This window comes from Lichenostomus cassidix, chromosome 3, assembly GCF_008360975.1.
Source record: "Lichenostomus cassidix isolate B80296 chromosome 3, HeHo_3.0, whole genome shotgun sequence".
Lineage (NCBI taxonomy): Eukaryota > Metazoa > Chordata > Aves > Passeriformes > Meliphagidae > Lichenostomus > Lichenostomus cassidix.
Window position 1 is genome coordinate 100946076 of NC_139483.1, and position 72089 is coordinate 101018164.

Here is a 72089-nt window from a genome sequence, read left to right on the forward strand (position 1 = left end):
TGGTGTTATAAACTTCAAAATAATATAATTTATTGATAATAGGAAATATGCCAGTTCTGTATGGCAGACAGAGATTCAGATATAACTTGATGGCCACTAAATTTTGCGATTTGGGGTGGTTTAGGGTTTTTGTTTTGTTTTGATTTAGGGTTTTTTTGGTTTTGGGTTTTTTTTTTTTTGGTTAAGGGTTTTTTTTTTTGGTCAGTTGGGTTTTTTTTGTTTTTATTTTTTTTGGGTTTTTTGTTACAATTTGAGCTCATTTAATCAACTCAAAATACAAATCTGTTACAGAACATGGTTTCTAGCTGAAATAGTAGCAGCTGATTCATCCATCTCTCAGTGTCCCTTGGGCAAACCAAACTGGCATCAAACACATTTAAGAATGAAAAAAGAATTAAAACACAGACATAAATAATTAATACAGGCAGTGAGGGAAGATTAACAGTGGGAAAGGGAAAACCATTTCCTTTTAAATACAGATAAAAGATTATCACTGTGCTGCTAATGAATAGTCTTAGATACATGGAACAGAATCTACCAATTTGCTTAAGTACTCAAATTACCTTAAGATGTTTATGTTATTTTAGTAACAACTTCTAAATTCAGAGTAACACAAGACTGAAAAAGACCTCTTGGATCACAGAATTCCATGCACTATTACCCGAGTCAGCTATGGTGGGCAATTCTTTTATGGAGTGATCAAAGTCCTTTTAAAAACTAATTTTGTTGTTGTTGTTGTTTTGATGTGGGGGAGTTGTCTCTACAACTGCTACCGGATAGCTGTTCCAGAACCTCACTCCTTTGATGCGGTGCTGAAGTTTTTAGCATAATTTACTTCTAGCAAGTTTATGTCCATCTGTTCCTGTGCCAACACTGTTAGCTTAAAATCTCTTTTTTTTCTCCTCCTGGTACTAACTTTATTGACATGTTTATAGAAAAAACAATCTTACTCCTTTTTTTTCCCAAATAAGCCAGAGGGAGGTGTTCTAATTTTATGTCTTGATAGCTCTTCTTTCTATCCTTTTGCTTTTGAATTGATATGTTTTGCACCTGAGGAGCTAGAACTGCACCCCATGCTCCAGATATCGCTGCCTTTTGCTGCCTGGTACAATGGCATGTCATGAAATCCTCCTATAGGACTTCAAATTCCATTGGGATCTTTCTATTATGAAATGGCATTCGAGTTTCCTGGACTTCCCAGCTCACAACTTTGAATTTTGGTTTCCCTTTTACAGTGCCAGTTTTCATTCCTAGACATTTGCTCCTGCCAGTCCCCTTTCCTTAGATGCTGTAATGAGCGTTACAATCAGAGCTGAAGAAATTGCTCAATTTTGACACAGACGGACATCTTCTTTTTCTACTTCCTCCATTCTAGTAATCTTTCTATCTAGGGTATACAGAGTGGCCCAACTTCTACTGGAAGGTAAGGAGAACCCTGCTGTCCAGGGAACTGCATAGGCAGCTGGTGGCAGGACTGACCTGACACAAACTTCAAACCCTCATAAGCTGTAGAGGACATGGATGTCAACCATGCCACCTTTGTGGCAAAGATGTTGACCTTTAGACTGCTGAGCAAAAGGCCACATCCTGTTATTTCTCTAAATGAAGGCTTTTTTGGAGTGTTTTCAGGCTGGAAATACTGGATTCAGAGTCAACTCAGCAAAAAACTATGTGGAAATAGGAATGGTGCCAATTTTAATGTAATTGGTACATGAAATTTTGTCTCCATGCATAAAGACCCTAATTGCCACATTTCAATTAATGTGATCATGACTGCCATAAGAATCCCTGAATAAAGACCTTGTGCTGCATAGTCTGGGTCTGCAATAAATTACACTTGAGCCAGATCCTCAGCTGGGGTAAACTCCAGGACTCCACTGGCAGAGAGAGCTTGACTTACACCAGCTGAGGCTCTGGGGTTTGATTGCTATGTGGTAAGGGCAGTGCCCACTTCACATGCAAGACTGAGCTGTCAAATTTGTCCTAAGGAGGTTCATGTACTGCCTTTGTTTTCCACTGCCAAATTCCTTTGACATTCTAATTTGAGTCCCTGAGATAATTTATAACATAAATACTGCTGAAGATAAGGGGGCTCTGGTTCCATTTAAAATGTATAGCTCCTTCTTGAAGATAATTTAATTGCTATAGGAGTAATAATAACATCTCCAATAATGGTGCTTTCAGGGAATATAACCCATGATAAACTGTCACCAAATGAGGATGACATTAGAACATCCTTCCAGATTATGCAGTGTTCATTTAAGGCTGGAGAAAACTGAGATGTGTGCAAATGAAACCACATTCTGCAATATTTGATTTATATAACTAAAACAACATCTTCAAAATATATTCAGAGGAAAACTTGTTTTTCTGAAATCTAAAGTGTTGTCCTCAAAAATGATCATAAAAATCGCCAAGTTTACTTTATGTTTATATTCTGTATATCTACCTTTATAATGAAGTGGTGCTTAGAAGCTCTTGCAGAAAGAAGCTCTCTCATGTACTGTAGATGCAAATGCACAAAGTAAAACAAAGTCTCTCATGAAAAGCTTACTGCTTAAATTGCTGGGGAAGCAAAAGAGACCTTTGCTATGGAAACAGGGTAGAGACAGATTAAATTACTTGCTCCGGGTCATTCCTGAATAACTGTTCAATGCCTTAAGCATGAGGCCATTCTTTTGTTCCATTTTGGGTCAGGTATTTGTAAAATGAAGGTGTATATTTCTCCTACTTTTTCTATTTCTTTTTTCTTCTTTGAAGCAATCTTCACAAAACCAGAAAAGCAGAATATTTTCAGAAGCACCTGTGCTAGGTGCTCCAAAATGAGTCAGACTTGACAGTCTGACTGTCAATTTGTAAAAAAAAAAGTGTTAAAATGGCTTTCAAGGTATTTTCAACCAACATTTCCTCTTAGTAAATAGTAATGTCTTTGTCCAGTTGTTGCCCAAATTCAGAGGTTGATAAATGCTAATGGCTTTAGTTTGCAACAACAAAAAAATCTGACTTCCCTGGAACTGACTTAGAAATGTTCCAACACATCAGGTTTCAGTATCTGACAGAGGGCTAACATCTGTGTCTTTTCAGAGGCTAGAGGCAAAATATCCTTTAGTTTTAGTTCTCTGAAATGCTTAGTGTGGAGATATTCTCAGAGCATACTAAAATGCAGGCTCTGAAAAAGCAGTAGTGGCCAACCCTTTCATTTCCACTGGGAAAAGAAATACCAGCTTCTCACTGCAGGTTCAGTGTTCATCTCAGAATTTTGGAATCTGTGCATCTCACCCTTGACCACAGTGTTACAGGTAAATGACTGTTCTTTGTTTTAAGGAAGTAACCAAAGTTCCTCCTCTGAGAAACCTCTGTTTTGGTGGTTTTCTACTCTGGTAGAGGGAAAATACAGGTTTGAATTCTTCTGTCTAAAGAAGGGATAGAAACTGGGTTTCCTGGGTGGGTGGGAGTGGCCCAATCTCTAAAATACCATATCGTGCAGGGCTAGGGTACTGCACTTTGAAAGGAAAAGCACCAATCACCTACATGGAATAGAAATTCCTTCTATATATTTTGCAATAACTTTCTGGCTCTGAGTAGATGGACTCATCTAGCCTCAGTGCAAAGAGGAAGCCTGTATCCTCAGCTAGTGCTAAATGGCAGCTTGAAAACTTGGTATTCCCTCTTTTAAAAATCTGTATCTTTTTCAATTGCTTGCTTTTAAATGTTTCTTCCTCTACAGGGAGATTAATGGCATAAAATGAAGTGTCCCAAATTCCATTTTGGAAGATGGTATCTCCCAAAAAAAGAGCAGTGCAGTCTTTTACAGAATTGCATCCCAAGGGCTGTTCTGTACTTTTGAGTTAAGCATTGGTCAGATTTTGTGCAAGGGGATCTTTGGTGGCCAGCTGAGTCATTTTATGTTTAGCCTGAATGAACTAATATTTGCTCTTTTTGCAACAAGTATGAAGTCTATGAAGTGCTGAGGGAAGAGCTGGTAAAACACACGGGTCAAGTGCAGATATTGTGGTAGCTTTCCTGTAAGGAAAATGGCCAGTCAGCACCGCTTGTACTTGCTTGCTCTCTCCAGGAATGTGCCAGTAAGCTCCAGAGAGGTCTGCAGCGAGTAAGGGCACAGCTACACATCATCCCACACTAAAGGATCTCCTGCCAAATTGCAGAGGAGACAGGCAGCCTTTTGTGTTCCTACCCAAAGCCAAGCGAGGCACTCTCTCACTCACTATGGCAACTGTCACTGCGAGAGTGATGACAGTGGGAACTAAACTGCCACAAGTGAAACTGAATCAGCTCCTCTGGAAGGAGAACAGCATTCCTAGCATACTTCCAGGGCCTCAGGCCAGTGAGGAAAAAGATCATTTATCTCCTATTTAGATTTCTCCCCTTGGCTACAGAACTAGCTGCACTGGTAAGCTAAGTTGCCTCCTTGTCCACATATCATTTTGACAACCTGATGCTCTCTATTCCCTCTTCTTCCTCCCACCAACAGTTTTAGGAAAGCTTAATCTAGTTTGAAAAAATTCTGGGGACAAAAAAACAAACCAAACCAAACAATCAAACTCACAAAATAAAATAAAATAAAATAAAATAAAATAAAATAAAATAAAGTAAAAAAGTAGAACTCATGAGAATCCATGCCTGCCTCAGTGCAGAGACTGTGTGGAAAGGTGACTCCTCACCAGTACTCCCCAAACTAGCCCTTTGAATGCCTGAAGGATACTGTCCTTTTTGAATATGATTTTGTTGATTGATTGTGTGGTAGTAATAGAAAGGTTGAGCTAAGCTGAGGATATACCTTTATTCATTCCTTCTCTTCTTTCTCCCTCCCTCATTTCAGTCCTGCTCCAAGCTCTAAGATCTAAATCATTGAAAGTTCTTACATAAACAAAGGTGATTATAAAATTTCATTCAGTGCCTGCTTCTTCTTCAGGCATATGCTTAAAATGTACTAAATAAATTGGCAGTTACTTAAATAAAAAACTCTTAAAAATGTACAACTGCTCACAGACAAACCTCTTTGAGAAACAATTTGGTCTGTGAGGTTTCCAAAATTAGTTTCACAGCATAGTCCTGGAATCTCATTTTGACACACAATGTCATCCCTGAGCAATACTCTGAAAATACAAGGCCATCTGAAGAACTAGGCTGAAATTCACAAGAAAACATCCTTGCTATCTTCCTGTGCATAGAAACCTACTGTTGGCATGCTCAGATCCAACTTGAGCCCCACGGCATTGAGTGAAGGAGAAAACATTTATTTTTCCTTCATCTTTAGTTAGTGGGTAAGAGAGGAGGGGGAAATAGTCAGGTATGTCTGATTCATAACCCTCATTCTTTAGAATTAGCAGCACCCAGCAGGTTCAGCTGGACTGATAAGCAGGTAGAAGGGGTGATGTGCCTTTTTAAGCCAAGGGGATAAACACCTGGAGGTCTGAAGACTCTGAAGACACATTTAGAACAGGAAAGGCAGTTGAGAGAGGGATAGCTAAGAGGGACATGTAGAATGGGTCTTGGATTACCAGGATTACTCATTCTGATACATACTCTGGGCTTCAAGGAGGTGCTTATAGGATGGACATCAAACAGAGGCCTTGGGAACTATTTTGAGGTTTGTTAACTACATAAATATGCATAAATATACTATAGGTTTGGTTGTTGCTGTTGTTTTGTTTATTTGTATTGTTTTGTCTTGTTCTCTTTCTTTTCAGTCTAGTTCTTCTTTCCAATATGCTCCAATGTGCTTCTAGGCAGGGAAGAACCACTTCCTTCCTGAAAGACCACTAGGAAAAGACTTTTCTTGTTCTTTTTTATTTCTCATATTGGGAGTATGAGTATCCTTGAGATGGCATTGTAAAAATAAACACAATGCTGGCTGCTGCCAGTACCAGCTAGCAGACTGGTTACACCTCTTGGTTTTAGTTTCACATAGACAGGAAAAAAAATGGCATCTGGTACATGAAATGCCAGTGATGTGGAGGTTGTGCACTCCATTTCCATAAATATATTCCCCCTTTTGCCGTGTGTGTTGCTCTCAAACATCAGTAATAAAATCTCATATGTACATCCCTAGATAGTAGCAACATGCAGAAATATAGGATCCAAGAAATAACCAGAACAAAGATTAAGTGGAAATCTTGTCTTAAAACTCTATTCCTTACATTATCTTCTCACACTACCTCATTTTTTGGCTTTTATCTTTCACCTATGGCAATCTTTACTGAATATAATTGTCCAATTAACACCATATCAAATTGCCTCCTATCACAGAGTGATCTCCCTCTCCCTCTCTCTCTCTCTCCCCTTATATTCACCACAAGATCAGATAATTGAATGTAGAATGCTGAGATCCTCCAGCTTTTTCCACTGAAAGGTTTTCCATTGCATACTCCTGGTAATGTTTTCCAGGGCTTATGTTGAGAATAGGGTGTGAATTATGCTTGGCTGAGAGATTATAGGATATTTATTTAGGTTAGAATGATTGTGGAAATAACCTTATTTGTGTAGTAAAGAAAGTAAAGAGACACTCAAAAGAACACAACTATAAACTGCCACATTAGCAATAGCTATTGAATCACTGATAATTACCCCTGCATGTTTTCAACCCTTTTAGTTAGCAAGCTGAAGTTTAAAATGAAAATATTTTTGCAAAGTTTTAATTTAGCTCCAACTTTTGACCTTAATGTTTGGGCAGTTGGACCTTAGAGACTTCCCTTTTAGTTCAGGGTATGATGACCTTGCAGACAAATAAGTGTGTAAGTAAGGTAAACTACCTTATGAACCGGCTGTTCATTAGCTATTCCAAGGTAAAATATTTCCTATAAAAGTTTTCCTTACAGTCAGTGCAGAGTAGTCCATGTCCTGATGGAAGTACCATGAGGCACATCATATTTCCTGAGGGTAAGACAGCAGATAAAAAGAAAAGTGTCTTGTAAATCCACACTTGTGGTCTTCTATTAGTTTGCGGACCCAATGCTTTATTGGCCTCCCAGGGTTTTCAACAAAGAATCTTACTCAAGTAAATCTTTAAAAAAATTAAAAATCTACTTTCTTATCTTACTGTGTATGAAGTAGGGAAAATACATTCAACTGTGCTTCAGGAAATGACCAGAAATTCTTCGTGTAGATTAAAAACTTGAGTCTAACCTACCTGAAAATTACCAGTTTTTTCAGTGCCATCTTGTCAGAACTGTGGTTATCAGTCCCTTCCCTTCCACCTCAACACATGAACTATAACCCTCAAATTGCACAGGAATGGTGTTTGAGTGGAGCACACTGTATGAAAAAATTATTGCTTGAATCTGATTTTTTCTTTCATATAAAATCATCTGAATTTTGTTACTTTCTTTGACAGATGTTTAAAAGTTGAAGGAGAAACAGAAAGAAATGTTTGCATTTCAGTCAGTGGAATTCTTTGGAGAGAATTATCTGACAATGCTAGACTAGCAAATAGGGGTTTTAAAGTTATTATTATTTTAAAACAATATTATAATTATTATTAATAGATCTTTTTCAACACTAAAATAATAGCGGCTTTGAAAAAGATGGTCTTTAAAGATAGTCATGCTGCTGTAACACTTTTTGGACTTTTTTCTTAAGGGGAATATAAAGGAAAAATTATTCTATATTTAATATGTTTCATTATGCTGACTACCTTCAATCATATTTAAAGTATTTTTTCTCTTTTTTGTCATTTTCAGCTCGAAACTAGGAATTTTTCAGTTTACACTACTTTTTACTTTCTGTTTCAGTTTGAACTCCATACTGATTGAAAATACAGCTTTATCCTCTAGTCTCCTCCTGAAAACTTCTAATTTAATTTTAATATGTATGTTTATTTTATGCTGAAACAAAAGAGCAACGAACTACCAGCCTTCTCTACAAGAATATCTCCTCCCAAGTTGCTTGACCCTTGTTTCTGAGGGAAGAGTGCACCACTAGGAAGTTCCTTAGCATGATGAAGCACTTGAGTAGGGAGACAGTGGAGAAAATGACCACCCAGCTAGAGGCAGATGACAGCACAAATGCAAAGAATTATAAAAACAAAACAGAAAGAATTTTTTAATACTCAGAAAGTCTTCTAATCTCCTGGTGGTCTTGATTTTTATCTCAGTTACACCAAGGAATGAATTAACTCTGAAATAAATCCATTAATCCAATGCAGTAATGTGGATCCAAATTTGTGCCACAATATTTTAATTACTCTTAATGAGATACAGTAATTAATGAGTTACATTAATTAATTATGTTTCTGTAAGGCAATGGTTAGAAGTTGCAATTCCTTAACCTGTTTTTTGCTGAAAGCAAAATAGTTTTTCCTGTAGGAGGCAATGGTCATAAAATAGATACATAATGGTATAATAATTTTAACATTTAACTGTTAGCATCTTTAGAAAAAAAAAGTGATTAATAATTTTCCTCACAGAGTCCCACAGCACTCTATGTTTGGCTGGGAAGGAAAGACAAATGTATCTTTAAATATACATGTTCAAAAGACTTTGGGGAAAGTAAGTGGAAAGTTTCCTAATGACTGTTCTGATATTTGAATCAGGGCCTAAATGAACTCTAAAGCATTCCCAGTGCATTATATCTATATCATATCTCGTTTAGATTGCCTCTTCTTGTGCTTTGTAGTGCTGAAGGCATTTCCATGATATAACAAGTAGTGACACAATGCTGTTTGTTGCTATTCTGCTTTCATGAATTAGTTAAAAGATGGCAAAGCAAAAGTTACAGGAAACTTGCTTTCACAGGCTTCTTTTGATGGAGGTTTTTCATGTCAGAAGGGTTTCTGCTTACACCAGAGTTAAAATGAGTGTCTGCAGGCTTGTGTGAAGCACTGCACAAAGCTCTGAGTCAGTGGAGCAGCAGTTGTTCAGCTTTACCCTTTGCAGGGTGTGCAGGGGGCTTTCCTGGCAGCTCTCACAGGAACACTCAAAGCCTTGTACAGCTGCTTCACAGCCAGTGCATCCATTAAAATAGAGGAAAAGGAGAAAAAGAGGAGTTATTTTTTACTGCTGTTCTGAGAATGTGATATATTGGCAACACGCTGCATTTTGATTATATTTCATAGCAGGTTTCTTGATACTCTATCATTAGGCTTTAATTTCCTTGGTGTAGAATTGCATTGGAAAAATGGGCAACAGAATCCCAGAATGGGATTGCTTTGTGTTAGGTATAATGTAAACAAAGTAAGACTGTTCTTGTCCCAGCAAGCTTGTAGTCTAAAAGAAGATTAAGAAGATTAAGAAAAATTATTTTCTAAGGCCTCTCAAGGCTGATAAGTGGCAGAACTGCTTCCTGAATTCTGCCACATGATATTGAATTTGTTTCTTCACCTTCGCTTCAGATTTAAAAAGAATATTCACATCTTGAAAATTTCTCAGGAGGATGAAATAATTGTTGTGATATTTATCTTGTAGGCAAGAAAATAGATGTATTCCAATTTATGCTGCCAAAATATCTGATGCTGGGTTATAGGCTGCAAAATCATGCAGAAGGTAAGTGCTATATTAAAATATTTAATATGATATGTAAAATAATTATATATATAAATATATGAAAGTAAATATAAAATAATTTAATAAATTAAATATTTTATAGTATAGTATAAATTAATTATACATCTTGCAATAGGTTCATCTCTTAAGGGTAAACCAAAAATACAGTTCATGTTGGGCAAGCTATGAATAAAATCAAAGTAGTGTCAATAAAAATGCTTGGAATGTGATATCTGAAACCTAAAAAAGAAAAAAAAAAGAGGATGACAAAAAGTGGAGTTGAAAGGAATATTAAGGGATCATCTACCAGCTTCCCTCTGCTGAAATCAGAAGGAATTGTAGCCACATCATGCTTTGTCCAATATGTTTTCTAAATTTTCAATAATTTAAATTTTGTGGGTTCCCTAGACCATCTAATGCTTAATTTGCCTTGGTGTCAGAAAATATTTTTCCTTGCATCAAGTTTAACTCCCTTGCTGTCAATTTAGGTTCATTGCTTCTTGCTGTAGCAACTCAGACATGAAATAAGAGTTTATTCCTTCCTCTCTGCAACAGCTTTTGATGTAACTGAATATTATTAAAAGAAAAAATGATCACACTTAAAAAAAAAATAATGGACAGCCTTTATTTAATAAATTTTTTTTCATGAAACAAAGGTTGCATATTTTCATCAAATGTAAGTATTAGGCCTGCTGAAGGAACAAATATGGAATAAAAGCAGATCTTTTAGCGAAATACAAATTTAAAAAATAGCCAAAGCAACAGCAAAAAGCAACCAAGCAAACAAACCAAACCACCATGACAGCAGCTAAATGGTCTTTGCATATATCTTAGAAGTGATGGAAATGTGTTGCTGAAAAAAAGTCTGGATGAATTTTCCTATTTGAGACTTCAAAACCTAAAATGTGAAATTGTCTTCAGCTTCTGCTTTGACATCTACAAAACAGGTAAACAACTTATAAGAAAGAACAATACAGAAAGTTTCATTAAGTCAATAGTGCAAGAACTTCCACTTGAGTGTATCCTGCATGTAGGGCTCCAGGAAAGAAGACTTGAACCATGTCCTTTTGTAAGAATTCATACTTCCAAGGTCTAGTCATTAATAGAGATCTTGAAAAGGTTTGCCCAAATCCAGAAGTCCATATTAGAGGATTGAGGTTTTTAAAATCTGCTGGTGAGTTTTCATGGGACTTCAAAACATTGCTAAAACTGGAATGAGAAATGTCCTCATTTGTGAGCTTCGGACAAAGACAGAGAGAAGTATTAAACTCCCTGTTAAAAGAATAATAATAAAGGAGAGAATTTCTTGATAAAATGGTTCTGGAAATACCTTCAAATCTTACAGTAAAAATTACAGTTGAAGATAGACCAACATGGCCAGAGTGCAAACTAAGAAGTGTAGATCTATTGCAAAGGCTATTGGGACAATTGTGAAGATCTGTGAGGACTTGTGAATGTTTGTATTTGAGCTATCTGTGCTGAATTTTTCTTCACTTCCTTCAACCAACACTGCATATACTAACATAAAGGAAAAGCACTTAAAAATAAATATATTCTTTATTTTTATACAAATTTTGTATGGAATGACTCCTCGTGCAACTAAAATGGAAAAATAAAAAAGATAGATTGAAATGTATTTCCATAAAGCTGTATTTACAGATTGCAGATAGGATATACAAATTTTTAGAGACTATAGACTATCTTACGTATTTATGGCAGGCTAAGGATAGGATATACCTGGATATGCCTGTATACATATCTGGATAATCTATTGACTCAGCAGATGATGCAAGAGGTGATCTAAACATGATTTAGTATATTTGCTTTTTCTGATTGCTAATAGCAACAGAGTGAAAAAAAAGTCTTCATTAAAAGATTTAATTTTCCCATTTGAACAGGAAAATTATTTGGTATAGATTTGTAAAGATAATAGTAAGGTTAATACACTCTTTATAGAAGGAATTTCTCATTTACTTATAGGGGGCTGTCAGTTACATCAGGGTGAAAGTAGAACAAGTTATTTTAAAAGAATCTTCCATGAGACCTAAGAAAAAACAAAACAGTTTGAAAGTTTTCATAGTTAAAAATAATAGGATGCACAAATATATATGATGTTGAGTGCAGGAAAAATTAGAGCTTACTATAATATTATCCAAATAAATCAACATAAAAATGGTAAATGAACTAATATATTTCAAGATTCAGATATATTCCAGCATGAGAAACCTACTAGCTTTGTGTACTGTACCCTCTACTAAGCTTTTTTTCAGCCAAGAGTGCTACAAAGAAAATTATATATTTTTCCTCTGAAGCATTTGATGTCTGAAAACATGAAACTACTAAAGTGTTTTGATAACTTTTTAGTGCCAGTTTGCTGTAAGGCTCATAATCCAGCATTTCTTGGCTACTTCCCAGAAAGCTATGAAATAGCACCAGGATTGCTTTAGAAAGGAGGGTAAATGACAGGCAAATGGTTTGAATTAGTAATTGGGTCATCATTTGCTCCAGCACCAGTGACACTGAATAATGCCAACACTCTGCATTTGCCTGCCTGAGGTACTTGATTTCCACAGCAAGAGGTGTCAGGAGCCCTGCAGTTCTGCCCCAGCTTGAGCAGTGCTGGCATGGGGAACTCCTGGAGAGGAAATGTGGTCTTGGGACAGGATCACTCAAAGTGCAGTGGGGATATCCTATGGATTTCAGGATTCTGTGGCAGCCATCCCAGCTATTCTCCTGGACATCTCAAAATATCTGTTTGGGGATGTAAAACACCTCTGGGCAGGAAGAATTTCCTGGGATGAAGAGATTCAGTTGCTTATGATCCTGGCAGACATGGTATACCTGGGAGAATCCAGGCACTGCACTTGTCCTGCAGTCATGAACTATGGATGAGTAGCTCTGTTGAGTGGAGTATTCATAGACTTTGGTGTGACTAACAATGGGAAGCCTTTAAAATGGGGAAAAAAAATCCAAAACAAACTGTCATCTGTTTGCATAGTATTTCACTCTTACCATAGGGATGCATATTTTTAGGAAGAAAAAAATATTGTTGGTTTTTTTTTTTTCATAAGAATGTTACCAGCCATCTAATTGTAAGAGATTAAAAGCTTCAAACAGTTCTACTAATAGGCTATCAAGCAGTGTTAACACTATGACTTACTCCATTCCACACAGGAAGTGAGAAGCAAATTGAAAAACCTTTCTTAGCTCCAGAAACAGGATTACTTTTTTTTTTTTAATTTTCCTAGCAATAAAATAAACTTGGATGTAGTGTTTATCTTAATAACCATGAGGAAAAGAAAAAAAAGAACAAACAGACAAAACCACAAAACACTCCAACAAAAAAAAATCCCCAAAAAACAAACACACAACAACAACAAAAAAAACAAACAAACAAACAAGCACACACACACAAAAAAACCCAAACCAAAAAAAAAACCAAAACCAAAAAAACATCATTAAGCTGAATTTCATCAAGACTTAGAATTTCTGTTTGAGTTCTGGAAATGTCTCATATCCTGCCCTAGGCTCTGGGTCTCTCTGGCAGCCTCAGTATCCATTGATGGATGGGTGGTGAGCCAGATGCAGCTCCTATCACCACACAGCCCAGAAGTCTGCTTGCTGGATCAGCCCAACCACATGCAGCTCTCATGATTCTTCTGCTGCTCTCCCAGAGCTGATGTGGGACAAGCATCAGTAGAGATGAAAAGAGCAACTACAGTCTGAGATGGGCATAACAAAGCTCCTCCTGGCTCAGTAGAACCCAGGCTAACTTTTGACTTTCCAGGCAGAACTGTGACTGCAGATCCCCAACAAAATCTTGGGTGTGTAAATGAGCAGGACACAAACATAGTAAAGGAAAGTGAACTCTGTTAATTGCTTAAATTCACTGTTTGTGTGGCTATTAACTGGCTAATATAAGCAGTGTAGATGCAAAACAGACTCATTCTGCTTTAACACCAGTTTTTCCATTCTTTATTTTCTTTTCCACATACCTTTATTTTCTTTCCTTTTTTGCCCATGTCTGTTTCCTTCTTCCTGACAAAAAAGTGATAGCAAGTGCTGTAAAAAATTGTGTCTTATGTATTATTGACTAGCTTTGAAGTGGTGCATTTTCCTGTACCAAACAAAAAATGTACACTGGAAGCTCTGTATTTTAACTTCTTTTGCATTCTGATCAGTTGCACAGTATGTGTTACATGCCCAGGTTTAAATTCTCTGGTTACAGACTCATAGATACTGATTTGCAATAGTTTTTTGTCTGTGTCAACCCTTCCTGAATCCATTAGATAACAGAGAACCTTGGTGATTACCAGGAAACAGCTGTGTCTGTTTCTGTATGTCTGTCAGGCATAGTATGTGTTTCATTGATATATTTGAAGTGCAAGAAATTTCATCAAAGGTTAAGTAACAAGTTCTCATCCATAAGACTTCAAAAACCAACGCAGTGGGTCATACTAAGAGACCATCTAAGGTTCTCATCTCTGGCAGGTGTAAGAAAAGAGGAGTAGAAGGAAGGTCTTTCCCTAAATGTTTTATATCAGACACTTAGAAGTGGTAAATGGGATTTTTTTAATAATTATTTCTGTTAATAATTAAAAAAAAATATTTTTAAACATTTCTCATTCTATGACATACAATTTAGCCCAACAATAGTGCAAACAAAAGTAAAATTATAGACACAAATGTTTTCATTTAACTGTGAAAGAGCAATCATGGGAATGCTACTTCTTATAGAGAAAGATCTTTTCCTAACTGATTTGCAATTCAATATTTTCCAAATTACCTGAAAGAATGCATTCTATTCAATTATTGCTGATAATTCAGAAATTGGTATTGAAACCCCACTATATATCACACTACCTAGGCTGCTTGACAGGGTGAGTGCAGTTGAGAATGCTTCCTAGCATGGTACAGGCAAGTGGAAGGCTCATGTTCAAAGAGCAAAGGAAGGTACCACAACCACAAAATGTGAAATTGTGTCTTTGAGAGCAGAGATTCTGAAAGGGATTCACAAATCACTTGGACAACCCAATCTGTATGAACCTCCAATGCAGTAATGTAGCTAAGAAAGTCACCTCAGACTTTGCCCTGAGAAAATATCCAAGGTTTTGAAAAATATCTTTGACACAGGAGATTTAATCAGTTTAGTATATTTACTTTATATAATAGTAAGCTAGCAAACCAAATGATAATTGCATATAATCACTAATCATGTAATCATAAGGGAAAGAGATGCTGAATACTGTAATAATGCAGACAAAGACATAACAAGATTTTAAAAATGGAAATAATCTTTTAACCAGAAGGAGAGCAACTGGGACAAAATCCTCAGTGGATTACCCATCTCCTTAAGACTTCCCACCTAAATCATATCTTCTAGGGAAAGATCACAGTTTTTTTAAAAAAAGCTTGTCTTCAGTTAGAAAAGAGTTGGTGTGGTTCTTTATCCTGTATTATGAAAAATATTGGACTAAGTAATTGTAATGGTTCCTCTAAATTATATAAAAAGCCATTGTTCTCATTTTCCCTTAATTTACACTTCTAACTTTTATTTAATATCAATAATAACAGTAATTACTATGACATCATGCCCACTACCATCCCCCTTTCTGTATGACAATAGTTAAAGTTTAAATCCTACATTTCTCACTCCAGAAGATATTGTTGCCTCCGAGACAACAGTTGGCTATATTTGATATTTCTAAGTCATTTTACTGAGCTTATTTCTCTTGTTTCTTAATTCTCAGTTTCAAAGGTCATCCATCTTGGTCATATTTCATCCAGAAAAAAAGTATTTTTCAATTTGGAGAATACAGACACCTCATATTTAAAGTAATCCCACAGCTATCCCATCAGCAATCCCTGACACAAACAGTTCTGGGTTTCCACAGTTGTTTTACACCTTGACCCTTTTCCCTTTGCCTCCACTCAGATTTATCTAAAGAAGTTCAGGAAAGCATCAAAGATCCATGCACACCAGCACATAGCTTTTCCACTGAAGTGCCAGGCTATCTCCAATATTTTTTAATTGAGACCAGAACAGAATGTGTGAAACTTCTAGTGTAATTCCTCACACAGGGATTCAAACCACAGTTGAGTACCATGTGCTCCATAAGAATGCTTATTTTTCCTCTTGCACTTTGAATTAAAAGCAAAACCACACAAATGAGGTAGTAGAGAATAATCTAAAAAGCAATCCCAAAATTATATTCATAATAGCCCCAAAAGACACCCAAGAAAGGACTCATTTCCAAGAACTGATATTTAAATGAAAAGGTTTTCATCAAATTGAACTAGACTTAAACCTCAACCAATTATATTTAAATATCATGAAAAATAAATACAGCTGAGCTATTAAGATAGCTGGAATAGCTAAAAGTCTGTCAGCACTTCCAGTATAAACCTGGTTTGTTCAGAGGATTATAAGTGCAGTAAAAATGTGTTCCAGGCCGAAAGTTGGCAGACAAAGATTGTAGTTTTAGAGGCTGGGATATATATATTTTTTTTTTAATTTTAAATAGGTTAAAAAAAAATTGGCCACTTTTAAGATAGGATTGGTAGGTTTTGGAATTTTCCAACACTATTTCTGACATTCCCATAATTCAAAAAAGGACTGATTTTAAAAATAAGATGATGTAAGCTATTATTAGTCCATGATGTGAACTAACCACATGCTTCTTTTGGGATTTGTACAGGGGTTTATTTTTAAAAGGCAAGTGGGTTCAGACACAGGTCACTAGACTAATATAGTTTGTTTGACTCGTAGGTGGGATTTCTCAAGCTCCTCAGCAGTGGCCTAGCCCAGCTCCCAAGGGCTGACATCAATGGTGTCAAAAGCTGAGAACTTAATGCACCCCAACTCATCAGCTGGGATAATGACAATAAACTTGGACACCCACTTATTCTTCTTTATTCACCTCTCAAGCCTTCTTTTTATGACCGAGTTTTCTCTGTCAAAAATTCCCATAATGGGATAGCACAGATTTCTTGATATAATTTCTTCCCTACCACCTTCTCTCACTCAGAGAAGTGGGAAACAAGCTGAGCATCAAAGGCTCTTTGCTGCCAGCAATGGACCTAGTTGGTCTCTGCAAGGACTACAGGGCTGTCTGGGGTGAGCACACACCAGCTCAGTGGGTGTGAACAATGAGCTCTGACCATCCCTTCACCCTGTGGATGACACCATGGCAGCAACTCCAGACACGATGTAGACATAAATCTGGGAAAGAGATGATCTGGGAAGGCAAGGCACTTGTGGCATTTCTCTAGGAACATGACTAGGCAGAGAGAAGTGAGGTGATTATCTGCATGTGTGAACAAGCACCACTGCAAAGGTATCAGTGATATCAAGGAACATTAAATTCCACCTTTATTGTTCTTTCTGTCCATGGAGGGGAGTGGATGTGTATGCCCAGAGGGAGTGGGACCTCATGGCTCATATTTGTGCCATCATCACAAATATGAGCCAGGGCCTTCAAAGAGCTGCAGAACTCTGCTCTGATTAAGTAATTCCAAGCTCCACAGGGTCCTTCCAGCACTTTGTCAAGCTCAGCTGTAGCTACAGAGCTGTTCTGCTTTTGTTGATGTTGAGAACATGCTATTTCTTACAAACATGGTTCAGAAATAATTCTGTTTCTCTGCTCCCAAAAGAGCCAGCAAGACAATGATTTCAGACACAGTGCCCTGGTGAAGGAAATCAGCATTTACATTTGGGTTTAAAGGAATTGGTCAAGGATTCCACTTACCAACTTTAGAATGGTAACCAAACTAGGAAGTTATTGATTATTCCAGAATATAGCTTTTCCTTTCATTTTTTGTGTGGTTTTTTTGTAGTTGAATGATTTTCATGTCTCTAAGGAATCACAAGCAATTTTGCTTCTTGATTATGTGAAAGAGAATGCTAAAATCTGAAAATGTGTTATAAAATAGAATTGAATAACTACTTTCTAATGATATGAAATAATATCTGTATTTCTCTGTTTATTTACATAATGAAGCATGCTAACAAAAATTACTTGTTTTGAGCTTTTGTTTTTCAACTTCAAGTTTCAATTTCATTCAAGGTGTTTTAAAATGTGAGCTTTAAAAAATATTTACACCTTCATAACATCTGGGGTGATAAACTATATTTGTTTGCATTTTATATCACTAATAACAGCTCTGAAATACTAATCTAATCTTTCTTATACTCACAATTTGTGTGGGTTTCCAGGATCTGACTTGGCAGGGAGGTTGTCCTCATTAAGGAGAATTAAGAAATACTGGCAGTGGGTCAGTGTGACCAATCTTAGTTCTCTGCAGGAGTGAAAAGAAAACAGGAGACTGGAAAGAAACAAAGCACAAGTTAAAGCATATCACAATAAAGTCTTGTCAGCCAAGTGATATTTTAATATTTCTCCATCGCTGAACATGTAATGTGTGTATGCTACATGCATTAGGATTACTTCTGAAATTCTTAGTTACTGAGTACTATATACCATGATAAACTTTTATGTTTTTCCTGCTGGGGATAAAGGGAGTTATGGGTCAAATTAACCTGGTGTGACCCAATGCCTGACTGAAAGATCACCACAGGTTTTACTTCCAACTTCTGCACAAAGGACTGTAAGTGCAGAGGAGAGAGATTTGCTTTGTCATGCTGAGTGTCCTTTAAAGGTGAGGATTTGCCATGTTTTGTTATAACAGAAGGGAAAGCACTTCTGTACTCAGCCTGAGATTCACCTTACCTAGAATTTCCTAAAACCTGCATGGATATCATATTCCCGTTCCACACCCACCCTTCCTGCCTGCAGCCTGGCCCAGTGAGCTGTGCTCCCACGAGCTTTGTAGACAGATGGGAGTTCTGCACTGTAGTCTTCTAAGGGGTTGTGAGACACAAAAATATTTTGTTGTTCATCTAAGCTATCATCATCCCACAAGGCCATGTGAGAACCTCAGATGCTGTCAAGTTGACAGTCTTTGTCAGTCATAAACCTTATTCTGTGGGGACATGTCAGTGTAGGAGAGAGGGTATCTAAAGCTCAACTCCTGGGAACTGTAAATGGATCACAGAATCATAGAACCATTGAGGCAGGAGCAGACCTCAAAGGTCATCAAGCCCAACCTTTGACCAAATACAAAAAAAAAAACTTACCATGCAGTGGGGTAATCAATACAGTTGTCAAAAATAATATGAAATAATAATTTTTACTCCTTTCAATAAGATCTTTAACATTTTTTTCATCAAGCTTTATTACAAGGTGAAAGCAGTATTGAAAAAAATGGATTTCATTCACCTCTCTGCCAAACACTGATGTTGGGGGGCAGGAAGAGCTGTGGCTTCCCTCCTGCTGGGTAAGCATCAGTGAGCAAACTGCACTGTTTTCAGTTGCAGGGGATTTATGGTTTGTGAGACACTAGGCAAGTGTGAGAGAGAAGAGCAGGCAGGCAGCATTTTCTCTCCCCACAATGCAGAGGACAGGGAAAGGATTTGGTCACTAAGTTTCAGGTGTAATCAGAGCAGCTCTGCTCAGAGAACAAAATCTCATCTTGTCTGGGAATCTTCAGTCTCTGAGGGGACCACAGGATGTATAAAGTAGTGTGGGGGAATGGGAGACAAGTGCAACAAGGGGAGGAAAAAAATTAAATCTGTGCCTTCTCTGTATCAAAATTCTTTTCCAAAGCTGCTTCCCAAGGAGAAAGCATGTTTAAAGCTGTTGAATGCTCAAGCGTCAGTCAGAAATCAAACATCATTTGAAGTCTCATTTCACACTTCTATTTCCATTTCAGCAGGTCCTTTCAGCTGAACTCCACAGGCCCGATGATGACCTGGGCTAAGGGAATAAAACTCTGAGGCAACAGCAGCTCAAAATCTCCTTTTCAGCTGTCAAAACATATCCATACCCTCCTCACCCTCAAACCTCATGTTGTCTGCTGTGACTACTAACTCCATACTCCACTATTTTTTATGGAAAATGAGATTAATTCAAATCCTTCCTCAATGTGGTTATAAAAGGAGTTTCCTTAAAACACTCGGAGTAGTTCCTTCTAAGGTTTTCTTTTGTTGTAATAAAGAAACCTGAGGAATTTTCAATATCAGAACCACCCACCCTGGGCTGCATCACTTCAAAAACCAAATGTTCAACTGTTTTCAGCTCTATTGTTAGATTGCTTTGTTATGTGATGCACTCCCCCACTGCACACTCTGTGACACTGGGAATCATAAACCCTCTGTTTTGGAAATGAACTCTGGTATGTACATAACCCACATACCAGGGAGCAGGGCTTGGTGGCACTCACAGCACTGCCTGTGTTATGAGGTGTTAGTGAAAGTTTTGGTCTCTTCAGCCCCTTTTATTGGTTCTGCAGTGGATTCCTTACTTACAGATGTTTTCAAAACCAGCAGTTCCAAGGAAAGTCTACATATTGCCAAAAGTTTACAGCTGAATTTCTTGGCATTCGCAAGCAATGATTTCATCAGAACATGAAATAAGTCAGGGCTGCTGTTGAGAGACACCATTTTATAATTCAGCATTGTAAATTTAAGACTTTTATTTTCTGCAGAGTTTGGTTTCCATTTGTTCAACCCTCTGATAGGTGTATTGCTTGGGAACAGATATAGAGGTTTTACAGGCCCTTTGTGCAATTTAAAACCCCTGTATAGAATACCATAGTGCACTGCCCATTCACATCATTAAAGACTTTTACAAGAGTATCATGTTCACACTTATATGTACTTTACTCTAGCGACCCTCCCCGTGCCATGTTTGAATTATTATAAATGGGGCCATGCAAAAATCTGCCTCAATAGCTGAAGTAGGGAGGCTTTGTTTAAAATTCAAATAACAGTTAAATGGTGTCTGTTTGTTCCTGATCAACACTCTGCATACAAAAAAACCCATTGCACTTTCTTATAAGGCAGCAAATGTGGACAAATATTAGCTTTTGGAACTAAAGGGGAAGTTATTCATTCACTCAGCAGTGCTTTGCAAACTATCAATCTTCCAGGTATTTCTATTAGCTTTAATCATTGAGGTTGTTTGTTTGGAGCAATTTCTAAGAGAATAAAGGTACCTTTGGCTCTTATCTCCTGTCATCAAAGCATCCATTAGGAAATCCAAGCCCTGTAGGCAAGCTCAAGGGATTACTCAAAGAGGTTTTCTTGAAACAATCAAGAATTCGGTGCCCTCTCTTCAGTGCACAGGAGTTCAGCTGGAAACCGTAATCTGAAAGAGAGGTTTATCTGGGGCTTAATACAATTTGAACAGGATTTTGTTCAAGGCAAACCTACAGATAAAAGCACCTTAAGTATGTTGAAACAAAGATGAGCCTGCATTCCTTGTGGTGCTGTTTCTAAGTCAAATAGTCTGTCAATAAAGTGGGGGGAAAAAAGCTCTAAAAGTCTTACAATTATCACAATAGTCAGTCAGATTGGACCACTGAGAAGCTAATTAATAGCTTTTAAATAAAGGAATGCTGATTAAGTGTGAAGCAAACAAAAGTTGGTTCAGTATTGGGCGTTGGAAGACTTGCCAAGGAACAGAAAACTTGAGGATGGGGAAAATGTAAAGATTTGAAACTTGTTAAGTAGGAAAAAAACCCAACTCTTTGAGATATGAGATGAGCTTAAAGTTAAGAAAAAAAAAGAAATCTGGAGTGCATATAAACCTGAATTTTGACATTATTAAAGTATCTCCATTGTTCTGGTACAGGGATTTAATTCAGCTCACTGCTAAGGGAAAGAGAGAAGAAGAGATATGGACAAAATGCTAATGCCTCTTTACATTTAGGATCCCTTGTCTTTGGAGAGAGTCCAGTGTAGTACAGCTAGGATTTGGGTGACCTGGATTTAACTGCTGCTTCTTTCCCTCTTTGGTTTTCCTTCCCTGGGAAGGGAAATGATGAATGATTTAAATAACTGTCAAAAAGCATAACATGAAATTTAGACATTGTTGTACTGTTGCCTTCCCAAGAATCTCAACTCTGAGTTGGAACTTTGGTTCTATAGGAACAGAGTTCAAAGTCTGTCTCCACCTGGAAGAGCTTCTCATAATTATTGGGCCCAACTGAGCCACAAATAAGCAAGTAGGATAGTTTTAAGGAAAAGTATTATTTTTGAGCTTCTTATGGCAACAGATACAGTTATGCTTTTATTAAAATTGGAAGCTTTTCAGAACACAATCAGGACATGAGGATCCATCTATAATGGGAATGATGTGGACAATGTGCCTTTGAAATTTCAAAGGGTTTTTTGGACGTAAGTCTGTTAAAAAACCTTAATGATAATTAGAAAACTCATTTGCCATAACAACAAAGTTCTTTTCAGGACTGAAAATGAATTAAAGAATAGGATGCAAGGCATAAGGCTTAATGTTTCATTTTCAGGATAGAGAAGAATTGGCAGTATTGTACCTCAGAGGCTGGTTCTAGAACCTGTTTTATTCAACTTCCTCATCAATGACCTGAAAATGGAAATGAACTGTGACATCTCCAGGTGTGGAGATGAAATTAAGATTTTTCAGATATCTGAATATTATGTCAAAGACAAGAAACAACAGGAGGATCTCACATGTCTTTGTCTGCAGTTAGAAATAGCCATCAAGACATCAGATATCACTGGAAGAAGGCCACCCAAATGCCAACATTTTCCATGTGTATAAAACCTTTTGTGCACCTACCTACTCAGTGCTCTTTGTGGTTCTGTGATCTCAAGAAGGACATGGGGGAATCAGACAGGGTACAGAGAAGAGTAACTAGGTGATGGGAGAGCTGTTTTACAAGAAAACATTAGAAAGGTTGGAACTATTTGTTTCAAGAAGAAAAGGCTGGAAGGTAAATAATAAACTCCTGAAAAATCCTGATAGCACATAGAACTGTTATCTGGAAGGTATTTCTTTATGCAGGAGCTAAATTTCTGAAATGTATGGCCATGGGAAGTTGTGAAAGAGGATAGTTTTAACAGGTTCAAAGTAGATTAGATAAATTCATGAACAACACATTCATAAATCAGTGATGGCAGGGCTAAGCAGAGTGTGTCTTCTCCATTCCTTATAAACAAATTTTGATGGGAGATGGAGTACAGAGTGTAAGCAGTCTCATGTTCTCTCCCAAAACAGCATCTCATACTGCCACTGTCAGAAGCAGAACACTCAATTTCTACTCGTCTGACCCATAAGGCCATTTCCTATGTTCTGATCATTTTTTTCAGTGTTGGAAATTTATTCTTATTAAAATAATAGAGGGCATATATGGCATTACACAGTATTACCTCCCCAGAAATGGAAACAGAGAGTTGTGATGTAATAATTCTTAATTTCCAAGACCTGCATGCCAGTGCATAAATGGGAATTACCCATGTGCCCAATGTACTGTACCAACACCAGGTTAGGAAGAAAGTGATTTTCTCAGGGAAGAAAACAATCATAATATTAGCTTTTACACAAGCCTGATAATTCATCAGGTTGCTACACAAAACATAGACTCAATAAAACCACTTCACATGGTTCCAAAATCCTTAGTTCATCCTAACAAATTTACGTGTCTGTAGAATTGTCAAATGTAATTAGCCTTCAAAGTCCATGTGTTGTTAGGGATATTTTTACATGATCCCATAGCAGAAGGCTACTGCAGCCTATACAGTCCATCTATAGACTTGAAGGAGGATGAGTTACAGAGAGAAGTTCTGGATTTTTTTTCAGGCAGATCATGCTGGTTCTGTCTAGGCTCCTTCCCAATTTTCACCTGACTCACAATATCTCTGTCTGGCGTGAAACTTCAGTCTGCATTGAATCTCTGTATGTCAACCCACACCAAAAGCCTTGCAGAAGGTAATGTAGCCCAAACTCAGCTGCCATCAGCAAATCTTTCCTGCTTTTTTCAATGCGCAATATGCAAAAATGTAAAATGATTCAAGAGAAAACTCCTCTTTTAACATTTACCAGGAAAAGTTCTGATCCTGCAGATATTCACAGTCAGACAGAAAGGTAAGCTTTTAATATGCATCAGCATGTGATGGTCCTCAGGAAAGGTACGAATTCAGAGATTGACATCAAAAGCAGAAGACTAACAAGGGACTTTTAAAGTATTTCCTGTACTGAGACTAAACTAAATCTTCCCACCAGGACTGATTCTGTGCAGAGGCAAAGCAGGCAGTCACTGAAGGAAGTGGGTTATTGACAGTGACAAAACAGCCACAGTCCCATTTCCAGCTTTTCCTGTGCCAGAAAAGGCAAACTTAGCTGCTACTGTTCCGAAGAGAGAAGTCAGAGCAGCAACTCCTGCTGGGAGGGCAGTGGACCCTCCTAGTAGAAACAGTTAAGGTCTCTTTATCTCCTTCAGGCACAGCAAGCTCCTTCAGCTCATACATTAATGAAAAATCTTGGGTCTTCTCGTCCCATGACATCTTAACTACTCTGAGAATACAGTCAAGGGCAGAACCACTCTGCTTTTTCTTGCTCATCTAGTTGACCTTTGCTTCCTTTAAACTATTTTTTTGCTTGTATTTCTATTATTTATTATTTCAGGCTTATTTCACTGTCTCTTTCCCTAGTTATTATTGAACTGACTGTATTTTAGATGATAACTTCTTTGTCTTTCTAAATCCTTTACATTACAATACCTTTCAAGTCAATGCAGCTGCCATGAAGAAACATTCTCTAAACCATTGTGAATAATGTTAAAGTTGGAGAAATTAAAGTATGCTTTTGCTGTTGCTCATTAATTCTATTTTAGTTACTTCAGTTAAAGACATCAAACATCTTGCAGTTGTGCCTGGAAGTAATTAACCTGAGATGCAAACTGCAACTAAAACTTGAAGCCTAAAAATTAGCTACAAGTCTTCACAAAATTGGCCTTTGTTACCAGATATTTGTGACAAAACTCTGCAAGTAAGTGTTTAATGTATCTCACACTTATTGAGTTTTTAGCAAACTTTGGATTTTGCATCTGGATGACAATTTAACTTTTATCTAAAAACTTGGAAGAAATGAATACAGTTTGTCATAGGGTTGTCCTGTATTCACTTCCAGTTCAATTCCTTTACTTATTTGGTGTGGTTTTGCTTGTAAGGCAGTTCTTACCAGCATAGTATGGAATGATGTCACCTTAACCTTAGACACAGAAAGAATAAAAGAACTTCCAGAATAAGATATCTTCCTGTGCCTATATAAGCTTTGTACAATATATGCTAGAAGCACCTCTCCCCATTGATTTTAGTGGAAGTGAAAAATGACTCATATCCTTACTTTGCTTTTTCAAAGGGCTGGATTTCCAGATCTTACCCTTTTAACTTGTTACAGATACTTGAAAGACTTAAAACCAAGATAAAGCAATTCAGAACCCCTAACCTAGCTTTCTCTTCTGAAGAATACTCTGACAGTATGAGTCTGGCTTTTGAAGAGACTAATTACTTTACTCAAGCATTTCAGGTGCAGTGCTTAATGTAGGAGCTGTCACTCTGCCTTCTCTGTGTGCCCAGCTCTGTTGTGCATAAGTGGGAGGGAATTTCAGTCCAATTCTAGATATCTAGTGTGTTTCATGTTGTTCTGAGGTGCTCTCCCAAATAACAGGAGTTCTCATGGGTCCTGTGTGGTTCTGGCTGCCAACCCCGTCAGGGCATCTTGAGCACTAGAGAATCTCAGAGCAGTGTGCACCCACAAACAAAGATATTAATTGAACTTTTCTTCCCTGGCAGTCATATTCTCTCAATTGTATTTCAACCAAACATCCTGGCATGGAACTGAAAACCTTTTGCAGCAGAAGACATTTCAGTTGCCAATAACAAGCATATTCTAGTAAAGAAAAATGTGTTTCTGTTGTTTTCTTCTTTTAAAATACTTGGCCATTGCTACAGATATAATTTCAAGCAACAATTAAAAAAAAACATTTTACATTAAGTTAAGTTGATTTTTTAGTATTAAAAAAAACCCTAATATTTGGATTATGGCTAACATTATTTTCTTTCTTTCTTTCTCTCAATCAGTTTTCTCATCTGTGTGTCTGTTTGACTGAAATCTGCCTTGGTCTCTAAGTAAGAAAGAACACTGGGGCCTCCTACAGTTTACTTTTTGATTGTAGCTGGTGTTCAAGTATCACACAGGAACTACAGCTGTATCAAAGAGACACATCAGCCAAGGTACTTTACTAATACACATAAACAGAAAGTACTCTGTTTGCAAAGGTAGTACTTATCTGTCTGAATTTTGATATAGACAATCTTTAATTACTGGTTGTGACTTCATCAGTGGAAAGAAAAAGGCACTTTTTGGATGCAATTTTTCTTAGTCTAACTGAGATGTCTAAAATTGTCCAGATGAATGGCATCCAAAGTCTCTACATTTTTCCATTGACTATAAAGGAAGCCTAGACAGCTTGTTCAGATGCAAATGTCTATACTGCAGATGTCTGAAGTGAAAGGAATCCAGGGAGTTTAGCATCCAAAACCAAGAATCTGGATATCATATTGAGAAGATCTGAACCATACAGATATTAAAGAACATGTCTAGCGTCAGAGATGACACCTGAGCAGCCACGCCAAGAATGGAATACATATTTCTTGAATTCCAGAATTCTAATCTTTTGACCACAGACTATCTTTTCTATTAAATGAGTATGGGTATATATATATATTTTTTTTTTTTCTCATCTTAAAGTAATGCTTGCAGCTTGTAAGATTTTGGCTAACCTCCCAGCCATACCTTCCAATTCCACCTACCCACAATATCCCTACACAAGCGTTCAAAAGAATATTTAGCTTTTTCCTCATTTAAAGAAACTACTAAAGATAGAAATAATACATTCCACCCAGGAAAAACAGCATGGTATACTGTCATAGGAAAAAGAGCTATACTGTCTTAGGAAAAAAATAATTATAGGAGAAAAGGGTGCAATGTGAGAGAATTGCATCCCTTCCTCTTCACATTTTTTTAACTGAAGCCATAATCCCAGGAAAAATATCTGAACAGATGTTTTCCCTTGAAAACATTCCAGAAAATGAAAGCACACATGGCATACTGATCTGCTACTTCCTTCAACACATTCTCGTTCAGAGATAACAAATGTACCATGTGATGTTGCCATAGTAGCCTCTTGTATTTCACCACTGAGTGAAGCAGAGGACAAAGTGAATATATCTCCCCATACTCTGGGCACTGGGCTGGCAACAGTAGCAGATTGTGCTTCTAGATTTCGATGTCACTTTTATTCTCTAACATTGCTCTGTTTGCTGTGTTTTAGAGCTTGTATGCTGCAGCACAGTGTGCAGCAAGCAGATACATAGATCAGGTATCTCCTATGTCCAGATCCTCTGGTCCATTAACTTTCTATAGCCTCCCTGTCATACTCTATCTGCATGTTTTTCAAACAGACCACAAACTCCATTTCAATGAGTTTTCCATTTATTTATGCAATGAAGCTGGTCAATGTTATGGCTTTTTATAAAAGAATGCCAGAAAGCAGAGGACAAATATCAAACAGAAAAAAAGCCCAAAACCAACCAACACTATTAATGCTGCAAAAGTACTCATCTGAAGCAACCATCATTGGCAAAAAGACCTATCTGATCTACTCAAGAAACTGAAAATAATAGACATGTTTGTAGAATATAGTGGAGAAACTTGAAATACTGAAAAAAGGACTGACAGCAAATATTATGGACAAGAAAGACATTGTTAAAAACAAAACATGACTGAAACAAAGGTGTTTCAGGGTATGTGTTTCTTAGAAAAGCTGTAACTAAAGCAGAACTTGGTAGATCAATGTATTCACATTCTTACATTGACTTTAAAGTAGACTAATGACATATGAATACAACCACACACATTGAGAAGAGAGCAGTCTGCCTATGTCAGCATCATTCCTGGAGAGTGCCCTAGCACAAATTGTGTGCCTCTAAATGTAATGATGAACTTGCATTATGTATAAAGTCATTAAATACTATCTGGAATTGTAACCTGAATGACTTCTCTTTTCAAGTATAGTGAGAAAGACAAATGGTGCTAAAAATAATAGGCCTCAACCATTTCTGAGTAATTTTCTTTACAGAAAATAACAATCAAATAAACACGAAGGTTTTTTAGCTTTACTTTTTCTAAGCTCATGATCTTTGGAGATATTCACAGAAAGTTATTAGTTATTAGTCAATCCTGGTCTGATTCACTTAAATGAAATGAAGAGATACTCATGGGTAAGGTTATAACTAGGGTTCTCAATCTCAAAAGGACAAATTAAGTTATCTAGTTAATAAAGTCAGCTGCATTGATGAGCATATAGACTTCACTGTAATGTAAGCTTGGGAATTCTCTCTATTACAGGTTTGAAATCCAAGAACTCTTACTCCTGTATAGAAGACTAAATTTCCCAAATCACAGAAAATACTTCAGAATAAGCAGAGATTGTACAAGAAATGCAAAATCAAAACCAAACCAAGCCAAAATAAAATAAGGACTGCCCTGTAAAGAAAAGAATATTTTAAAGACAAGGCATGAAAGAGCATAACAACAATGGTCAGGAACCAAACCAAATTAAAAACTACACCTGAAAAGGAGAAAATATATATAATAATAAATAAGAGAAGGCAATTAAAAAAAAAGTTTCTTATGCAGTGAGTATCAAGAGATGCAGTAAGACTTCAAGGTGTGACTGAAAAAAGTAAATTAATTTTACCTCAAGTTTTAACATTCATAGCTCTGCTGAATATGGAATCAGAGGACTAATGGTTTAATGTGAATGGAAGCATAAAAATTGGCATGGAAATAGAAATTTTAATATTAAAAGCAGAAATCAAGCATCTTAATACATCAATGTGTAAAAAGCTTCCAGAATTCTGAAATTCTGATCTTGTAGCAAATACTTTTAATATTTCTTTTTAAAGTTTTTGAGATTAGTACTGCATGACTGGAGAACAGTAAGTTAGCACTAAATATTTAAATAAAGGAAAGTTGTGTACCCAACTACAAGATCAAACCTGAAGACAGTTTGGATAGATTTGGAGCTAAAGATAAATGGAAAAATCATAACACGTGTGGCATGGACTTGCTAAGATTTGCCTATGCCATATTTTTCCAATAGTTTTTTCTGATGAAATAGGATTAAAAAAGTGTACATTCCTACCCCTATAAGAAATTTTTTAAAGGACATTTTTGTTTAAAAGAAAGAGATGGCCATGTGTGGTGCTAAAAGAAGAAGCATCAAAGAGTTCAGTGTCCAAGAAGTAGGTGAGTTAACGATTAGTATCAGGGAGGGTGAATAGCAGGATGGTGTCAAGGACCACAGTAATAAACTAAATTCAATAGTCCAGGCTGCAACTTTTCTTAAGGACTTATGAAAAAGCATCAGAGTTATAAACTAGGTATTTACCAACTAGAAATGACCAAGGAAAAAGACTGAGAGATCCATTTATTAACAAAATGGATACATCATCAACAAGTTGTTCCTGTGAAAATGGGAACTGAGACCCCAAGCAAAATCTGCTAAGACAGGTAAGTGTTGTTTTAAAAATGATACAGTGAATTCTTCCTCATTTGATGATGTTTGCTATGTTATTCTGACAAAACATAGACTGAAAATAACAAGAAGATAACAGTTTTCCATTTATAAATAAATCAATTCAATATCAGTTTGGGAGTAACAATCTGACCTGTGAATAACTGGATATAAATGATTAAAAATGAATTCACCCAGACATAAGTGAGATTCTAGAGCAGTTCTCCAACATGAGCAGTAGGAAAAAAAAAGCTGAACTATATATACTACAGAATTGGTTTGGAAAAAAGTTATTCCTAAAATACCTGCCTGCAGAAGCATGAAAATAAATTCAGTGGTCCCAGAAGTCTCCTTGCATATATTACTGTGTCTGACTTCGTAATGAACCTTTTTTTTTAAATTTTAAAATGCTCACATCTTCTCAGAAATGTATATTGTCATTGGTAAGATTTTTTGGTAGCCAGGGACATCAATAAAAAAGCCATAGGGGGAAAGTCAGACCTGAAGAAAATTCTCATAATTCCAAAGGGAATGCAAAATTTTATGGAATATACAATTACAAAAAATGTAAAAATATTATATATTTTGCAAAACATATTTTCTGACAAGACATAATAATTGTGATTTTGTAATCAGTAATATGTCTTAGTATTACTGAAATAGAATCTATATTCATAAATGGTTTTAATGTCTTTATCCAATTGAATAAAACAACTTATTTAAAATATATGAAAAAAAAGCCATGATGTCATGATTTCCAGAGAAGCGCTTTTCACAACTTTAATGAAATGAGCCAAACTAAAAATTATATGGGCAAAAAATAACAAAATCATATTTCCATACAGAAACAAGACTAGGCAAAACAAAACATATTACACAGAGTCTTCACAGACATAGTAGCCAGAAGAAATATGTACTCCTTTTCCCTGAGAACTGGGTTCTCCACTGGAATATGAAATATTCACTGAATAGGAGAAAGCTCTGTCAGGTCCATCTAAAGCATAGCTGAGGGGAGAAGATGGAAGGGAGAGAAAATATCTTGCTTCAGTATAGGTGCAGCTACCTCAGTGTTTTAATGCAGACCAGGAACATGACTTTGCAGTGCCCTCCTCGTCCTCCCCACTGCCGTGCTTTGATTTGCATTCCCAAGCCCTCCCAGGGGGTGCAGACTGCTCCTGTGGATGAAGCTAAAATGGGAGATGCACTGCAGGAGAACATGGAATGTATTTCAGCAGCTGACAAGTATTCAAGCTTCACAGTCAGACTAGAACTATCCCAAAGTAAAAACCCCAAAATACTTTCTCTGCAGGTATCAGGTTCTCAGTTCTGTTTGGCTCCACAGACACACATCTGTTAGGTTTGGGCACAATGCTTGCTCAGCATAGGCATATTCTGTGCCTCTAGCAAAGCCTCCTTTTTTTTTCCTTTTACTCATGGGGAAATGTTATCGCTGTATAGCATAAAAATTATGCTCAAAAAGAAACTACAATCCACATGCAAATGTTTTCAAGATGGGGATCACACAAAAGGATGAAAACCTCTGGGCAAGGTTAGAGGGAAACGATGCAAGAAGATGGGAGACAGTTCAGACATGAGGAACTGACAGGGAGAAATTAAAAAAAAAGTAAGAAGCACTAATTAAACAGGTGGGAAATGCAATAGGTAAAAGGACTGTAAGTGGAAATATTAACCATGTATTCTCTTTTCCCACGTAATTAAAAGGATGAGGAACATGTTGCAACTTGTTCTATTTCTTGTTCTTCCATAAAAAAGCTTTTTTTTTTTTCAAATGAGGCAGCTACCAGGAAATCCTAGACATCCTCATTTTCCTTTGCATAAAGTGGGATCTGAAAATCCTGGACTGAATCTAGTGATAGCTAACTCTTCTTCCAGTGTCCTCCCATGAATACATAGGCTTGCATATTTCCTTGTGTGCCTGTTCACAGAGGAGTTCTTTGGGGTAAGTTTTTCCTTTCTTTATATACAAGTTCAGACAAGAGGATCAAAGAAATATCCACCTCCAAGTGACCAGTGAGTACTCAGCTGCTGCAAGTGACACATGAGGACAGCATCAAAGAGCCTCAGACATGAAGGGGCAAGATCTTGTACACCAGTAGCTTCTAAAATGGTAATTAGATGCTCAATAGGAGAAGAAATTGATGAAAGTCAACTGGAAAACAATGATAGAAAGACATGGACCTATATGCTTTCGGAAGTGATGGAAGACAGAAGGACAGAAAGACATTAGTTCTCTTTCACATGCTTTGACTTCCAGACAATGTCACAAATAACAGTCACAAATGTTTGTAATTCCTCCCAGCATGCATTTGAGCAATTATGTATAAGAAGTTATGGCTCTTATCCCTGTTCCACTTCAATGAGATAAACAGTGCCTTCCAGTTGCATCTGGTGAGACTGCTGGTCCCAATTATAGGCCCAGGAGATATCTATGAACAAATTCTTCTTATATTTCCATTCTCTTTTTATAATAAAGTCAAGGAAATTCTATGACAAAAGGCTGCTAACAGGGAGCTAATGACACTGTTCTTGTGACCTTTTAGAAGAACATCTAGTTTAGTAAAACCTCTGTTTCTAAATCCAGGAGACATATAGTTAAGATACTTCCCCCTCTTGAAGTGAAATATAATGCCTCAGTAGAGCCATAATATATATATTTTACTCTGTCTTTGATCTCCTGGGAGATGTGGAGATGTGTTCAGCTTCCCTCCAGTCAAAAGCTTTGCTTATTTCACAAAAGTTCAGTGTGTCCAAGAAGCTCAAGAAAGGCCTTTATTAGGTATGCAATTAACTTCACAAACCAGTCCTTAAACCCACAGGCATAAACATCTCCAACTTTGCTGCTGACAGCTGCCACAGCAAGAATTTCCCTGCAATCTGCCCGAGAACCTACACAGTGGCTCAGTGATGTTCTCCAAAATGTTCAAGTTACTTGTGCCTCTCCTTTAACCATGTGTTACCTACAGGTCAGCCAAATTAAAGAAATCACCTCACTTCACCTTCTTCCCTTCCATGGCTGATTTCAGCTGGCTTGCACCTGAGCCACTCCTCACCCTTCCATGCACAGAAGCCTTGCAGTGGGTGCAGCCAGTGCCCCTTGACAAGTCCCAGCAGCCCTTGACAGGTGAAGGAAGGCAAAGAATTAACAGAAGTCATGTGGATGCTGTGAAGAAAGAGGAGTAAAATTTTTCCAGAAATGACATCCTAGCAACTCTGGCATATTTTCCACAACTAGTTTTCAAAGTTGTTCACATCTCTGTTTGTTAGAAGTATGAGTTTTACTAACAAGTAATTCTGGAAGACCAACCTGTGCTATAAATGGTTTTGTAACTGAGTTAGAATAAGGAAAAATACCCATAATTTGCTTTTGGTTCATATTATAGGTTGCTGAGAAATGCAAGTTACAGTACACTTCATAGGTTTTTAAAGTGAAATTAAATACTATTTTAAATGACCACATGAAACCATACTGAAGTATTGGCAGACAAGTTTAATAGTTCCTCCTGTCTTTCGCATCTCCTTTATATTTTGTTATTTTCTGTTTCTGATAAAGGAGAAAATATATCTAGTAGATATAAAATATTCTTGGTGAAATTAAAAGGGAACCAGCTCAGTGTCAATATTGTTATTCTGCAGAATAACTACATTCACATAAATGTTAAACAATTCAATAATGTGCCAGGCAGTGTTTATAAATGTGCACCAAAATAATAATCCAGATGAGAGCTGTTACATTACAAGATGATTATGCTTTTTTTAACATACTTTATAATTAAATAGACCCTTTTTCTTTCAGTTTAATAGCCAGGAATAGTATCTCATTAGCTGTGCTTTCAATTTAACCCTTGTAACTTGGAAAATATTATCCTATAATTAGCTCAGGGTATTTAAACCCTCCCAGCAAAACAGTACATGCATATGTGTGTCTAGATGTAAAATGAAATTAAAGTAAGGCACAATGTGAGCCTTTTATTGTACAGAGTTGGGTTTTTTCTGGCTTTCCCCCCCTCCCTTACTCAGCTAGGGTTATTATGAGAGAAATAAATAACTTTTATAACTTCCCTGCCTGTAGCAGCTGTTATTTCATGCACTCTTTCTTGAGATAGATTATCCAGCTCATTTCCAAAGAGTATTGAGGGCAGTCAGTTCAACTCCAGGAGTAAAGATTACTCTTATTTCTCCATGAAGTACTACTATGTAGCACAGAAAAGTGCTGTTTGAAAATGTGCCAAGGGCTGCACTGATGCCATTAATTGGAAAAAATTTAATTCTTCTCTCAAGAATCCCTCAACTCTTGTTAAAGTTAGTCAGAGGCTTAGAATGACAAATGCTCACACACAAAGGATAGCAAAAAAAATCTTAGTTCACCTAAGTTAATGCTTAAGAGTAACATGCTGTCCATGTTCACAGTCCATGTGAACCAAACAAGGCTTCAATACACAAGTGAGGCTAAAGGCTGTGGATAGGACATTCCTGACAGAGAGTGAAGCTGTGGGCTTTCAGTTCTGCTCAGATCTTGTCCTTTATTTGCAGGCTTTTAGAAGCAGCTCCCTCCATGGAGCTTTCAGCCCCACAGTTAGGAATGGCTCCTGTGCAGGAGAAAGGGCAAACACAGCCCATCCCCATCACCTGCTGCTTAGGGGAGCAGGAGGTGCAACTCACAGTGCTTCAGGCTGAGGAGGAAAATGTTCAAACCAGTAGATTAGTTTGGAAAGAGTAGGATGGACTGATTGCGGGTTTTGAAAGAAAGTGAGCCAGCAATTTCTTTGGAAATGTATGAATCTGGTACCTGGAATCTGGAAATAGCTTTTGGCACTGAGTCCTTGTTTAACATAAATACCTACCACAGAACTGCCAGTGGGCAAGGTGGGGAGAGGAGGTGAATAAACAGAACTTTTTCCTCTCAGGCATTTTCTGTTTGCTAGCTGAAACTCTGATCCATTCTGTGTGCTAGACATGACAAATCCTATTTTTAGGCATCCAGATCTCCCTCTTCAATATCTTGGGAGCTTAGATGCTTTGTGCAATAATTTCAACAGCTCTGGAGAAGAAGTTTCCCAAGTTTTCAGCAACACAGGACTTCTTGTTATAGTGACTAAGTCCAGGCCTGAGTCATTCATTAGTTATTGCACAGAAAGGTACAGTTTTGTAAAGGGTATGAAATATATATTAGCACTCCTTCACTGCAAATGTAATCATACTGAAGTCAGCCTCACTCTATATAACAGTGGCAATGATTTGCAAGAATGTTTTGTCTTTTTGCTGGTGGCAGTGATTTGCAAGAATAATGTTTTGTCTTTTTTCACACCAGCATGCCATGGCTGGTTGTCACTGCTGTCACCAGTGGCTGATCTGACCTCTGGGAACCAAAACATTCTCTACGTCCCATCAAAGAGACTTTCAGAGGTGTTATTCTGGCACAAGAAAACCAAGGCCTGCAAAAGTGCTTTCTGGAGGATTTGGGAGCTCTGACGCTGTCCTGCCAGAGGAAGGCACAGCAGGGTACATGTGCATGAATGGAAGCTGGGGTTCTGGGGCACAGTGCCTGGTTCAGCCACATTATGGTCAGATCAAGGTATGTCTATGCCTTGGCCAGCATTTTGCAACTCCTGATTTACTGATATCTTTGCCCTTCTAAAATCCCCACAGCCTGAAAGGAAGAATTTGTAAAATGAGGCTCTGTTCCATGTAAGCCTGGAACAAACAGCTCTTGCCTAATTCTCAGGAAAATCATGGAGCCCTTACTCAACACGGATTTAGTAAGAAAGAATGCCAAATACAGGCTTCAGAAGCTGTACTTAGAGTGAAGCTATCTGAAATGGATTGTTTTCTAAAAGCATGCTATGTACCTATTGCACTTCCTATTTATTTTACTCCTTTTACTTTCCTTTGGGTACTACAGATGCTTTGTGAAATTTCCAAGCTACAAATCAAATCCATCTGTACAAAACAATAAATAATAATTTTCTAAACCAGCTTTATTTCATATTAACCTCAACACTGAATGCCAGCAGCACCAATTATCCTTGCAGTCCTGTCTACTGTATAAGGCCTAAAGATTTGAACACAGTTTTTCATCTGTTAGCATTCAAGAGACTGATAAAAATTTACTCTGCTTTTAAACAAGCTGTACGTGACTGAAATTTACCTCATACTGGGGTGTGCTATAAATAATGTCAATCTGAAGAGACTGTAAATTTTTCACAGCTTTGTTTCAGAGCCATTCAAAACCATGGTTATCAATGGCTGCACCACAAAATTTCTGTCAGCTTAAGATTTCAGTCACAGCCAGGGACTTTGATGGATGGTTGCCCACTTTTTCCTAGTGAAATATAATTATCAAGGCATAAAAATCACTTAATCGCAATGCTGGAATGTTTAAGCATAACAGTAATTAGTTCTTCTGTAATGCTTTCAATTCACAGATGTAAGTATTTTACAACAGAAATTATCACTTCCATTTTATAGTTGAAGCAAACTGAGGCAGAGGAGGAACACAACAGAGCATTTTTTACACTCTGGGTTAGAAAGAAAGCTTTGAAGGGAAAACAACTCTTCTCACTGCCAGTCCAGAGCTGCCCTTGCTCATGCTAGTTAGAATAAGGTCAGTCAGGGAAACTGGAAGAAAACATAGTTCACCAAACTGTCCTTTCTGCTGGAATAACCTCCACTAAAAATTCTACTACTATTACTACTACTACTGCTGCTGCTGCTACTACTACTAGTACTACTACTACTACAGCAGAGGAAACAACAAAACTCAACGGTGCACTCATTGAGAAGCTTGATACATTTTTTTTGAGGAAATGGAAGCGTTCAAAGCTGGCTGGCCAACAAGACACTCCAGCCAGGAATAACAGAATCAGACTCTCAGTCTTTCTTTTGGTTGTTTTGTTGTTTTTTTTTTTCTGGAAGCAGGGCCATAATTAAGAGTAATGGCTGGAGGCATTCATATTGTGGCACTTGAATTGGAATTCTTGGACCAGTGCAAGGTGACCTAAAGCAAAAGCATTTGGCAAGAATGTTTTCTTTAACTGAGAACAAAAGCTGGAGGCTGGTGGCCAGGTCACTGCTGGGTGGCATTGCTGCCATCACACACCAGGCAGCTCACAGGACAGCCAGGTCTTTGGGTTCTGGAAGGAAGTTGTTTATGAGGGCACTACTGGGAGTGGAGTCCTAGACTATGATTCAAGATAGGAAAGCTTGCCTGTTCAGGCATGGACAGGATTGAAGGAATATCACCTTTTTCTTGATTTCTTAGCAGATGGAGCAATTAAGGCTAATTTTCCTATTGTGTTTGATGTGTATATTTAGTCCCCAATAGAGAGCATAAAAATGGACACCAGGAGGAAAGGTAGTTTAAAAATAAATTTGAGATAAGACACATGGGCTGAAGACCAGCCCTGGTACAGGCTGGTTAAACAGTAAAAATTTACTCTAAGCTGTTATGAGTTCTTAATTTTGAGTTAGTAATGACCACATATCTGATAGCTGAGATTTTCAGCACTTGTGCAGTTTTGCAATCCTTCGTATCTCCCAGGGTAATCCCACCACTGCTTTGTCAAATATATGATAAAAAAATTTCTTTCCTAGTAAAATCTTTATTTTTTTCTTGGACAATTGATAAAATATCTCTGCACCTAACTACTAAACAATATATTACTGTATTTTTTCCAGCTTCATAGTCAAACGAAGTACTGACTAATTTCTAATGACTCAGTAGCATTTCACTAGAGTGGTCCTGTCATTCTGGAAAGGAAAAGAAATGAGAAGAAATCATGAAAGTGTGAAATGTTCTCACACATAGAACAGTCTGAGAGACAGGACCAGGAGCTCTTGCTCATGATGGAAAAATGGATAACTTGTTAATAATTTCCTGTCACTTGTTAATTCAAAGTTCCTTCATCTGATGTAGCATGAAAGTCTAATTTTTTTGTTTGTTTTTAAATATCCATGAATATTGCTTTGCCAAAAAGAAAACTTTAAGACCTTCAGAGTCTTCTGTCGCCACAGGATGTGTTGGAGTCTTTTATTTATTCCCTTATGGGACCTGAGCCACAATTCCTTTATATTTCAAGTGATAATTAGAGAAAACTTTTTAAAACATTAAAAATAAAAATTAAAAAGCCCTTTCCAGTAAACAAAGCACAAAATATTGGATAGCCAGACCATTACTTTCTCTGTAGGAATTTGTAACTGAATGCTCACTAGAAGGATATGATGATGCTGGTCTCAGAAAAAAAGTCCATGTTATTTTCACCATATCTCAACCTTCACACACTCATTCTCCTTTCCATGGGTAAAAGTTGGTGATAACTGAATGAGTGCAGCCTACAAGGGTGACACTTGGAGAACATCTAAGACAGAGATTTAGGTATGCAGGGTGAGTAAAGAACATTTAAGGAACATTAAGTCCTAAAAGAGAGTCTGTCATTTTCATGAAAAGACCTTCATTTCTCAACCCACAGAGTGCAATGTTTGGTCTCAGAACTGTATTAAAATAAAGTCCAGAATGGAGAACCTGTGTTTTCAAACAAACTGGCAGCAACAGAAAAGAACAAACAGAAATTTTGCTAAGCCTAAAATAAAACCAGAGCAATCTGCCCACTTGGGAATACAGACTTGGCCCTCTGTATCTGCTGGTGGGGTAATAAATTCTCTGTCTCCAAACATTGTGAACAGTCAAAAGTTCACATTACATATTGGTTAGTTGTTTCTTTAGTAAGTGGGCTGCATATCTGAGATAACAAAAGTACATGTGTTGCAGCAGATACTACAGTAGGGACTATTCTTACTGAACAGCAGAGAAGATAATCACATAGACCTTATGTAAATAAGCAGAACACACATTACAGCTACAGTAAATCTAAGCAGCTTTCAATTTGCTCTTTCCTTCACTGCCTAATTTTTCAAGTCTATTGCTTAAACATGTATTTTTTCCCCTCTCCTGCTGGAATACTTCCTGCTTTCTTTGGTTTAACCCTGCAGTTCTCCATAGGAAACTGGTCTCATATAGACTCTATATATGCATCTTTATGGTATTTAATCTCATTTAGAAAATAGTTCTGTAGTACTGCACAAATTGTAATCAAATTCATCAAGTCCTTAAGGCAAGCACAATACGTGCTCATCTGAAAAGTCTCCCTACGGTGTATTTATTTTTATCTGCCACCAGTGGTATATGTGCATGCATATGGGTATATCTCATCTGTGTGAGAGAGGAAACGTTTTTATGTGCCTATGGCTGCATGTTTGTGTGTGCTAAAATGTATAGCTGCATCTATTTTACATATACACATCAGTATCTGGGGATATGCAGAACTAATCACATCTAGAAATGTCATCTACTTAGCATTGCTCATGAATACTAGAAAACACCCTCAAGAATTTGCATCTATGTATCCTAAAGCAGATTGCATTCACTAATGCCAGCCCAAATTACAACAGCTGAAAACTGTTTGATGATTGATAAAGACAATGTGATTGAGGATACCAGAAAAGAGACAGGAGGCCTCAGTCTCTTGCTTTGGTCATCTACTATCATCCTTGGATTATTAGCAAATGGTTTCACTGTATCTCCCCTTCCATAAAATACCCTCCTTTACAAACTCAGTTTAAACATGTGAATAGTAACATGAAAGCAGAATATTTGTTATAATTACCCGGGTGACCAAATATCCCATGTGGACAGCCTGGTAGTCAGGCTGTATCTGAAAATTAGAGTCATAAAGCTAGCACAGAACAAGCTTCAAGTCTCCTGATAATGATTAGCTTCCTGAAGCATCTATTTAACTCCCATCACACTCTGTGAGAGCTGTGTGGAACATCTGTATGTTGAGAATTACATCCTGATTTTACCCAAGTCCAAAAGGTAAAAAAAAGCTGTTGGTGGAAGTGAACAGTCACAGTTTGGCCACTTTCCTGCTGCAGAACCCCTGGGTTCAGCTGATTCCAGCTGGTCTCAGCACTGCCTTCTGCACAATGCTCACAAAGGCAGTATTTGTGATGTTGATGTTTGCTCCTTGGGTGCCATCCTTCTCCTTTGGGAGCTGGATAAAGGCAAGCGATTTCCACCGTACAGATCACTGAACAAACATTTCCGGCATTCAAATTTAAAGCTGTAATTTTGATTTGATTTGAGGCAATTATTTACCATAGTTACTGTTACTCTTCAGTGTATTAAGGAGCTGAGAATTAGACCTCTGGGGTCTGTAATCCTATTTATGACACTGGGCTCATTAAATCAGCAAGTAAGGGTGATGTCAAAATCAGCAGATTAGAAGAAAAACCCCTCACTATTGCAAATCTGCAGAGCTCCAGCAACTTTGAGGCAGATAGACACCTGCTGAGGCACTGGGCTGGCAACTTCAGAGGAAGTGTGCTTTACTGGAGCAAGGAAAAAATGATGTTTTCATCCTGATGCTCACACAGAAAACATATTTTTTAATTCCCTTTCTCTTATATCTGTCTCAGACAGGAGAATACTCCTGTGACTTGGGGTGAGGATTTTTCCAGTACATGGAACACTAAACAGAGCCTTTTTCTTAAACAGTGAAATTGAAGTAATAGGTGAGATATGAACAGTAATATTGTTGAACGAGACATATTTCAGTGTTTCCTATGGGGCCTGAGTGGACCAATACAACTCTGAGACATTCTTCTCTCTTGCTTCCGTGAAAGCTACGTTTCTATTTGTATTTGGAAAATGAAATTTGTGTGAGTACAGTGAATATGCATGATGCATAGATATGAAAAAATATAGAATAGAGAAAAAAGTTTCTGTGCCAGTAAAGTTTCTGTCATAAATCCTAGAAGTCAACAGATACATATTATAATAGCACAGACTAAGGCATCAACTTTAATATGACAAATACAAAGAACTATTCCAAATATGATAGTCCTTTAAGCATTTGCCCAATAAATTACTTTTCTCTCCTCACTTGGCTCTCCAGTCTTTCATAGTTACTTAGTGATGGATATCTTGTTTCCTTGCGTCTGTGTGGGAGGATGAGTGAAATGAAATGCAGCGTTTCAGCACAGAAAGAGGAAAAAAAGGTATTTAACTGCAGAGCTGAGAATGTCACCAAAGATGTGTGCATAGCACTACAAGGCTGGACAACTCTATATTGAAATGTAGATGTCAACAGCAGGCAGGTGTATGCATAGGCAAAATATGCATATGAACGTGGAAAGACATGACTGGTGTGAGTGTTTTGCCACCCACTGACATCCACAGGATGTGTCTCGGTGTCTGTGCTAAGGCTAGGCTCAGGGTTTGTGCAAAACTACCTCCTGACACAGAAACAGGGGCACTTGAGGAGACAGTCTTTGTTCTGGCTGCTTCTGCATCTTCTACTGGGAGCAACAAGCCCAGTTTCCTTCCTTTTCTCCATCCTAGAACCATCCTCAAGCATTACCCTGACCTGGAAGGGATGGAAACATTCAGTTTTGCCTTTAAGACTTTGAACTCTTTCTGAGGAGACTGAATTCCTCTCTTACTACATCTTTATCTTTTTGAGGCACAAAAGCAAAGATCACTTCCTTTGTGTGGATGTTCTTCCAGGCACAGATGTAAGCTAGACCAAGCCTTGGAAGACTCACTTACCTTTAGTGAGGTAACTCTGAAGGTGAAGAATGAAGAAAAGGGGACACAAGCTTGTGTGCATTCTGCAGGCTCCATGGCTGATGCACATTTAAGGCTGTCACAGCCTCTTTCTCCAGGGTGCTCAGCATCCAACACCAGGAATTTCTGGCTTTAACTCAGCCAGCAGAAAAAGGAGCAGTGGAAAGGCTCCTTCTTTCCATCTCACTCTCTCAATATGCAGAGGCAACATGAAGCATTTCTGCTGTTTGAGCACAGGGTTTGCAGTAGAAACAAAAATTTGGGAAGGCCGTGTACAGGCTAGAGAATTTCCCATCCAAATTTTCCTTTTCAGGAAAATTTATGCCCTCCCACATCAGCACCTGTTACAAGATGACCCAAACTAGCACCTAAGCTTTCACACATCACCAAAAAAACAACACGATGTATGTGCACAAATGTCTCTCTATAACCATTCTTGTGTGACTGAAGAGGGAATCTCTAAAATATTCTCCTATTAACTTTAATTAACCTTTAGAACCTGATTATTCCAAATCAATCACAATCCCATTTGGCCACACAAGGGGCACCCAAGGAGAGGTGACAAATACTACAAAGAAGATAAAAGATAATTTAACAAGAAGCAAGTTGTAAGGGGTGACAAAGTGTTATTTCCATAATAAGCTTATCTGAGCCTGGGTAAGTTCCTGAACAGGGTGTGGATTTGGCAGTGGCAAAGAAACAGGCCACACAAAGAATGTCTGTTTAGCTAATGAATGCCACTGAAGTGGTTGCCTCTCATTTCTCTGGTTTGGATCCTTGCCACCTTTGCTCTAATGTCAGACTTTGTTTAATTGGCAAATACACCTTCAAAGGATTGCAGAGCCCTCCATGCTGCTCCACAGGCTGTTAATATTTAATTGTGATTTGTTAAAGGCATACTAACAGTTGATAAAACTATGTGTCTGGGTGCTTTATTGTAATGCAAACCAGCAGCAGGACTTTCTGTGTTCTTTTTTTGGGGGGGGAGGGAGAAGATTTTCTTAGAGAGGGTAGAGAAAAAAATAAATTTATTAGAATTTTCCATTTAAAAAGTTCTTGGAAAGAATCACAGGCTTTGTTGCAAATGAGTGTTGGAGGTATGAAATTCATGAAGTGATTTTCTTATCTATGTTTACCTCACTACAAAGGAAAGCAATTAATTTGATGGGAAATTACTGGTATTTAAAACAAGACAGAATTAGCTTATGCCTTTTACACTTTCAAATGTGTTAACAAATTTTGAATTTGGAGAAAAAGTTATTTAAATTGGGCTTTTTTGATGCTCACTTTGAAAATACAAAAGCAAGAATCTTCTTGGAATTTGTCCATGTGCACTATATTCGACTGAAGTTTCATTTCCATTGAACTTGTAGAAAGCAAGAAATAGCATCTAGGATACAATTCAAAACAGTACATCTGAGGAACTGTGCTACATGAAGGACTTAAATTCACAAGAAAGTGCCTTTCTAAATATCACAATTTTAAAATATCTCTATTTGCGTTAACTGAATGACAAAAATAAATCTGTGTAATAGTCTTTATTCAAACAAAAGTTACATTCAAGCACATGATAGAAATAGCAATGTGAAAATGAAAAGCAAAGAGAATACTTGGTAAAAAAATTTTCAGTCTTGGCCCAAGTGCATTCAACAAAAAAATCACGCATCCCCACCCATTTCTTTACTATGAAAATCCTTAGTTCTTTTTAATTAAATAAGTACTCTTTTACAGTAGCTTTTTATCTTCCTAAGAAATGTGAGTCAGCCAATAAAAAAAACCATCAAAGAGGTTACTTAGCACCTGTAAGCAATAATTTACACTGATGCCAACCCTTTGAAAGTGAAGGGGCACATTACATTCCTGACATATGTGAGTAATTTCCCTTGAATTCATTTCTGTTATTGCCATGTAGAAAATAAGGTTTATTCTCAGAGAGTAAATATGCAAATATATTTTTCCAAATTTGTTTTAAAATGTATCTGGTCAAAATGTGGGACAACATTTCTTCAGCTACTTTAGCCTTTTCCACAACATCAGAAACATTGATTACCTTAGAAATTTTTAAAATTCCTTTGTGAATAAAGACCAAGCCATGATTTTTAGTTATACCACTGAAATCTCAGAGAAGTCACATGTCTTGATTTATTGAACTCTTTTTCTTCTTGCATATTTCTGAGGATAAGGAAAGCTAATCATCCCATATTATCTCCAGCTTACCTGCTAAATTTCCAGTCATTTTTGAAAAGTTTGACAATTTCTCTCCAAGAAAAGGCAGAGAAGGATTTCTGTTCAGGAGCCATTTGCAGCTGCTGTAAGAGCCTTTCCTGGACAGGCAGAGGTGCCAGGGCTGCCCAGCATACACAGCCAGTCAGCAGAGCCAGCAGATACCAGTCCTGTTTGCAAGGAAATAACAAAACCAGGATCCAGAGCCCGAGGCTCAGGAAATTGGCTTATCCTAAGGCATGAAAACCAGCTTGGTTCTATGCTACTATTTTGTACACTGGGAATAAAATAAGGCATTTATGGGTTTGTTAATAATTTTCGTCATGGTGCTTAACAGGGGGACTTTGAAGCAGAATTGTCATTCTAGCTCTGAAGCAAAGTTCATCCAAACCAGAGCTACTGTTTGAAAGCTCTCTAGCCAGCAGTAGTCTGCTCTTTCTTAAATTCTTAGACTAATTATTTTTTTCCAAATCTTGGGGCATGAAATTTATTAGTTCCTTCAAAACTGCTGTCTAGCATCATTCATATTGTCTCACAGTCATCTGTGTGGCAGATCACCCACAACAGCCTTGGTCACTGCAACCTGTGGCAGCAGTTTCCACAGCATCATCTCACATTTTGCAGAAAGCATCTCTTCTGCATGAGATGCACATTTGACATTTTTTCCTACTGAATGTCACCTTTCCTTTTGTTCTTGGACAGGGAGAATGACACAGGAGTGAGATGACTTTTATGAGATAGTTAAATCAGTATTAAACACTATATACTGGATGAAATACAAACATGCCACACAATAATTTCAAAATCAAAAGCAAATATTCCTAAATATCAAGAAACATTTGTTTTACATAGTGTTTTTTCTTTGTCTGCTTTCCCTTTAAACACTTGCACAGCCACACTTCTCTGGGCAATTGCAGAAGTTACTTACTCATGATTCTTAGCATTACAGTTTGCTCAAGGCTCTTGCAAAGCATGCCAAGGTTCCCATCTCCCTGAAGTCCACAGGAGCATTCCCAGTACAGTGCAGCCTGCTGAGCTGTGAGAGGAGGAAGAGAAACAGGCAGATGGCATAAATGAGCAAAAAAAGAAACAAATGGAGAGCAAATATAAGGTATAAAACACTATTTTACCTGTTTTCCCTTTGGAAGGGTCTGCTGGAATTCCTGAAAACAGTAACCTCTTCCAGTTGGGTTTGGTAAGTTTTTTTGACATGGTGTTGCATGATATTCTGCTCAGCCAAAGAAGGAAATACTATCTTGAACAAATGACTCTGTGATAAATACACAAGTGATTGAAAAAAAATACTCAGAGAGAAGTTGTCAACATTTCTGTCACAAATTGGCAGCACATTTCTGCAGCACCTTCTTCAGTTCCTTACTTTCATTAAAGACATGAATGACAGTACAGAGACTACTCGTGCCATTTGTAAGTCATACAGAGCTGGAAGCACATTGGAGGCTGTGGTTGCTGTTCAAGCCGATCCTGACAAATTGGAGAAATGATCCAAAAGCAACACGATGAAATGGAAATTGAAAAAAGGGTAACAGTTGAGAGAGGAAATTGAACACGCAAACAGAAAATCAGGAATAACTAGCTAGGCAGCATGCTAGGAAAAAGAAAGGTTGAGGCAGGAAAGTTAGAGTGGATCACAAGCTAAGTCTAGGTGAAAAATGTGATGCTATTAACAAGCAACAGGCTGTGGAGTGACACAGAGGAGGTAGTTATTCTTTATCTTGCATGCATGAGGCCTCAGCTGGAGTCCAGTTTTGACTTCACTGCTATAAAAACAAGGCACCCAAATGGATAGAGTCAAAAATAGCAGAAGACAGATAAAAAGATACTTAGATTTAAACAGTATTAGGGAAAATATACCAAATATATTCAATCTAGAAAGGAGAAGACTGGGCAAAGGTAAACCCTACTGTAGTCTGCTCATCCCAAATCTTGGAGGAATGATCTATCGAAACATTTTCATTCTGTATCTGAGTAAGAATGCATGACCAAAACTGATAGAAGTGTGCACCTAACTGGTGGTGAAATTTTAAGGAATCTCTGTAAACAAAAGGCAGGCAAAGAACTAACACAATGAGGTGCCACTTGTAACCTTGACATCTGGGTCATTTGAATCCCTCTATCCAAAACACATGTGGTTGCATCTTATGTTTAGGTTCAGTTCACAACCAACCCATGGTTGATACTAGAGAGGCATTTCTATCCCCTTCCATTTTTAAACATTGCATCTCTTTTTCTAATTCTTTCATCTGCTTTGCACATTTCTTCAGATTTAACAGGATAGCCAACACTTCCCCTCAGAAGCTTTACTCAAAGCTGCCTGGATTCACTGGAAACACATCAAAAAGTATTAACATGACAGGGATTGTTCTCTAAATTTAAAATCCAGTCTATGTTTGAGAAGCAAAGCACTCCCAAAGGTTTTGCAGGAGTTATCAAAAAGGCATAGCCCTCTCTGGACTGATTGAATGTTGTTTCCAGCCACCATTACATACTGCTTAAGTTTTAGAAGGATGAGAATATACATTGCATATCTCACTCTGAACTTGGTATAATTAATTACAGACAGGCAATGTGTAGCCCCAAAATATCCTGCAACCAGTGAGTTAACACTTTGCTGAAATCAAGAATGTTCTAACTGCATGTTAAGAGCTTTTTCCATTAATTTTGGCAGTGTTTGATTTCTCAGTGTCACTAATTCCATGCCTAGAGAGGATCTCTATTAACTAAGCAGAAAGTGAGCCCAGTCTGCTCTGCAAAGGAATAATTCATTCTAAACTGGGCTCATCTCCCAGCTCATGTCTTTTATACCACTAACATCCACATCTTTATTTTGGTTTTGTGTCAAGGTTAACCATCCTGTGCATGATGCTTTCCACAGGTAAAACCCACAGTCACTCCATTGTCCTGTTGCCGGGAGAAACTAAAATTTCTAAATCCTTCTCAGTCCATTATTCCAATTGCAAAAGGTCTCAGCTGTGAAAGTCCAGTGAAGTACAGAAAGGTCTTAAGAGGATTATGTTATTTTGCATTCTCATTGCAAAATGGCAAGATGCCAACATAAACTGAAGCAGAGTTTGGTTTTTACCCATACCCATTAGCCATGAAAACAAACATGAATTCCACAGGGCTCAGGGAGATTGCATGGGAATAACAAGGAAATTGGGGTTAAAACAGGCATAGGACTGGTATGATGGCGTGGTCCTAAAACCATACAGTCACTATCTCAGGGCTGCTGGAAGCTTTGATCATCTCTTCGCTCAATCTTGGGTTAAAATAGATTTATTTTTTTAGTATTCAGTCTTCCACTCTTCTTTTCTGGAAATAAGAATTCTCTATTCCATTCTTCTCCATGTGAAGATATGTACCCTGCAGTAATTCTTCCTGTCTCCACATGAGACTGGTATTTCTGGCAAACCCTGCATAATTCCTATATGTTGCTGTAACTGTCTGCTTTGTACTTTATTCCTGTTTACTTCTTCTCTGCTCCTGTTGCTCTTAGATTTAATTTAAAGGCATTGACCTGAATTAACCCAGTAATTTCTCTGAAATTTGGGCGTGTAAAAGAGATCGCAGTGAATGTGGCATTTAAGACTGACCAGGTAGTTATATCTCAAGGAGCAAAAAAAAGATTTTTTTTTTGAAACATTGCTTTTCTGGTATAAGGTATATGTTTTATCTGAGAGTGCATAATATATCATGATGTTTGATTCAGAAGAAATAAAAAGAATTTACCTTAGAAAAGCTAGAAAAACAGCCAAAAGAAAGATGCAAGTCTGTTTCAATCCCATAATTAATTTCATAATTTATTTTGTCAAGTCCAGACCAAGGTCGCTGATAATGGGGCCTATTAACAGCTGATTCACAGAGTAAGATAATGTCCAGATTGCAAGAATAAAGACAGAGCCAAGAAATATGCATGATACACCATAGTACATTTGAAAGGTTAGCTGTTTTACATGGTTCATAGAAATTAGAGAAAAAAATAAAACAAAATTCCTCATTTTTCTAATTACTTGACCTTGTAGTGTTATATTGTCTTTAAAAAGTTTTAGCACAGTTCATTATCCAAGTTTAACATTTTCCTCAGATAAATATGAAAAGCATGCTCACACTGTGCAATAAAAATGATTTGACAACAGTTTTTCATTTTTACTTTTTTTTTTTTTGCTTGCTTCTTTTACAATCAGGAAGGGTGAGGCTTGTCTAACTTTTTTCATTCAAGTGTAGTATATTAAGGGCCTCTGCTTTTCATACAACCTAGAAAGTGTATAAATGCTGTTTGTGTGATACAGCTATTCCAGATTTCTGTAACCTGAAACCCTGGAGTCTGTTCTCTCAGTGTCTCTGCAAGAAGCTGGTCCACAAAAAAGAAAAAAAAGATTGCCAGAGTGATTCTGTCAGCATAAAACATCAGACAATGAGAAATGTCACAGGTGTTTTTGTACAGGAACCCCAATCTGCTTAGCACTTCAGCAAAAATGCTCATGCCAAAATTTGGACATGTGTTTAGTATGATACAAATGAGAAGAAAATCAAAACAAGACCCAAAGTATTTAAAAATATAACATAAATTTATCAAATCAGTTTTTACTGGGAGAATGTAGATGCAATTTCTTGTTTTTATAGAATCGTATCATTAAGGTTGGAAAACTACTCTGAGATCATTGCATCCAGCCATTAACCTAACACTGCCAGGTCCACCAAGCAATAGCTCTTGGTGGGGAGGGAAAGAGGCATTCACCAACTCACTTTGCAGCTTTTTCACTCACCTTTCACTGGTTTGGAAGGTGAAGGGAAAGGAGAGGATCAAAGCACTGGAGAGAGGGGAGAAGACTCAGTGGTGGAAACCAGAATGACCATGCAAAATGGCAAATGGCCTTTGTTACCTGCAGGTCACATGAAAGCAACTGCTATTCAGAGCTGGGGCAGCTGACAAGCCCAGCCTTGGCATCTGACCAGAGCAGGAACATCAGGTGGTGCAGCACACTACTTAGGAAAGCCAAAACATCCTCAGGGATTTGGTAGGAATACTGTCCCTGGATAATATTCTATTCCTTACTGTAGAGAGATCTTGCTTCTGTTTCCATTTGTGGTTGGCCTGGAGATGCTTGTGCTCTGAACAGTGAGCAAGGGCACAGGAACAGGCTGGGTTAGCTGAGAAAGCTGCTGGTCTGCAGCACATCCTGCAGGAGGTGCCTTGGTGGACTTGGGCCTGGGGGGAATATCCTCTCAAAGTGGGGAATATCCAGTCTGCTTGGAGTCATGAATCAGAGGAAAGACCAAAAGTCATAGAATCATAGAATTATCAAATAATTTAGGTTAGAAAAGACCTCTAAAATCATTAAGTCCCACCATTAGCCCAGCACTGCCAGGTCCACCACTAAACCATGTCCACAAGTGCTGCATCTACACATCCTTTAAATACCTCCAGGGATGGTGACTCACCCACTTCCCTGGGAAACCTGTTCCAAAGCTTGACAACCCTTTCTGTGAAGAAATTTTTCCTACTATCCAATCTAAACCTTTCTGGTACAGCAGAAGGACAGTGGAAGGTTCCCCATCAGAGTTTTGAAAGGTTGTCAGGCACAATGACAATCCTCAAGAGAGAACCAGTGGTAGACAGAGTGCACAGTTTGGGACTGGACCTCATGGATTTTACCATGGGCACAGTAAAAGGACAGAATAGATCACAGACTCAAAGTGTCCCCCATGCTGTAACTTCCCACAAGCCTGGGAATGCCTGTGTCACTCAGAGTCTGTGAAAGAGGGGAATCCTTCAAATACAGAATAAACCTGCTCAAATACGTGAAGTAACAGCATTGTAAAAATCCATGCAGCAGCAAAATGACTTTGACAGTCTCTTACACTGCTTCAGTGCAACTCATTAAGCTTGTGTTTCAACATAGTGTTTGCTTAACTGTAATTATTCTCAGATGCAGACCTTCTTATGCTTAAATTCTAAGAACACAGGCACTTACTATTTGGGAGGTTATTGAACTAATTCTCCAACAATCAAAACAAGGAACAACTGTGACTTGGAGTTAAGGGACTCAAAAACCTCTTCTTTCTGCAAAATCAGCAGCCTGTCAGCTGCAAAGAATTACAAGCATTTTCAAGGATTTTGGCAGAAAAGAAAACATTAATAAAACGATTAACAGATTTTTCCCCTGCTCTTAATATGTTTAACACTCAACACCTTTGCTTACCTTTCAGCTTAATGTCACTAGTTCATTTATTTTTATAAAGACTGCTACAGGATATCTTGGTATAAAAATAGTTTACAGGGAGGCCTGTTTGGGAAGATCTCAATATACTGAGTAGCTGACCGATATGGAAGTTAACTACAAGCAAAACATTATTCATTACCTGGTGGAGAAGAGGCCAAGCTTTTAGCCTGCCACAGGGTGTGTTGGGAGTTCATCAGAAACCTGAGGCACACGTGTAATTTGTTCCCAGCTGAACAGCTTGCATCTCCCTCACAGCAGTGGGGATGGGATGCCCTGTGCTTGGCTGTGCTCCTCCATTGTGACCCAAGGGGCCAGGGATGCTGCTGAGCCCAGAATATGGTCTTTTGCTCAGATGCCCACTGAGACCAAAATAGAGTATCAAACACCTCAGTGGCAAGATTTCTTTCTTCACAATTTCCAGCCTCAGGCTGCAGTTTGCTATAAACAAGCCCTCTTCTCTCAGCTGAAACCAGAATCTGATCCAGGTAAAACATTTGCAGTTTAAACTACACTCATTCAATGAAATCCTATAAACTGTGTGTGAAGGACAGTTACAAAACAATTGAAAGATTTAGATACACTCAGAACTTGTTAGGGCCATCTATGTTTTTAAGGATTAGAAATGACACAGACGACTGATGGATATGTTGAGGTGTCTAACTGTTATATAGTTAAAAAGACTTTTACTGCTTTGGTGGCATATTACTATTTGGTCTCATCTTTTTCACACGAAACATGGGAAAAAAAGTTAGCATGTCTCTAATTATATTTTAAACTTTAAAAAGTGGAAACAGCATTAATGTTCATTTAATGCAGTAGTCAAAACCTTGAATTATATTTTATTGGATTTTAGTACTATTATGAAGCATAGGAATGAATGCAAACATTAGTATTTTACCAGCATCTGCTCTAAAAATGCCAAAATCTTAAAAATTTAAGAGAGCTTTCTGAAAACATTCATTCCACTCTACAGTGAAATTACTGCCCAAAGGTAAAGTGATGTAGCAGAGTTATTGCAAGAAAAACACATGTGGCACATTACTCACGTTGGCAAAGCACTGGAACGTACCTTTGCTGCATGAATAACCCACTGACTTCAATAGGACTATTTATATGCTTAAAATTAGGATACTGTTAAAGTACCTTGCTGATTTGAAGCCACAGAAATCAACTCAGACTGAGGGACCCGACATCATCACATAAACATTACATGTTAAAGCAACTCAGAGTGGGATTCACCTAAGTGTAAACATTTACACTGTAAGCATTGACATTTGAGCTAATTGTTTAAAGTACCTATTTCCTCTTCATTTGTGATAAAAGGAGCTTGAGGAGGTTGTTACCTTAGATATAGACATCTCCCACTACAGATAACCAAATTTAGATGAGATTAGTGTCATTCTTGTCTCTCTTTTCTTTGTTATCCTTATTTCTTTACAATCTGATATAAACTAAGCATTTGTCTCTTTTGAGCTAAAAAGACACATTGAAGTGCCTCCCTGTCTGAAGTTAGATCAAAATCTATTCCCATAAAGCAAGAGTCCCAATATTATGCTAACAGGAATCCATAGAAACACATGTGTTTGCTTTCAAAGTGTTAATGATCTTCAATTGTCAGGAAGCACCTGATTTCCCAGGAGCTGGATGGTATAAACCAGTATGGAAAGAACTGCAGAAACAAGACTCCTACATTGAGAGCAGATATTTTGTTGTATCATCTTGGTTTTGTTGGTCTCTGTTATGAAGTTATGTTCTGCCCCTTGCTTATGAACTCAACTTTTAATTTTAATTATTATATCTAGGTCCAATCTGCAACCTGATTCAGTGCTGTGAACCAGCTTTACTGGAATTCAAAGCAAGCCTCTGTGGTTTGGCTGTTGAGCGTTTCTATAGAGAAATCCAGTGCTTACCATAATGCCTAAAAGAATTTGGAAATTCATGGTTTCCTAGCAAAGGGCTCACTCTGGGTGATGAAAGTCTTATGATATCTCAGGACCATTCCTTAGTTTCTGTGGAAGCAAATCCTACCATTATCTGTCTGCAGACATGGAAGAAAATGCCCCCAGCACTGAAAGGACTATTTAAATCCAGCAGATTTAAACCTGTGCATGCCAGAATGCAACATTCTTCAGCTAATACATCCAGCATCATCTGTGAAACTAGAGTTATGCATCCAAGTGAACTCACAAGCAGTCAGGACAGGACTATGGCAGGAAACCTCTCCAAAGTAATCAGTCTTCCTTCAAACTTTAATATTTAAAACATCTACCAAAAAGATGGCTTTGCCATTAGTTTTTCTGTTGTCTCTAAAAGGCATGGACTGAAAAAGAGATGCTATTTTAATGGTGTACACAAACATTTTTATGTTCCCTGATTGTAGTTCTGCAGGAGCTAACTTTCATGCCACCATCTGTAACTCACAGAGCTGACAGCCTTTATCACTTTCCTTCTGCTAATATTCCACTCCTATAATAACTACCCTTTTCTCTCCCAACTGGCTAATTGAGTATCACAGTCAAGCCTAGAATAGTTATTATTCTCAGCATGTATTTAACTTGTTTTGACTCGAACACTAAAAAAGGATTGCTCAACACCCTCATTTTTCCTCTCTGTAGCAAGAGTTCAATTAATTTTCTCTGCAAATATTTTTTTCTCTTACACCCCAATATGGATGTGTATTGGATGCAGATGTAATAGCACAAATTTTGCCCTTGGTTCATCTGGTGTATGGGACTGTCAGTCTAAGACTTAATCTGTTTGCCAATCAAGAATGTTCAGAGGAAAGTAACTAGAAGTATACAGTATTTTTTGAGGCTGAGTAATGAAGTTGCAAGTGCCTGACCCCTTTATTTCTCAACCATATGGACTTGCATATTCTCTAATTTTTAGTAATAGGCATGAATGAACTCAATGTATTCAATGAAAATAAAATTTGGTCCAGTCTTTACCTGACTTTAAGTAAAATGCTAGTAATATTTCTAAATTTTTCAGAATTTTATATCGATTCACGGAACAATACTGAGTTGGAATTAGTTGGAGCTAAGGGATGAGCTAATAAAGAATTATAATGAATCATCAAAACTTAATGATAGTATTTTTTTTGTTTTTTTCATGTCCTGCCAGTCCTTCCCAAATACCTGTTTCTGATTCAGATGATAAAGTTCAAATGTAACTGAAATAAAAATGTGCTTGAAAACTGTTCAAATGAAAATTCAGGTTCACTTTATTAATGATCTATTATGTTTCAAATATTTCTGACTTCTGATAGCATTGCTGCAATATTGATTCAAATTTTCAAACATCCTTAATTTGAAGCCTTTAAATTCATCATCGAGGGCTTTGTAATTCATTAGTCTAGGAGCTCCTACAAAGGTTTGGTTCCAGATCTAGATGTAAGTGAAACATAAGTTCTCAGGACATAATCCTTTGGATCTCGGTTTTGTTTTCGGTAAACATCTTTCCTTCAGACTTCTATGTTCACCTTTCCTTAATTTACATTTTCACAGCCAAACCAAAGAAATAATAAGTTTCTCCAAAAAACAAAGTGTAGCAATGTAGTTCCTTAGGATTCCATGTGCTCCCTTTGTTCCCCTACTCTATGTGCTATTGGTTCATTTTGAAATACTCATTCTGCTGTACCTGAAAACCTATTGGTGTGTTCCCCCTGCCAATTTTCCCTTCCTCCTCCTGGGACTGGCTCTAAGGGAGACAGTCCCTCCCCTGCCTTTCCCCTTAAAAGCCAGTGTCTGCATCAGAGAGAGGGCTTTTCATCTCTGAGCTGCTAGCCCCTGCATCAGAGAGAGGTCTTTTCATCTCTGAGCTGCTAGCCCCTGCCCCATCCCTGCTTCCTTCCTCCCCTGTAACCCTCTCCCCCCATTACCCCAGATAAACCTCCCTGGCAGAACAGAGATGGAGTCCAGGTTTGTTCCTTCATCCCACTATTGTTTCCTGCTGAATCTCTGTGGCTACAAGACTCCCACCATGCCGCAGGACCCCAGGGGCTGGGCGCCCTGCATCTGGTGGAATTTCGTGGACCAGGGACCTCGTTCCGGGTGGGAGCCGGGTCACGCCGCCCTCCCGGAACCTGCCGTAACAACAAAGTGTCAGGAATGGTGAAAGACCAGTTTATTGTAAGAAAATGGAAGCTAGTGAATTAACAAAATTTAGAGACTTAAAATTAGTAAAACTTCATTTATGCTATTAGTAATCGCTAATAATGATGATTATTTGATTAATTAGGGTACCTCCCTGTCATTTTATGAAGCAGGGGGGAGAAAGTTACTGTTCTGGCCTTTTTGGAGCTGGAGCTGCTTCTCAGCCTCCTGTATTTCTGGTGAATGTCACACCATCAGACGATTTAGCACCAGCTGTGTAATTGACCTTGTAATAATAACTGCATTGTTTCAGAGAAAAAAAAAAGCAACAGTAAATATCTACCCTTTCATTCGGACATTGCCCTGGAATACAGCGTGTTCATGTTTCATGTCACACGTGTTTTACACGGGAAGAGTGTTATCCTGTGCTTCAGGGCAGTGAGACATTGGCCAGACTCTTGATCTCTGCAGTTTTTGTCCAGTTATGAATATCTTTTCTGACACTGTGTTTTCCAAAAGCGATTCTTTGAAATCTTCAAATTCCTGTAAGAAGTTAGGTTTTGACATTAATCTTTTCCAATGAAAATCCATGCAGTCAAAAATTCCTGATCAGTTACTGCAGTTAATTTTTTTCTCCTCCAATTCTCATAAAAAACTCTTCCTGGAGAATTATAAAATACAGCTAGCCAGTTTTTAATCTAATCTGGTTTGGCTTTCAGTATCTAAATCGTACAAAGTTTGCCATTGTATGTTTCTGAAAGAATTATGAACTGTGGTTTTCCTTAACTAAGTGGAAGGATGTCTTCCTTAATTTAGATTTCCCTGGCATGTCCAGCAAACAATGATTAATGAAAACCTTATTTTAAATCCTTCTTTACAGAAAGCTTTTCTTTGCTCTGTATATGGGGAGAAAATTGACCACAAGCTTGTCTCCTGCAGAAGTGGTTTCCTCATCATATCACTCTTCCAGCAGAGGACAATGCCTTTTTCATCCCAGTGAGATGTAGGTTAACCAGAGAGGCAAATGTGTCCAAAACTGATAAAAAAAAAATTAAAACAAAACAAAAAAAAAAAAAAAGCTTTTTTAATGATCAGGAAGCAACCTTGCACATAACACATTTAGTAATTTCATGAGAACTGTTGTAGATTTTGCATATTCTTAATTTGGGCCAGCTTTTTGGCTACCACAAGCTAGGTATCAGGATGGATATCAGAAGAGTTACTTAACATTCTTAGCACTTGATAATCTTGAGCATCTATTTAAAAATAGACTCTCTTTACAGGAAAAAAAATGGGGGGAGAAGGGTCTAAATAATAAATAATGAATAATGATAACAATAATTCATTGTATGTTCCACCATTCATACTAATAAACATAACTACAAAAACTGAGGCAGGTAGAATGCACCAACATAGTCATTATTTTAACAGGAGAAAAAAAAAGAGAAGCTTTTCAAAACTAAACAAGTAATTCAAGGCTTTGTGCAAACAAATATAATTCATGTGATCCAAAACTAAATATTTCATTTTGTTTTAGTGTTGTTTATCTCAGTTGTGTAATGTGAGTCCTCATTATTTAGGATTTTCTAAGGAGTAATCTGTTATATTATCTTTAAAACCCTCTTACCTCTTCCTTTTGTTTCCATGATTATTCTCTGAATTTTAGTCTGATTCTTAAGTAGGTTTGGTACTCCTTAAAATCAATTTTGGGATGAAATTGGTATTTTCCTGAAGCTAAATTGATCCTGTGAGTAGTTTCCCTGAGTAAGTCTAACAGTCTGTTATCTTTCACTAGTGCCAGCTTTCACTAAAGAAACAGCAGGGCCTCTCAATTACATATATAAAGTGTCCAATTTTCTTCTTGTTTACAAGAGCTTTTTATTGAATTTTGAGGAATTCTACATTCCACATGGAAAAATCAGGTTGTTTATTGTCACAGGTACTATGCATGGATACTAATTTCCCTACTAATTTTGGTATTGCTGTTGTACAGATTCAGATTTAGTTCTAGAAAGCACATGATAACATATTCTGTATTTGCAATTTAAAAAAATGAACCATAGTGCCTTTTCTAAGCAGCTTAAGAAATACTAGTAATCTTTACACCCAATCACTCATGATCTACAGACAACAACTCTTATCTCTGGAAGAAAAATCTCTTTCTCCTCAAGGATGAGGATAAATCCAAGTCATCTGGTCTGGTTGGCGCCAAAGTTAAGAAGAGATATTAAAAAGATTATCAGCCTATAATTAGGGATTTATAATTACCTAATTAAAAGCCAAATCTTCTCAGGCCCAGCCCAAGAATTTCCATTCAAACAAGTAACAGCTCTGAGTAACGCGCACTAATTGGAGGGTCCAGCTGATGAGGGCTCTAATCTGGAGAGTGGTCTGGTTTCTTCCGGTCATTCCTAATACGGTTCTACCCAGAGTGGGGCTGCAGTGTGTTGTGGCAGATAGGAGTGACAAAGTTCTTCTTCTCTTCCTGTACTCTTCTTGGCAATGTACATGATAATTTGGAGATGTTACATTTGAGATGGGGTAGAAGAGAGATCCACAGATCATCTTAAATTTGCAGGGTGTAAATTCCAGCAGTGTTGAGTGGATTACAGCAATCAAATCTAGGTTTAGGACTGTAGAGAAAGCCATCTGTTGTTTGTATTTGGAATCTGAATGCATAAAATATAGGGGGAATCAATCATCTGCCAAAAACATTGACATTCTAGCTAAGAGTGAACAGCTTCCTCAGCAAAAATTAGGCTTTCTGTTGGGAGGAAAATCCAGCTATTGATTTATGTGGCAAAATGTCAACTGATTAATCCTATGAGAGAACTTTAATTAGATACATGCTCATTTGCTATCCTTGTCCCTGGACTACTACTGTGTACAGTATTGGCCAGCATTTGGTCTTGCTGGTGTCAGCACTGCACAGACAGTTTGCAACATGCAATGTCACCACTTGCAGAATTACTGCAATTGAGCCAAAAAGCTATTTAAACTGAAATAAATTGATTTCTACTGAAGTTTTAAATAGATAAAAAAATTAAAATTAGTATTTATAGTTGTACTTTGTGGTCTTTAAAAGTATTTCATTACACAAACCCACAAATAAAGGCCAGATGGTGCAACATAGACATTTCAAGGCCTGAATTAGAAAATCCAATCACGGTTGTAAATGGAAGGTTCTTGCATGAAATTTAGATTTGAGGGAGTGATAGGTAATTTAGCTGAAATTTATCCATACAGTTTGAGACAGACCTGCAAATTTGTACAACCCTCTCTATTGAAAATGCAACTGCCTCAGCACCAGAAACCAAGTGGTTGTCAAATGACAGAGATCATAGCAGAAAAGATGTATATATAAGAGGATTTTCTCTCAAAAAGATGACTTTTCCATCTCTACTCTCAACAGTTTCAGAGATTGCATATAGGAATTTCATTAGATTTTCAAATGTTTCAAAAGAGATATGAATATTGACAACTAAGTCTGATCACCTCATTGCCTCACTCTCCTTTTAAATATCCCAACTGCTTGTTCTCTTCTTTCACTTTTACAGATATATTTAAATAGTGTCTTTTTCTACTCATTCAAACAAGGATGAGGAATGGGTTTGCAAATCTCATCATCACATCAGATGTAGCTTAAAGGCTATTATTTGCTGAAATGCTGATCATAGAAGTGTTTCTTTCCACCAAAGTTTTGATCAAAAAGAGGTTAATACATAAATAGCTGATATTAAGGCTTATATTATGACAGACTTGTCTGAGGATGTCCCAGCTGGAGTAAGCAGCAAACATGCCACTAGTGTGGTTTTGCCCTACTTTGTAACAGATGTATTAAAGTAATTCCCTCTCAATGGATGCCAAGCCTTTTCTGATCCTCTCTTGAGCTTGCTAGTAAAGGCAATCTAAAATACTGAATGATCATGTTGTCAATAAATTAATACAGAGGTGAAGTCTGAGGCATAAATGTGAAAAAATAGCTTCAAAAGAGGGAAAGAAAATTAAACTTTGTCTTTAAAAGCAGAGAAAATGAAAAGCTTTTGCTTTGAAAGGTGAGGACTGAAAATCCAGGGCTGTATTTGATTCTTGGAGGTGATGCAAAAAAACCCAGACTTTCTTTGGACTGACCCATACATGTGTCCATGGTGTTTGAACATACTCAAACAACAGGACCTGGAAAACACTTCACAGACAAGCTTAAAGGTCTGCAGCAGTTTAGGTCCTAAAGAAAGCAAATAAATTGGAAGAGGAGTAATAAAATTACTTGAAAATTAAGAATTACAAAACTTTATTGCTGTTTCAGATTCCCTGTCTTTTCTCTAAGAAGCGATTGCCCCTTCTTTGTTGTCATTACAGATGCTGTCCCAATTCCCTCAACACTCTGACTCCCTAAATTTCCTTCTTGAACCCCTCTCAAGTATCCAGCTTCTTCACATCCCAGCTTCAGGATGAACCTGCATTTATCAAATAGTTATCTTCCAGGTATGGCAACTGCTCCCAGGTCTGATCCTCAATTTATATTGGATATGTGCCAGCTCATTTCTCCAGTCTTTTGCTGAAGTGACTCAATCAGCTTTCTCCCAGATGAAAGACAGCTATGGATGATAAAACTGTGCACAGGAAAGCATGTTCCAGCCAGATAACATGAATATTAATTATTCCATGTTTAGCATCCTCTGCTTAGGAAAATCCTCCTGGGTAGGTTTTGTCCTCTCAAGTCTCTCTCACTGCTGTCTCTTAGCATAGGCATCACACGTGCTCAGAGATACTATAAAAACATGATTCTGGCAAAATCTCACATTATTTAATGCTCTCACCCAAAATTACTAGGACTTAAAGTCATCTGGAGCCCAGAAAAATCCACAGGACCACAGAATGATTTGGTCTGGAAAGGACTTTAAAAATCATCTTGTTCCAGCCTCCCTGCCATGGACTGGGTTGCTCAAATTTGGCCTTGAACACTTCCAGGGATGGGACATCCAGAACTTCTCTAGGCAATCTGTTCCAGTGCCTCATTGCCATCACAGTCAAGAATTTCTCCTTTGTATGTGATCTAAGCCTACCCTCTTTTGGTTTAAATCCATCAAGAGAGCTAACATGAGATATCCCATACCAAATTAGGTTTGATCAGATGATAAAGCAAAGCACAGTCTGAAAGATAATGCCACACAACTTTATCAATTAGGGATACCACCAAAGTCCTATTTTATAGTAAAAATGGTTTGAGGCAGTAGAACTGAAGGACATTTTCCTCAGGACATTGTTATCTCTGAAAGCAAAGAGAAACAAGAATGCATTTTGTAAAATTGAGCATAACACTCAATAAATAAATTATGGGAATTTTTCAGATGTAGTGTGGTGGGTTCACCTTGATGCTGCCAGATGCCCACCAAGATGTTCCATCACTCCCCTCCACAACAGGACAGGAGGAGAAAATACAATGGAAAAGCTCATGGGTCAAGATAAGGACAAGCAGATCACTTACCAATTACCATCACAGGCAAAACAGACTCAAATTAGAGAAATTATTTTAATTTATTTTCACTTAATAACAGAGCAGGAAGGTAAGAAATAGAAACAAAACTGAAACCACCTCATTCCCACCCATCATTTCTTCTTGGGCTTAGCTTCCCTCCTACTCTCCTGTCTCCTCCCCCAGAGTGGCACAGGAGGATGGGGTGTGGGAGTTGTGGTCACTCCATATTGCTTCATCTCTGCCACTTCCTCATCCTCACGCTCTTGCAGACCTTCTCCATGCAGCATGTCCTTTCCATGGGCTGCAGTTCTTGATGAACTATTCAGCAAGGGTCCTCTCCACAGGGTGCATACCTTCAGGAATGGCTGCTCCAGTGTGGGTCCCTCGTGGCCACAGATCCTGCCAGCAATCCTGCTCTGGAGCGAGCTCCTCTCCATGGCTTGCAGGAGCTTCAGCAAGGAGTCTCCTTTGGGCTGCACCCTGCAGATCTGCTCTGGCAGGGACTCCCACAGGCTGCAGGGGCACAAGCTTCTTTTCCATGATCTTCTACAAGCTATGGAGGGGAATCTCTGCTCCAGCAGCTGGAGCACCTCCTCTCCTTCCTTCTGCACTGACCTTGGTCTGCAGGCCTGTTTCTTTCACATTTTCCCACTCCTGCCACAAGTGCTCTTCAGGTTTTGTATCACTTTCTCAAATATATTAGCACATAGGTGCTGCCAAAATCAGTGATGGGTGCAGCTTTTGCTGGTGGTAGGTCCATCTTGGATGTCTGACACTGGCATGCAGTATATCAATACTAACTAATTGCAAAATCTCTAACTTAGTTGTAGAAATACTAAAAAAAAATGCTCCATTTTGCAGACATTACAGTATAAAAATAATAGGATAAATCAGTATGAAAATACAAGTTTCATTTGAATTAGTGATTTATCTTACTGTATTTGTAATGTAACATTAATAAAAACATGGTGTATCCAGAAATAGATCCTTTGAACTAACCTTCTATGAAAACTTTACTTCAAACATTACCTCACAAAAATTCTGACAATGGGGAAAAGGGCAGAACCTTCGTGCATAAAAGTGTTTGTTGTCATGTTCATAGTAGTGACTGGTAATTAAATTGGGTTTGCAACAGATGGGAGGAACGTAAGTCAGTTTGTGGCAGAAGGCAGACACACTAGCTAATGAGAAATCACAAAACTGTGCTGCAAACAGTTGACTGAGGTGGGTAAGAGAGCTGCGTCTGTTATCCAAACTGTATTTCAGCTAAGGCTATGAATATTTTAACAGCAGAATTAGCAGTACCCTGCAGTTACTCAGGCATAATGGTATGTATAAATATTATGAACATTTCTGATGTCCTCCAACATATCTCAAAGGGACTAAAGGAATCTGCACATCAAAAGTGATTAAAAAATTACAAATTATACTCAGCCCAAGTAGACACTATCACAGGAGTGTGATAACAGGTCTGCAATTCTTGACTGGAAAATAACTATATCTAAATAAACTTAATAATGTTTTTGCCTGGCTGTGAACTGATGATGACATTGGTCTCTCATGTTTGAATTCTAAAAAGTAGTGGTTATTCTGTGGAAACAGTGAGGTCATTTCTTGAAGTGAGAATTAAACTATATATTTGAACAATGGTAGACAGCTCTATAATTCACAAATAACCTTATAATGTAAATTACAAAGAAGTGTGGTGCTATTTCTGTGTCTACATAGAGATGATACTGGAGCAATTCAAGAGGATGTTATCAAGAAATAGGAACATCTTCTTGACAGTGAGATGTATTTGATGATCCCCTGATTATCTGGCAAATGCCCTATTTCATAGCAAGTCTTTGTGGAATGGTGTCGGGAAGAGTCTGTGAATGAAAGTTTACTTGGAAGTCAGAGCCATCTCCAGCTCAAGGCAGGGACACATCAGTCTTCAGCCTGATTTGTTTATTTGTTTTAGGGACTAATGGTACATTTGCCTCTTACCACTCCTGCCAGATGAAATTGGTTTGCTCAAGAAAGATACTTAATGCACCTCACAAAATAATGGCTCTGATCAGACTGTTTGACATGCAGAAATGCCAGAGGTTGCCATCAGGTTCTGGTTGTGGTTGCCAGGCCTACTGAAAGCCCAGAACACACTCACCCTGAGACCACTGTCCACCCTGCTGCATTCCAGGCAGCTGTGCTTGCTGGGATCAAATGCACAGCAGAAGCTGCAAGTGCCCAGCAAAGTGGGCTCCTCACATCTGTGCAGAGGTGCTGTGTACATTCTGTCTGACACTCTCTCCAGATCAGGTCCTTCATCACCTTACAAGTTTACAGCTGTTTTCAGATCCCATTTTTAATTAGTTTTCTTCAGACCTACACTTCAGCCATAAAGAGAGATTTTAAAAACTAGAGATTTAGAAGGTCTGCTAGATCCATGTCTTTTTAACTGTCTTTTACAGTGCGAAGCTCCCTGGGTGAGTCTTTGATTTTATTGGAAGGCTTGAGTAAAAACAAAATATCTACACAGGGAATGATTGTAGGATCACTCTTAGCTCTCACCTGGGGCCTGGCATGGATTTACTTGACAGTCCTTAATTTTTGCTCTTTTCTGTATGTGTTAGTGGGGTGTTCATTGAAGTGTCTTATATGCACCCTTTTGAATTTCTATAGAGACCCAATTTCCAGAATCAGACAGTTCTGCATGATTCTAACAAAATTTAATAAGGGTTGGTAAAGTCAGTTTTCCCAAATGAAAAGCACAGTGATTGTCATAAGATATATACATTTTAAGTTGGAAAAATCATGAGAGAACAAAGAATAAGACAGTTGCATTTTGGCATCTAAGTTGTCAAACAGAGGACAAGAATACAGAACAAATGACAATAGAAAACATTCTGACTATGCATCTCCAAGATTTGCTGCTAAATCTACCTAAAATTTAAAATTATCCACAGAGTAAAAACATATATATTTTAAAGATAACATATTGCTTTATCAGACATATTCATCAACTATATGGATGTGAAATATCTTTTTCCATATGAGTTTTTCTTTTGGCAAAGAGCAATCTATTAACTTGCCAATGTAAATTTAACTTCAGGATTCTAAGAAAATTAGTAATAACTAGGAAAATTCTAAACTATTTAGGTTAACAAAGGTCTCCTATACCTAGATCTAAAACAACATGAAGTAACAGTTGATATTATATTTATGAGACAGACTGTAGACAAAGGGACCATTGCCTACCAATACTGTAAAGAAAAATATAGAAGCATTTGATTATAAACTTCAACGAGATGTTTAAAATATGAGTTGAGTGGAGGCAGAAGCATACATGAATCATCTGGTGTGGCTGATTTCCTCCATTCCATTATATTTAAGCAGCTTTACTGTGCCTTTGAGATGGGAAAATACCAGGAATGTATATAAATTCCAGACTTAGACTCATGTCTCTCGAAATCTCTGGAACTATTGACTCATTATCCAAGCCATTATCTTCCACGCTGGTTTTCATGGAGGCTATTTTTAATGCACAACTGGTTTAACAATACAAGATTTAAAGGCAGCACTGTTAAAGCAGCTAACAAAAGTTCTACTGATCAGGTTTACAGCTTTCCACATTACGGTGGGGCTGCTGTCTGATCTGTGTGGGGAAGGTGGCCAGCAGTTGTGGATGGCACAGAGACTCCCAGCCCACTGTGTGACACCAGCCCTGGGAATGTCTGCCCCTCCCAAAGTGCAAGAAAGTTTATTTTATACAAGGCAATGAAGAATGTGAAACAGAGTCTGCATCTGAGAGTCCCTCATTTACTGTAGCCTTATAAATAAGAACACATAGTATTAGTCTCAGTCCTTCTTCAAATGAGTTTAAAACATTTTTTTCAGTCATGTATTTTTCCAGTTAGTATTTTTGAATGCTTTTCTGTTGGCAATTAAATCATATAAGAAACAGAATATGTTGCATTTATGAAAATAACAGAACAGAACAGCAAAAGGGTTTTTTTAATACTTTACCGAAAGAGTATTAATACATACAACATTTTGAATGTTTTATAAAGACCAAATGGTTAATATTAAGGAATCTTTAAAAAATAACCAAACAGCTATGGAATCTGTCTAGACTTTGTCTGATCCCCATCTCAAGTGTGTGCCTTGGCCTTGCTGAAAGTCCATTGTTCTTCCCTGCCATACTTGGTTTCCATGCAAAGAAAACACAGGTGTACTGCTCCAGGCAGGACCAGCATCACCCAAGCACCATATGGATGAACATGGGACCAGGATGAAGAGTTAAGGGTGCAACATAAACTCGGGCAAGGTACTGCAAAGACCCAGGAGTTGCCTTTCTTGGTAAGGGGGGCTTTACTTGGTTGGGGGGGTGGATATTTTTTAGTTTAAGGGCTTGTAGTTATTACATTCCCTCAGAAATATCTGTCTGCCCTTCTTGTGCTGAGTTTTTTCTCTACTTTCTGTAGTTACAGTTTTCTTCAGCTGTGGGCTGGTGGAAAGAGGCCAGTCTAAATAATTGCTTTTTATGCCTTTATCTAGTAACAGGAATGCAATAAAGCAGATGAGAGCAAGCCCTCTATATCACAGAGCATGTTCTTTGTTCCAGGTGAATAAGTGAAAAATGGAGCTACACCAGTTTTTCTTTCTTTCTGGGGATACTCTGGGAACTCAGTTCATAGCATACTCACCAGCTCTGACCCTGCAAGCAGCATGGACAACTGGAGGGTGTCAAAACCCATGGAGTGTGTTGCCTTCCAGGGTTAAGAATGTTTTTGGTGAAGCAGGTCAGCATCTAGGTTCACAATACAGTTACAGTCCTCAAGAACATTTTGTACATTCAATGAATTCAAAAGATCTCCATTTGAGATGAGAGCTATCTGTCTCTTGAAGATCAGGGACTGGTAAAATTCTAGGTCTAATTATAATTATGTTCTTTTACATCCCAGCTCACGGTTTTTTTCTAAGAGGTACAAATGAAATATATGTCTCTATGCTCCCAGGTGGCTCTATCAGGAAAAGAGTTCTCAGATTTACTCAGGCGGGATAATTTTGACTACTTTGTCAAGAAAAATGTTTTTGTCAGGTCAGTTCTGTATTTCTTTGTGAGGAATAAAAGGCTTGAGAAAAGACATATGAGAAAGAAATGGGGATATATCTCTTTTGAAGTACAAAAGCATTGTGTTTTGAAAGTCATGTTTGAGGCTGTTATTGTGGCTGCTTGTGTATCTCCACAAACGAGGCCAGAATGCAGAGGAGTCAGCATTAAAAATTGTCTTCAGAGCCCATTGTACTGAAGTGTTTCATTGTAGAAGAAAATGAAAAGAATCTGCTGTACTTAGAGCAGCAACATGTAATTTTTTTTTAAATTGCAGAATCAGATCACAAGTTTCTAAAACACTGCAATAATTTAATCCAATTTGAAGGCAATATGTTGCTATAAAAATTAAGCATGTTCACAGCTATGCAAATACTATTTTTAAATGAGGACCCTGGGACCAGTCTGCTGGCAAATAATGTTCTGTGTAGCAGGTAATGCTCTAACAGTTTGTTATCTGCCTCCTAGTCTTGACTGTACCACTGTTCAACACCACTTTGAAGTAAGGATACTGGCACTGAGCAAAGCCAGCATGTTAACCATTCAGGCATATCTTTTGTTCGAATTCTGCACCCTGAAATTATATTTTATTTTTTATTCGTTTTTATCAGGATGACTATATTTTTCAAATGTGGAATTTTCTTCTATTTTTAAGTGCCCTTTTTTCAATGTGTTTCTTCCATTACGATGAATTTTCCCTATATATTTGGTTTTCTGCACTAAATGCTTTCCTTCTCCCTGCTTTCCTGCTGTGAAATATTTTTTACATTCCTCTGCGTTTAATTCCTTTGGATGGTTAGGTTGCAGCAACTGTAAACTCCAAGTTGGTGCTTTTTGAGGATATCCTCCCCACTGATGAGGTAGAAACCACCAGTACTCTGGAGGGGCTGCTTTCAGTATGGTGCAGTATTAAATAAAGACATTTCCTCTTGAAAGAAAAGTGGAAAGTGCAAAGTTAAGCAAGAACTTTTTTTTGTGAAGGAGGAAAAAGTAAAGGCAAAGTGAGCCCACTGGTAGCATGCCCAAGACAGAGCTCTCTCTCAGTGCTGACCCAAAATGGGAAATAAATTCCCACGGGAACAAGGAGTTACAACAACCTCACCACCTCCTGCTGGAAAAGCAATCTGCACATCTCTGACCTTACCTTGAGCAGCATAAACACATAGGTGTATTCTAAGTACTCTATTGGTTGTGGCACATGATTATTGCCTGGGAAGGAGAGGAATAAACAAATATATAATAGATGGTAGTCATGCCCTAGTGCACCCTGGCAGGGCCTTAGATGCAGCAATGGTGAGTCTGCTGAATGTGCAGTAGAGAAGGGGCTGTGACTGCTTTTTTACAGGCTTAATCACAATTAACATGTTTCCCACACAATAAGAAATGGCCTGGCCAAATTCTTTATTAGCTTACAGCACTTTGACAGAAAGGTAGTTGCTTTGATGTCAGAAATTTTTATGATTTTGACCAAAATGAGAGTCAGCCCTGGTTCTTGCAAATGCAAAAATAGAATAATGATGTTATTTATTAATTTATTTTTAGTAAATGCCATTATCCTGAGGGTTGTATGAAATGGAATTAATTCCATAAAGAAAGAGCTGCAGTAAGGAGCCATGAAATGCCTTTGTGAAACTTGTGGCTGAAAAAGCAGCTGTTGCAATGGCTAGGACATACAGTTTGGGTTTTTACAAAGGTTGGAATCTCAGTTCTCTTTGTTGTTTGATGTGTGTGTAAGACACACATCACGTGAGGGGTAAGAGAGGTAGAAATCTGAGCAGCAAAACAATACAGCAGGACATTGAGAAAATGGAAGTCAAAATTTCAGCCAGGCCTTGCAGCATGATACCAAAAGGAAAATAAGAACAGTGTTTTGGGGGAGATTTGGAAATGTGAACAAGAAGAACTCCTAACTCCATCCTCCATATCTCTCCCAAATCCTCCCTGCAAGAACAAAAATATTAGCTAACTTCCATAAACAAAAATCAATTGCAATGGTATAAATGTGTTCTATGTGATGGTTACTGTATTTGCCATATCAAAATTAGACAGGAGAATAAGAATCTGTTTAAAACTTGCTGTTGAACACTAGGTTATTCACATTCTTGTTCTGCCTGGAAACATTTGCAAGAGAATATTTCAGACAGGAACAGCCCAATTCCATTAATAAAATTGCTGGCAAGATATGAAAAAGCCCAAAGATTACGTGACTGCTCTGGTTAGGTGAGCTAAACAAACACTAGCTTAAGTAATTGCTTTGTATAAAGAAAAACTCTCCTGAAAGAACAAGTATTAACCCATTAAAAAATTAAATAAGCTACACCTAAATGAATGCTTGTAAGGTCTATAACATTGCAAATAAAGACACACTGTATGAGTCCATAGTTCCTATAGAGATGCATGTTAAATACACATTACCCTAAAATTCACAGATCATTCAAACACAGTTAAACTCAGGAAATTGAGGCTATACATTTTGGAGTTAATCTTTTGGTGAACACTTCCAATAGGTGCACAGTTCCCCATACGACTGATGTTACGCGCTCTCTGCTGGCACTGCTGCTGGTGTTAAAGTTGCATGGTTTCCATTACAGACTCCTTTTCATCCAAGCACTATTTTCAACTTGACCATCAAAATTCACTTCAGAGCTGCAATCAGACAAGAATATTCATTCATTCATTCTGTATGTCTGTGTTCCTGAAACTGTCTTTTCTTTTTAGAAAGAAATGGAGTAGTTTTCTGGACTGGGTGTTTTCCCTCAGCAGTAATAGTGAAATCTACCACAAGCAAAGGTGAGTACCTGAGTCTCACTTTAGCCCCACTTGGAACAAGTCCTACAAACTATTATTCAAGACAGGGATTTCCAAATGTAAGTAACATCAATGAGGTGGATAGGTTTACTGATGCAGATAAATTTATGTTCTCAGGGTCAGACCATGGGCTCAGGCCACTTGGATTGTCTTGCATTTTAATAAGAAAATAAAAAATAGCTATCCCCACTTTTCTGAGGAAAAAGATCCCAAAAATCAAACAATAACAAATTTCCTTTTTTCTTTATTTTTTTTAACTTTTCCATTGCTATCTCAAAAACCTGTCAGGTTTTGTTTCCTTGTTTGTTTCTGTTTTGCAGGGGTTTGGTTGGTTTGTTAGTTGGTTTGGTGTGTGGCGGGGTGGGTCTTTTTGGTGGGGGGACTTGTTTCAGGGTTTTGTTTGTTTGAATTTTTGGGTTTTGGTGTGTTTTTTTTTTCTTGTTTGCTTGGCGTTTTTTTTGTTATTTTTCAGCCTGAGTGAAAAACGTTCTCAGCTACTTGGTGATACGAAGACAAGAGGAAGTATTGGTGTGAGACCAGAGGCCTGCAACAATCTTAAGGAAACTTTTTCTCTGTTTTATTAAGAAAATGGAATTAAACAAAGCTACTGCTCATTCTGACCCTGCCTTTGACAAAAGAATAAATGCAGTCAATGAACAATCATTGTGTTTTCATCCACCACACTCACACAAAGTTCAAGCAGTGTCCAGACCACAGAAAAACACCAACAGGAGCAAGGAAGAGCCATCTGCATTTCAGGGCTCACAACTCTATTCTCTCTTGTCCTGTCTAGGAAAGACACAATTGAATTTTGGAAAAAAAATGTTCTCTATGTGCTATGTAAATGAAAATATATTGATGATTTGGGTGTTGTCATAGGTTTGCATCAGATTATTTTTTCATGTCTGATCACAATAACCAATATTTCCAACCTCATTTAACTGTCTGCCTTGTTTGCCAGCCTGAGCAGGGGATGTTGTTGGGGGGATGTACTGAGGCACTCACTTATGGCTTTAGGCACCATATGCTTCCTCTACAGTCACAAGAGAGCAATAAACACCTCACCAAGGCAATTCAAAGCATCACAGTTAAAGTAGACTTTTAGTCAGCTGGGCCTCTCTGCAGACCTACAGATTTCCTGGGATGTGTCTTTGCTGACTGCAGGAGGAGTTTAAACACTGAGCTCAGGTAAAGGCACACAGACACACATCCATAAACATAAGAGTCTTGGTGAATCTCCTACTGAGTGAATGAGGAGAAGAGGCACACCTCTCTTAGATCCCCCCCAAACCTGAAGTGTATTGACTTAAGGAAAGATTTTTCTCATTTTAAGGAAAAATGAAATTTATATTCTGTCAATTCTGATATCTACATTTTTTTTGTAATCCTTTGTTCCATTTAGGTTATGGATTTAGGGCTCAAAGAAATCGTGCAAAGCAAAAAAATTAAAACGTGGGGAGAGATCAGTACATGAGCTCATTTTTGCTTTATTACAAACCTGACTCAGGGGCAAGGATGCCCTTGTTCATCAATACAGATTGTAAAGGAGTGAAAAGTTCCATGTGACACATGAAGGAAGAGATTTTATCTGGGGAGATTAACCTTTCTTCTCCTTTATTTCTCATCTAATACATTACTAGGCACATTCTTCAGAAAGCAACTTTTCCTGGTATTGCTCAAAATCTGTCTGTTAACATTTCTTAGGCATAATCCCTTCAGCTTCTCTATTGAAGGCAGTGGTGCAGCTCATCATGACATGGTTGGTGCTCAAAGAACAGGGCCGGGAGCTGACTGGAAATCCTCAGGGCCTGTCTGCAGATCCAGGGAGTGAAACCTTTCTGCCACATATTTAAACACAGTTAGCCTCCATCCCAGATGCTATATAACCAATATTAAGACAACCTGGTGTTTGAAATATTAAGGCTTGCTGAGAACTACAGTGTGTTAGAATGAGCACAGCATGGTACAGACATGGCTATATGATTTCTACAGGGGATATTAACTCTAAAGGAGCATTCCATTAATGCAGCTACTTGGCTTCCCAACAGGAGATTGCCCTCAGATTAATAAATAGGTATAATCTGTATGTGTCACTGGTTTCACAGGACAGTATGCCTGTGCAGACTACAAGGTAAACTCTGCTGTGGATGAAGAAAATTTAGCAAGTGCTAAATGTGCTCAAATATTCTCTTTTTTTCTACCTATAATTATTTGAAACATAAAATTACACTACCACATGCTTGATGCACAAAGAACATTAAAGAGAATTTTTAATATTCTTCAGGAGCTTTCCAAACTTGTCCACAATCCTTCAGATCTGAGATAAAAGACAGTCTGTACCTGCTGGCTCCACTAACAAATGATCTTCCACGTTGTAAACTCAGATTGTTTTGAGGTATTCTACCTTTATGGAGAAAATATTAAACCTCATACTTAATGACATTGGCCTCATTTCCAGTGTCAGATCTTTAGCAAGTATCAGCTGATGCTGGATTCATTAGCTTAGTTGAATGGCTTAAATTTACACCAGCTGAGGATCTGGCTCCTATTCTTGAAAATCCAAGCCAACACAAAAGGACTTTCCTCTCTGCTTCTTATAGGTCTTTCCAGTATTACAGCTACTAATCCCAGATGTAGCCTGTGCTGCTGACAGATGTCCTCAATAATTATATTGTTGGGTCTTCTGCTTACTATGTTTAGCATGATACTGACATATGGCAATGCTGCGACGATACTGGGGCACTGAGCCAATGTTGTCATTTCCTATTTACAAAGTAATATGTTTGGGAACCAACACCAATTCAAATAGGAAGGAGCTTTCTGATGAGGACCCCGCAGTCAGTGCTGGTTAGTGGGAGGCATAATATGTAAATGGAGAGATTAAGTGCTTTATTTTAATTAATCAATTACTTAATTAAAGGGGCAGGGCAGACAGCTGCATAATCACAGTTGGATCTTTGGAGGCTGAAACAATTTCTTTCTCTTTTCGGGCTTTCAACCTTCATGTCACCTTTCATTTCTTTCACTCCTTTTCCCACCCTAACGTCCTGCTGCTCCTTTTTCCACAATACCAACAAAATCAGTCTCGTCCTCAACATCCCTGCTGCCCAGACATATTGCCTGTTTGGCATAATTTCTCTTCTACACTGCATGGCCTCCTTTCTTCCCTTATTTTCCACATAATTTCATATACAGCTGTAGATATTTTCTGCCTGTCTTGCCACTGCTGTGGTGGCTTTCCTGCTCTTTCATTTCTCTTTTCTGCAGGGCCATGATTTTCAACAGGGACAATTCAGCTATACCCTTTTCTGTTTGATTCTCAAGGATTTTGTGCCACTCCTGAATTCAGTTCCACAAGGGACTCTCTACAGTGCCTCCTTTGATATTGCTGATTAGAAAACAATTGAGCCTTGAAGCTTGTTTCAGTTTGCAGGAGGTACGAGTGCTCAACTCAGGTGTCTTGCCAATCTCTTTTATTTACAGACTATACAAAGTTCTGTTCGACTGAATTTTGCAGGAAGCAAACAAGAAGAGATTTATTCTCATTAGAGCAGTTTCATGCCTTTTTCAGCCAGCACTTTAGCCCCAAAAATCATTCTTTATAAGCTCTCTTTTATTTGAGAACCAGAATCTCAACACTTGTTTGGAAGGTGACCAGTGTTTTCTCCTAAGTGTTGTATTTCCCACCTCAGTGCCCTGGGCACACATACATCTCTCCTAAGGCAGCATTCCTCCAAATTCTTTATCAGCCTGAACATCACAAGGGAACTGGTTTTGATGCATATACTTTACAGGAAGTGTTCTGCAGATTTGGGCACCTGTTTACAAGGTATTTATCTTCATGTTGCCAAAAAATTCTTACAGGCTCCTGGTTGTGAGGTTCAGCTCAGACCATTATTCTGAAACAAAACATCCAAAGGCAAAGACTCAAGTTAGACAGGACCCCTTGCAATCAGATAGTCTTCCCCACTACAGCAGGTTTGTTACTCACAATAATTGACAGTGCAGACACTTCTGTGGGACAGAATGTTCTTGCCTGGCATCACATAGGCTGCTTTATCTCCAGCTCAGGTTTAAAGACAGAGAAAATGCAGAAGGCTTTCCAGGCCTCAGGTCTGGTGTGGTCTTGAGAAAACAACTCAGAACTTCACACCAGCTCTTTTTTAGGATGGTGATGTTCAAATGGAAACAAGGGCATGGTTTGATTAAGAGGTTCTGCAGCTCAGAAGCCACTTACAACCTGTGTTTTATCTACAAAGAGACAGATTAATTCAACCACTTTTGACAGAATAAACCAACTATGAAAGCTGTAGCAGAACAGATCTTTTTCAGTTGTGCTGGTCCCTGCATGAATAACTGGGCACTCAGAGCCTGAAGCTGGCAGCCAATTAGAAGATCGAGCAGCCTGTCTTGCTGAGTTATTAACTAAGCTCCCTGGCTTTAGTCCAGAAAATCCTACATACCAGACTCCAGCTGGTTGTCTTGAATCCTGTCTCATTCCAACAGCAAATCTGCTGCAAGAGCACCATACCTAGATCAAAGAGTCTGAATTTGATCCATTTATTTTTCAGGTCAATCAACCACACCAGTTGAAACTAGACCATTAGAATTCTTTCAATTCACCCTGGAGAGCACAGGTAGCATAGATCCTTCAGTGACAACCAGAGAGCAAGGACAGCATTGCCCTTGTGCTGTCCAGATTTGGGACCAGACAGATTAGACAAGCCTGGGTGTATTGCTGGGGCTGGGGTTGGTTGGTGCTGCTGTGGTTAGCAAGAGAGGACAACTAAATCAAGAGACAAACTTACTGACCTTGAAATGTGAAGATAGATGTTTTCTGTCACATCCACAGAGTCAAAAACGCAGTAAGGGACTTGGGACAAGAAGGAGAGACGGAGGGGCAATGAAAAAGACCACATGGGTTTGGCTGCCACAAGCAGCTGAATCAGACTGAACTGTGGCAAATCTGAGGACCAAGTGTTGCTCACAGAACTGGGGCTGTGTAGAGAGCAAACCAACATCTGTGAATAAAATACCGCTCATTTCAGCTGAAATTCACCACTGTCAGTCTGCTGGATTGCCAGTCCTCCCAAATATTAACAATTCTCTCCTGGAATTCATGTGCTTGTGAGGAATCATATCCCTGGAATACCATGTGATTCTGTGTGAAAGTGTTTGTGTTCAGGCTGAGCCCACAGCTGAAAAACGGCTCTTCAGCTCCACTGCTCAAAATGAATCACCTGTGGAAACAAAACTGTGTCCAAACTTTGGTAGTGAGAGTCAGGTGTACCCTTCCCGCTCAAACATGAATTCAACAATGATGGTGATCTTCACCTTATCTGGAATTTTGTACTATGGCAGGTTTTTCCAGGTCCCTCTGTTGAACATGCAATCCTGATTTAGATGTGTAATGCCTACATTGCTACAGACACTACCCCAAAGTCCTACCAGCCATGGTATGTGGATTAAAGGTTGGTTGAGGATTTAAGTAAATCAAAAACTATCACTTAATGAAACATTGATGTGAAAGCCATAGTCCAAGGTGT

At 38.0% G+C, this 72089-nt stretch overlaps 1 long non-coding RNA gene across 1 annotated transcript; it reads right to left on the minus strand.

Annotated features, from left to right (window-relative positions):
- Nucleotides 1-42178: 42178 nt before the first annotated feature.
- Nucleotides 42179-44439, minus strand: LOC146440308 (uncharacterized). Its single transcript, XR_014851400.1, has 4 exons — nt 44204-44439; nt 43956-44095; nt 43754-43861; nt 42179-42995 (listed from the first exon to the last, which is right to left on the minus strand). It is a non-coding gene; the product is annotated as an uncharacterized LOC146440308 (long non-coding RNA).
- Nucleotides 44440-72089: the final 27650 nt, after the last annotated feature.